Here is a 72089-nt window from a genome sequence, read left to right on the forward strand (position 1 = left end):
CATATGATTCTTCAAGAATTGACATACTAAGTAGCTTCCACACATTTAGTAAAGTAATTGACGATCACAAAGATAAATTGATGACCGCTGACTCTTTTGGCTAGATTGACCAAATGACCTCCATGCCCCACATAAGGAGAAGTCATGTATCCCGATAATTCTTTGTAGGTGAGATCCATTTTCGACTTGTTCTACCATCCTTAATGAGTCCGTAAATAGGCTACAATCTATGACATCTTCAAAGTTATGAGATCCTCTAAACACATGTCTCGCTCGTAAGGAGATTCGAGTCGAGAGAGTGGCCACTCATGTCATTGATATCCGAGGACCCATAGTAATTGCAAAAGAATATACAAAAGAATGTGTGAATTTACGAATGATTATTTGTACAATATAATTATGAACGAAAGAATGATGTGGAAGAAAATCCAAAAGAATGAAAGAATAATTACTCGCAAAGAATGAAAGAATATTGGCTCAAATGCAAAGATGTATTTTATTAGAATAATGATGTTCAGACATGAGCCTATTTCACAAAGGAATTCCTATCGTTTTTAGGCTAAAAGCAACAAGAATGTTCTGAACATTACTCTAAACAAGCTCTAAAGACTACAGAGATTTCTTCTGCAATCCAATTACTTAGAACACTCTCATATTTTATAAGGGCGGACATCTAACAAGGTCCCTTTTCAATTATGTCTTCGTACGTGAATACTTCTCAACACCTCTTCATATATTGCATTCATACCATTATCAATCATGATTGGGTAGCGAATTTCCTGCATTAGATGAGTCATCCAACTTGACAATACCCATGTTGATGAATTTTTCAACTAGCTTTTTGAAGGCAATGCAATTCTCTATTGAGTGCCCCGTAATTCCCGCATGATAATCGTATTGTGCAACTACGTCATACCATTTGGGATACGGAGGTTGTGGAGGCTTAACATGTAAAGGAGAAACAACATGCGCATCGAATAAGCTTTGATACAGCTCCTTGTACGACATTGGAATTGACGTGAATCGGAGTTTTCAAGACTGCTTCACATATGATTCTTGCTTTAAAGGACCCTGATGACTGGTGGTTTCTATCTTTAGCCGGCCCACAGCGATTGGTCTTGAGTGGCCCTTGTTATATCTGCCTTCATTTGTCCCCTTATTCCTTTTCTTCCTTGAGGCTTTTATAGTATCTGGGTGCTCTACCTTCGCCTGTTTTATTTCTGATGAATTGTCAAGAGCAACAGGATTGGATTTTGAGTCTGTCAGGCGATATACTGGTGTCGATGTACCAATCGATATTGTCTGGATCGATAGTAAAGAGTGCCTCTTGTGGACATGCGTCTGGTTGGGCTGGACACTTATCAAGGTAAAACTGGGAATATATAGGGTCCTCATTATCATCCCCAAAGTGAGTCATTGGTTTTTCCCTTTACCCAATAATCGGGTTAGCTGGCTCATATTTATTTGGAATTCTAGCATCCGATTCCTTATTTCTTGTTGAAATTCAGTCAATTGCTCTTGCATCTGTATTTGCATTTGCTCTATTCTCTCCAATCTTTGGTCCATGCCTCCTAACTTTGCTCGGGTACTATAATGGTGTTCGGTTGATTGGTTGGTTTCCAGATTAACTGATGAGTAACTTAAATTAATTAGAATATTTTAATGTTTTTAAATGCATATGAAGTAATGCAATGCATGAATGCAAAAAGACGTCAATTTTGATTCAATTCCATATAAGAAAACCTTACTAGAAAGCAAATTTCTTTACATAAAGCGAATTACAAATAAGACTTTGCCCTAGTACCCAGAACTCTAATCTTTCTAAGTAACAAAGCTAATTCTTGCCCCCGATCCGATTCTAATTCATACTTCACACTCAGCGTGTCAGCCTGTACTGCTAAAGTCTTTATATGATCAGCTACTTCTTGAATCTGGACCACAGCTTCCTCGATAAGATGATCTCTGCTTCTAACTTGACTCTGAAAGTGGTGAAGCTGTTCATTTTTATGACTTTCGTTTGCTTTCAAGTGCTTGATCTGAACTTCACAATTTTGCAGCACCGTATCTAGCTCTTCGATTCATTTTTTCATTTCGTCAATCTTGCTCAAGCTTGCTTTCAACTCTATCGTAGAGTTTCGGCTTCGATACTGATGAAAAGATCTTTCCAACACAATCACCCTATCCTTTAACTTGCTCTTTTCCTTCTGGCTTTCTGACAAATTCTTTTCTAAAGCCTCATTTCGCCTTTGCATCTCTTGAAATCTCTGTTCCCATCTATCGGCCTTGTCCTTTTCTTCTTGGATTTCTGCTCGCCACTGTTCTAACGTCTTACCCAGCCCAACAGTTCTTATTGACAAACGCAACTTTTTATAATCCGTCTTTAAACTGTCCCGTTCCTCATCAGCCTTGTTTTTGTCTTTCTTCAACCTCTCATTCTCAAGCTTTTGAATGTCTATGTCGAATCTCAAGTTCGTCTTTTCTGCCTCCATTTGCTCTATCCTTTTCTCCAAGTCCGCGTTCTTCCTCTCAAAATCTTGTCTTACAATTTCCAATTCCGAAGGGATGACTCGGAAATGCTCTTCTATTGACTGGCCGTCCTCATTATTTAACTTAGGTGTGTTATCATTAATCCTCCTAGCCTACCATCGATAATACTCAGGAGTTGTCATTGGCCCCACAGCTAACCTCTTCATTCAGCTAGTCTGTTTCCACGCATTGGACATTTCTTGAATCTTCTTTCTATAACCATCATCTTTGTATGAAAATTCACAATCAGTTATCCCTTGAGTCGCAGGTATAAACTGCCTTGACCTATATTGCCTTAGCACCAATAATGCGGCATATCCGACAGCTCCCAAATACCCAATAAAGGTACCCAATCGAAATTACCACACCTATATAGGATCTCATCTGGAAGCAACCAAGGAGCTCTCCACTCAACATCTTCCTCTTGAAAATTTTGAAGAATTGCCATCCATTTTTCCTCCGAGATGTCATCCCTCCTCGACGTAGCAACTATCTCTTTTAGTGGTGAATAATTTTCAGAAAAAACCCGATACGAAACTTTATCCACCTTTCAAAAGTGACTGTGAAACCATACGAGTAGAAGCTGTGCACATCCGATAAATCTACCCTCACCCATCCTTCGGCATGCACTCAATGACCTGAAGGTTTCTGCCAAAATTGCTGGAATCGGTGTAACCTTCTTATCAAGCCGATCAAATAAATCGGTGACTGTTTCGTCCACATGCCCCAAGGCTTTAGGGAAGACAACCAAGCCGTATATACTTAAAGCAAAGATAGCTAACCTCTTTCTCACTCATCCCTGTTATACCTATCAGCTTCTTTGAAAAGGTTGGCACATTTACCGCTCTTGAGTAGACTCTATCCACTTGAAACTTTGAACATCAGAGTAAAGCCCCATACTCCTCTATCGTAGGTACCAAATCGACATTCCCAAACGTGAAGCAACTGTAAGTAGGATTCCAAAACTGGGCGAGAGCTCAAAACAAATGTTTGTCTACCTTCACATCAAGCAAATAAGGCAAGTCCCCATAATTTTCATAAAATAACTGCCTAACCTTATTATTCCAATGATCTCAAATTTCTTTCAACTCCTGCAAATTGTTTTGAGTTACACTGATGCGAGTAAAATCCCATAATTCCGATACATACCCATCGGCCAAGCTATCACCCTTTTCTTGCTACGTTGTTTCAGACCAAGTTTGGACAGCCGCATTGTCCTCCACTTTATCAAGAAACCCTTTTTTCATGTCAAGCTTTCTATCTAGCAACCGAATCTGAACTGACGCCTTTTATGATGAAATGAAATGCCATGTCATGCAAACAAAATAAAACACAAGAGTCAGTATCCAATACAAGCCTATAATCAAGGAAGAGTAAAACGTCTATTAGGACATCTACTAGGGTTTAGTGTAGTTCTACCTAAGGCAAGCTTCTAAGGCTCATTATATGCGGTTTGGCTCTAAAGTAAAGGTACCCAAACCAGCAGATTCTTTGATCCTCACCCATTATAGGCTCATATAGATCAAGTTTGATTCAGGGGGACACATTTTCCCTATGACTATACGGAGATGAAAATCTCACGAAGGCATAGGTACCGATGTATCCGAAAGCGATCCACTATCCTATACGAAGGTGAAAACCTCACGAAGGAATAGCTTCTCACTCCCACTTAGAGGGTAAAAATTATTCAGTACATGTAATGTATAATGCAAAATAATACTTAGATAAATTAAGCAAGAAAATAATGAATGCAAAAGGATCTCATGAATTTTTAAAATTTTCGACATAAGACAGAAATTAATCAACTTTGTGGCTCGACTCTATTATCTTTTTTAAAAAGTCCCCAGTGGAGTTGCCAAGCTGTTGAAACCATTTTTTTTGAAAAACAAAAAATTTTAGGTTGTCAACTTTTAAAAAATGAAAATTGGGAGTCGCCACCAATCTTTTATTAAGGTGTGATTGGGTCACCTAAAATGATTTTGGTCTACGAATTTTAGAAAAAATGGGTCCGGGAGTCAGTTAAGTACGAGGAAGGATTAGCACCCTCGTAACGCCCAAAATTGGTACCTAATTAATTAATTAGTGTCTTAAGGTCGAAAATTTTAAAAATATAATCTTTAAAAACTTAAAACGTTACGTATTAAGACCCTTCTCATTTCAGAGAAGAAAAATGCCACACCCAATGCGTTAGGGCACAACATTCTAATTTCCTCCAAAATGAATTAGGTCAGAATACTCGTATAATTAAAATATTAAAAGAATATCCATTTATCCAAGATTTAAGAAATCGCGGCCCAATACGTTAGGGCACAATTCCTTTAAAATCCCAAACTCGGAATATTTCCTTTATTCTTTTTTAGAAAAAATATTCATTTCGAGAAATCAATGCGTCACATCCAATACGTTAGGACACAACGTGTTGAATTCCCAATAATGAGTTCTTATTTTTTTATTAAAGAGAAATGCTCGATTCTTAGATTTAACGAAGAAAATCGAAACCCAACACGTTAGGGCTCGATTCCCTTGAAAATCCTAAATACGAGCATTATCTCGATCTTGGAAATATTCTATTTTTAAATTTGAGTAAAACCATGAATAAGGAAAGCAAAATAAATAAAAATCAGAAGACCTATAATATACACATGGAAATTATGAAGATTAAAATATACATACAATTTACAAATAAATTTTGGGCTATGAAACTTATACATATATGATGCATTTGTGAAAATAAAAGGAAAAATATAAATTATAAAGTGTATAAAAAACATATATTTGCATTTAAAAAAATAAATATATATTCATATATATATATTGGTTAAAAATATTAATATGTATACATACATATATATACTAAAATAAATATATACATATAGGTTATAAAAATAATTACATATAAATAAAAATAAAATAAAATAATTATATTATACTACAAAAATAAATATGCGTATGTGAAATTATATATACATATATTTAAAAAAATTAATATGAAAAAGAATAAAAAACTAATTAAAAAAATAAAGAAAATGAAAAAAGGGCTAATTTGAACTGTAAATAAAAATTATGAGGCAAATCTGCAAATAGATGGAGACTGAAGGACCCTATTAAACACGCTGATAATTCAGAGGGGCTGGAAGGGCAATTTCCCCTTCTCCTCAAAGCGGCGTTGTTCCATTCGGGCGAAATTAGAAATGAGAATAAATAAAGGGGTAAATTTAATAAATGAAGAAAAAATTGATTGAACATATATTATAAGGCGGAATGGCCAAAAGCGCAATTTGCCCCTCCGCTCAAAAACACGCAGACCCTAGGCCGGATCGGGTCTGACTCGGGTCGACTCATGTCCAAAACGACGCCGTTTTGAAAGCCTATTTAAGCCACTAACTTTCCCAAAAAAATTTCATTTTAAGGCTTTTTTTAAAAAAAAAAAAAAACTTTCAAAATGTTCTCCCCTTCCCTCAGTCCTCCGGCCTAGGTTCGGTCATCGGCCAGTGAATGTCCACCGCGCCGGCCGTCGATCACCGGCGCCGGTACCGCCGTCTACGATGGCTGGAAAAGGGGAAAATGACCCTTTCGACTTTCTAGACCTTCCCAAGCCCAGATCTGGGCTCAAAATACCCAAAATCCAGTAGAAAACGCGAAGAAATTGCGAAAACCTTTCGATTTTCGGCTACCGATCCTCGGGGGTGGCTCCCTCGATCTTCCAACGGGGTTTCAAAGGTAAACGAAGGTAAGCTTTTTTATTTGTTTTATTTATGTACGAATTAAAATAAAAAAAACAATAAATTAGAATAAAACAAAATAACTAAAAAAATGCGAATGTAAACCTTTTGATCTTTTGCACTGTATTGTATTCACTGTTTTTGGTTGTGAAAGTAATTATTTTTTATTGATCTCCCAAATTTCGGATCCCCATTACAATATGTTCGACATCCTTTTATAGCCGAATGAAAATAAAACAACACAATAGAAAAAAATCTGCTTGATTTGATTTGATTCAATTTGATTTTCTTTCCTTTCTTGTGTTTGCAGGTGAAGATTGTGCAGATTTGGCTTGCGTGGAGAACATGGTTGCGGCGCTGTTGAAGACTAGAAACCCTAGGGTTTCATCATCCGTCTTGGGCCTCTGTATTCGGGCCTCTATTTATTTTGGTTTGAGCCTTGTGGCCCACTTTGTAATCGGACCTGGACATTTATTATTTTTATTTATTCAAGGCCAGGCAAAAATTAGGCATTACAATCAGTTCTTCCATCATGGTGCCACGTCATAGACTCAGTTGTCTTCGACGACATGAAAAGCCTTTAAAGCCTTGGTATTAGCGGAAAATATCGCAAAATCTTGATTGGCTTCTTCCTTAACTGTGCATCATTTTCATCATCATTCACATCTTCTATATTTCTATTCATCCAACAAGATTTACCACATACATGAAAAGACTGTTGGTTTTTTTGATCACCCCAATATAACATACAGTTATTTGGGCAACTATGAATTTTGTTGTTCCCAAGGCCTAAATCATTTATTAGTTTCTTCATCTCTTTGCATGAATGAAGGATTTTTGCAAACGGATACATATCTCTCAAAAACTCTAACAGCATTGTCAAAGAGTTTCTGATCTATCATCCCAAACATTTTAATTGAAAAAGACGAATACAGAAAGACATTTTTGAAAATTTTGATCTCTCATAAAGTTCTTTATTCATTTCATTAAGTAACGTGTAGAACTTCGCCGCTTCTCCATTCGACTCTTAATCAGGTACACTTCTTCCCGTTTCGGTAAAAGCATTTCCACCAAGATTACAATCATCGGATGCAACAAAGTCAAGTGGAAACGATTGCAAACCATGACTGTGCATATTAAACATATCCCACAACATATCTTCTATGTCATCTTTTCTAACAGACTGATGGTAAGCACTATGAGGATAAGCCGGATTAATCGTTGAAGAGGTTCTACTAGGTGTGCACTCTCCATGGAAAATCCATTTTTTATACCCCCGAATAAACCTATCAACAATTAGATGTTCGTAGAAAACTTCATGAAAATGCTAATTGATGTTGCCACACTTCTTACACGGGCAAAGAATCATATTCTCTTGGCTTGCATTTTGAAATGCAAAATTTAGAAAAGTTTTTACTTCATTTCGATAGTCATTACTTACCCTTGACAAATTCATCCAAGACTAGTCCATTTCATAGTTCTTGAAGTCTAAAATTGACAATAATTTACACGGGTAAATTGTTTATTTACAAGTATAAATAAGTTATGTAAGTTATGATATGCTATATATTTATGTATTATGTAAGTTATGTAAGTTATGTGAGTTATGATATGATATATATATATATATATAAGTAAAATAATAATATAAATATTTAGTTTTAGAATTAAGGTAATTCATATTTTGATAAATATAAATTAAGAACAAAATAAGTTGAAATCAAATGTAAGTTCAAATTTTGAATAATAATACAAAGTTGTAAAATAATAATACAAAGTTGTCTTCAAAGTTCAATTTCGTTCTCTCTTTAGGTGTGCAATGTGTATATATACAAATATTATGAAATCAAATGTAAATATAAACAATAATTAATATAACATTAGTAACCATAAATTGAAATATGAACATAAATAAAACTGTTTAATATAATTAAATACAATATCAAAATAATTAATATGTCTAAAATAGTAATAATTTTGAAATTCAAACTTAAAATATTATGTTTTATACTTCCCTAATTAATTGGGTTCCATTAAATGTAAATACATGTAATTTTGACTTAACAAGAAAGAAATCAGCCTAAGTGGAAAGCAAATTTCCACAAATTCTATAAGAGAAATTATGACATTAAAATGTAAATAACAAAAATATGGATTAAAATGTATTAGTTATGACATTAAAATGTAAATAGCCAAGTCTGTAATCCATGGCTAATGTACTGTTGCCCCGTTACTAACTCCATGATATTAGTTATGCTAGGCCAAGCATAAAAGTGAACTTTTTTAAGCCAAAAGGCAAGCATTTATCTTCTATTTAAGGAACTGAAAAGCCCAACCATCTTGACATCATGGCATTAATTTCATAGTGAAGGCACTATTAGAACATATGGTATTCAAAAAACAAATAGAATAACTGAAAAAAAAGAGGAGGGGATAAGAAGGAACCTGTCGAAGGAAAGCTTCTTTTGCTCTGAAAGATGCCTCCAAAAATTCAGCTTCTTTCTTTAGCTTCCTTATTCTCTCCAAGTCAGAACAAGCAGCTTGTAATTGCTCTTTCCCAGCCAATGAACTTGAAACATGCAACTCTTGAAGCAAGTTTTCTAGCCTTTTCAGGCCTTCTTCAACACTCTCTAATGCCTAAAAACAACATAATGTCATTGCAAATTAGAACCGTTCAAAAATTTTAAAATAAAGACACATTAGGACTGCAGGACCTATGAGAACAATAGTTCCTTTCCTCCTAGGATTCATAAAAAAAGGGCAAGCGCTAACAGCAGATATACTAAAGCATATGGTACCAGCATAGGCATAGTAGCAAGTTGCAAACTACATCTAATTTACTTTCAATGAATCTAATTTCAAAGGGAAGAGGAACCTTATCAAAAAAATTTGATTCTTTCTCAATTGCTAATCTAGTTCTACCAACAACACTAGTCTCAACGATTTCCCTTCTGCATCACATTTTCTCAAGTATAGTCAGCAATCAGCAATAATAAAATATAAAGCTCCATTGTCCAATAAATGCAAGACTTATATGACATGAGAATGAGAAGCAAGTAATAAACATGACATCCAATGACTAACCGCATCATTTTTGCACAACACCATAAATAAATAAAATGACAAACATAAAATAAAATTATCCCTGTTAGATAACTCTCTCTTCCATTCTAAAACACTTTGGTTAATTTTCCTTTCTAAAAAATAAATCAAGACACGAGAACAATTCTTCAATATCGATTTCAAGGCTACCGATTTGGGGAAAAATAGTTGGGCTGCTGATTTCGGGTAGAACTTAAGGATTTCGGGGGGAAAAAAGAATAAGGAGAAAAGGTTGGGGGAAAAAAAGCTGAGGAAAAAAGGTTAGGCTGTAAATTTTGGGTGAAATTTTTGGATTTCAGACTAGGAAAAAGGGGGAAATGAAATTCAGAAGAAGGGGGAATGAATAAGGTTCATCGGGTTTATTGGTTAGGTAAAATGGAGGAAAGCAAAACGAAGACGTTTTGCCTTAAAGAAATCAACCTTTGTGGCGTTTATCCACAAGCGCCGCTAAATCCCTACATATTGCGGCGTTTAACCGAAAATGCCACTAAAAAACCTACAAAAATGGCACCATTTTTATAAAAACAGAATAACATTTTGCAGCATTTTTTGGTAGCGTTGCTAAATCCCGACCTATTGCGGCGTTTTGACGAAAACACCACTAAAAAAATCAAATAAAACGGCTCTATTTTGATTAAAACAAATTAACCTTTTGCGAAGTTTTTCACCTTGCGCCGCTAAATCTCGACCCCACTAAAAAATCAAATAAAAAGGCGCCGCTTTGATAAAAATAGAATAACTTTTTGTAGCGTTTTTAGTGTAGCGCCGCTACAGCCCGACATATTGTGGCGTTTCACCAAAAACGCCACTAAGAAATCCAATAAAACATTATTAAAACAAAATGCTATTGTTTACTTTTTACGGCGTTTATGAAAAAAACGCCGCTAATGCCTTTGATACTACTAAATATTTAAAGATTCAATCCAATTTTCTTCTTTGTTTCTATATTTGAAAGGTTTAATTATTTCTTAAATTCCTTTAAATTAAATTTGTTTTGTTCCACACTATATGTTTAATTTGTAAAATTTTATAATTGTGTATGAAAATAATTTTAAATAATATGAAAACTCGAGCTGGATATGTCTTCCTCATGAAGAATACGTAGTTTTTTGTATTAAAAAAGACAGAGCTTATGATGTTACGATAGAATCGAACAAATTAGATGGATCAAATCAATCCGAAAGAAGTTCATGGTTGGTTAATAGAAAGGATAATTCTATTCCTTTGGCTCTTAATTTTACTTGAAGTATTCGTGTCTGAAACTTGTTTCTAACACGAGTACGAACATATGACATTTTAAGAACCCTACAAATAAGGGTGAAAAAGGCTTGATTAAAAAACACTAATTAATCTAAACTCTAAACCCCTAACTCTTAACCCTTAAACCCTAAATCAAAAAACATAAACCCTAAACCCCTAACCCCCAAACCTTAAACCCCGACCCTTAAACCATAAACCATAAACCATAAACCTTAAAATAGTAACTCCTAAACCTTAAACCATAAACCATAAATCATAATCCCTAAACACATAATCCATAAACCTTAAAATAGTAACTCCTAAACCTTAAACTCTAAACCATATACCCTTAACCATAAACCCAAAACTATAATGGTAATTAATTCAATATTTTAAAATTAATACTATCTCTTTTACGATTATATATGAAATTATTTAATATATAAATTAAAAAACAATCAGTCATGTACCCAAAAAAACTTTAAAATTATTTTAAATAATAGTATTTTATATTTTTTTCATTTTTAACAAATATTTTTCTATATTTTTACTTTCAATTTTTTTCTACGTGTCATTTTTTTTGAAGAATTTAAATATTCAATTAAAAATAAATTATATTTTAATTAATATAAATAAACCAGTACAAATAAATGTCTTTTACGGCATTTTTCAAAAAACGCCGCTAATGGTCGACCTATAGCGGCGTTTTTATAAAAGAGCCGCTAATGCCTCTAAAGCTCAACATAAAACGACGGCGTTGTGCTTAATTTTTTGTGGCGTTTTTCAAAGAGCACCGCTAAAAGGTCGACCATTAGCGGCTTTTTTTACATAGCACCGCTAATGCTAATCTATAGCAGCGTTTTTCATTAAGCGCCGCTAATGCCACTAAAGCTCAATGACGGTTGTGGTTAATTTTTTTGCGGCGTTTTTCATAAAGCGTCGCTAATTGTTGACCTATAACGGCGTTTTCCAAGAAGCGCCGCTAATGGTCTATCTATAGTGGCGATTTTTAAAAAGCGCCGCTAATACTCGTTCTATAGAGGCGTTTTTTGTCCGCCACTAAAAATGCTGCTAAAAACCTGTTTTGCTGTAGTGTTTTGAGATTTATCCCATCAAAATTTGAAGCCAATTTAACAACATACAAAAACTTATGTACCCCTTTTCACCCAAAAGAAAAGCTAAAACGCCAAATAAGACTTTTGAAAATAATTAAAAAATAAATTAAGTACCTCACCGAAAACTGCATTCATTAGAGCCATTTGGATCATAATTGCTACCTAATTAAGCTCTTTGAATTCATTTTTTTAGTTGAAGCCATTGATTGTTTGTTAATTGTTGGTGTGGCAAAAATAATAGCATAGCAGCTAGCTGGTAAAATGATGGCATAGACGGCTTAATTATTTTTTTTATTTTATGAGAGTTTAATTGATTTTACGAGGGTTTAATTAATTATTTAAGTGAAAATATTTATTAAAAGACTAAAAAATATAATTTTTTAAATATAAATTATAAAATTCAAAAAAATTATAAAATTTCACCAAATTAGTTGGCTAATTATAGCTTGACTAAATATAGATGTTAATAGTTAAAAATTTTACTTAGACTCTAAAAAATTCAATAAAAAAGAAGCCCAAAAACAAAAAAGCCTTAGATGTATTTTACTTAGCCTTTTAAGCCCAATGTATGAGTCCACCCCTTAACTTGGTTCTTTTTAGTCTAATGAAGTATAATGACTTATAAATAAGGGTCTCAAGATCTTTCTTTATGAATGTGAGGTTTGGTTCTTTTGAGATATTTTTATTTTTATAAAAGTATCATGTATGATGTAGGACAACGTGTGAGGGAAACTAGAGGTGCTCATGGGCCGAGTCAGGCCCAACAAAAAATTTAGGCCCGTTTGTTAGGTTTGGGCCATGTTCAACTCGAAAAATAGGCCTAAATTTTTTACTAAGTCGGGCCCGGGTAAAAAAGCTAAAACTCGAGCTTAGCTCGCCCATATTATTATTTTTATATAATTTTTAAAATATATATAATAAATCAAAAATACTAAAAACATTAAAATAAATGTTTCTCAACAAATTGACAATAAATTTTTAAAAAATATGCATAATTAAATAACACTAAAATAGGTGCAACTTAAGAAGCAAATGCCTCTAAAATAATAAAAAAATTAACAATAAAATAAGAGTTATACAATATCCAAATAATAACTGTAACACCCCTTACTCGAGACCGTTGCTGGAGTCGAGCACAAGGCGTTACCTGACTTAACTTACTAGTTCGGAGCATAAAAATTTGCTTTTAAAATTAATTCACTTAAGTTCAATCAATATGTCCCTAAAAAGGGCCCTCGAGACCCTAAAACATGCAAGGGAAATGGTTCAGGTCCAAACCGGGAACATTAAAAATTTTTCGAATACTTAAATAAATCAAAATAATTTATTTCACTATTCACAATAAAACTGTCCACTTGCGTGACAGTCACTAATTTAATTATAAATCGAGTTAAGAAACTTGAAATTTAGATCCGTAAATTTTTCCTAAAACTAGACTCATATATCTTCTTATCATAAAATTTCCAGAATTTTTGGGTTAGCCAAATAATACAGTTAATTCGTTAAAGTCTCACCTATTTCACTATCCGAAGGTTCTGACCTCTATTCACGAGAAATCAATTATCTCATTGTACGAGCTTCATATGGTGCTTCTGCTTGTTTCTATTGAAAATAGACTCACTAAGGAATCTAGAAATATAAATTATGACTCATAATTCTATCTATACAATTTTTAATAATTTCCTAAAGTCAGAACAGGGGACTTCAAAAACCATTCTGACCCTATCTCACTAAAATTCAAATATTACAAAATATAAAATTCCTTTGCCTACACTGTTTCTTTCATGTGAAAATAGACTCGATAAAATTTAATTCTATATCTTATTCACTCTCTAATTCCATTTCTACTATCCTTAGTGATTTTTCAAAATAACATCAATGCTGCTGTCCAAAAACTGTTCCATTGCAAATTTTTACTCTTTTATAATTTCTTTGTATTAACTATCATTTAGGCATACATAACACCAAAACACGTTCTTAAATAGCCATTTCAATAGATAATCATTATCAAGTATTTACATGCTATTTATTAGCCATATCATAAGGACACACACACAAAATGACTAAGTCTCTATACATGCCATAACATAAAATGTTTCGAATCACAAAATACCGAGATTGTCTGTTGATAGTGTGAAATGATCTCCGACACCCTTACGATCCCCAAATTGGCTTGGCGATACTATAAAAAGAAGGAAAATAAAGGGGGTAAGCATAAAGCTTAGTAAGTTTACAAGCAAATAAATAACAACATTTATCATAAATAATTATACTCATAAATTATCATCAAGTATCATGATCTTTATTTTCTTCTTTACTTACTCTCTTACTTGTTTACTTACTTGCTTACTTAAATAACTCATGATTATAACTTATTCCTCCCTTACTGAAATTTTTTTCTCAACTAATAACTGAGATATTCTTAACCCTTATAACTCACCTGAATCTATTTATTATGCTTTTACCTGAACTTTCATGTAACATAGTCTATTTACTAGCCCATTGAACCACTTGGAATACTAAGGATACTCGAGTCTCCTATGTGATAATAACATGCCAAAGCCATGTCCCAGATGGTCTTACATAAGATGTTTCCTGTACTGCAAATACCATATCCCAGATATGGTCTTACATGAAAGTTCTCATATCGGTGCTCATGCCATGTCCCAGACATGGTCTTACGGGGGACCTCTCATCTCGGTACCAACGCCATGTCTCAGACATGGTCTTACGTGGGACCTCTTATAACCTCAATAATGCCAATGTCATGTCCCAGACATGGTCTTACATGGGGTCTCATCCCCCTAATGTCATGACATTTGTATCCGATACATTCCTAATGTTTCAACGGGACTTTTTTAACATTGATTCTCTATCATCTCATACTTGAGTCAACATTAAATAATTTCATGAAATAAGTACATAATTGATGAAAAATAACAAAATTAACAATAATTATTGAAATATTGCATTTATTTACCGTAAACTTACCTCGGTACAAAATACGATCAAATCTAGCAACTTAGTCATCAACCTTTTTCTTTCCCCGATCTAACTCCGGCTTTCGTTCCTCTTGATCTATAATAGCAATTTTAGCTTATTTAATACTCACATTCATCAAAACAGTCCTTGACTCGAACTTTGGCAAAATTATAATTTTACCCTTAAATTTTTGCATATTTACATTTTTGCCCCAAAGCTCGAAAATTAAACTTCATCCCTTATTCTTATGTTTTATCATATGCTGAACATCTTTCCCTTCTATGGCAATATCAAATTTCCACTCTAACATTTACTTATGAACATTAGGTATTTTTACCGATTATGTCGTTTTACTCGTTTTCACTTAAAATTGCCTAGCAAAAGTTGTTTAACATAATTTCAAACTTCATATTCTACCATAAAACATCAAAATAAACACATTTCACCTAAGGGTATTTTTCCAAATATGAACCCTAACATGAATTAATGGTAGAATAAGCTAAACTGAACTACGAGGATTCCAAAAACGTAAAAAAAAATAAAAACGGGGCTTGGATGCACTTACTATGAGCTTGAGAAAGTGAAGAAACCCTAGCTATGGAATCCCTTGAAGTTTCGGCCCTTATGGAAGAAGATGAGCACATTTTGTCATCTTTTTCCCTTTTAATTCTTTTTATTACCAAATGAGTAAAATGCCCTTCATTAAAACTTTAGTTATTTTTATCTATGCATGCCCTTTTTGTCCATGAAATTCTAATGGTCTAATTGCCATTTAAGGACCTCTACTTGAATTATGCACTTCGATTAAATCCTTTATCATCTAAAGCTCATATTTACCCACTTTTGCAATTAAACCCTAATATGCAATTTAGACATGCAATCACTGAAATTTCTTATCGGTACTCTTAACACATGCATCCCATCAATCAATAAATCATAAAAATTAATCACAATAAACTTTTCTATCTCAGATTCGTGGTTTCGCAACCACTGTTCTGTTTAGGCCCTATTTCGGGATGTTGCAATAACAACAAAATAGTAGCAACATAATTGTGAAATGGTAGCAAAATAGTGAAAAAAAAACAACAAGAAAATAGCAAAATAATAATAATAAACAACAATAAAACAGTAAAAAAAACCATTTTTTTTGCATATTCTGGCGGGGACGGGCTTGGGGCCAAAAAAGCTTTACTTGAGGCACGACCTATTTTCTAAATGGGCCTTTTTTTCACCCAAACCCATTTTTCGGGTCTATATTTTTACCCAAACCCTCTCACTTCTTGGTCGAACCTTCGGGCCAAGCCCATCCATGGATAGGTCTAAGGGAAACCAAAAATGTGTAAAAAATTTTAATTTTTATAACTTTCTTTAATATATATATTTTATAGTGTTTGAATAATTTTAATAAAATTTATATATTATTCTAAAATCTTTATAACATTTAAAACTTTTCTATACTTTTTTTTTTAAATTCTATATTTTTCTTAAAAAATTTATAACATTTAAAAATTTTCTATAATTTTTAATAATTTGTATAACTATTGATAATTTTTAATATATATTTTTAAATTTTTAACAATTTCCTACTTAAATAATCAATTAAGCCTTCGTAAAATAATAAAAAATCAAATAAGGTCCACATCAGCTTGTCAAGTCACTCGCCACGTAAGTAGTTAACAGTCAATGAAAAAATGAATTTAAGAGACTTAATTGGAGGTAACAATTAGGTGCAGTTTTGAATAAAGACATGATTGATTTTTTAATTATTTTTGGTGACATTTTAGCCCAAAAAAACCAGCATACAAAAGCTTAATAGAAGGAATTGAGTGTAGGAATGTTTGAATATTGTTAAAACGGGACAGTTGATTGGCTGGAATAAAAGCAATGAATAGATCCTGGTTCTTTTGAAAGTAAGTTTATAGAGTATGAAAGAATGATTTTTGATTTGTGAGATTTAGCGGCAATACAGAAGGGGTAAAATTTTAAGAAAATGAAACGACTGGTTTCCAATTATGCTGGCAACATTGTTGTTAATGTACCCACGCTCATGACTGAACTATCCACAACATCATTCGTATCCAACCCAGCACTCCATCTCCGAAGAATCCTCAACAGCACCGCAGCCTTCCGTCGAGCTCTCATTGTTCCCGTCCCCATCACTTCCCATATAATCCTTTCGATCGATGGAACCGCTGCCAGCTCTGCCACAACCTCCAATCCCCCTTTTCTACATATAGTGACTAAACTAGCTGCTGCGCTTTCTCTCGCAGTATCCGATCCTTCCATCAAAATAACACCCAGTTTCTTAATTGAATTGTAAGCCTCTGCAATCGCCACCAGTCCGCCTCTCTTCACCACCGCCTCGAGTATCGTCACGGCCTCTTCTGGTAGCACGTTAATGACTCCGATCACCGTCTCTATAACTCCTCCTTCCACTAGCCTCCCAACGGTCTCCCTATCTCCCGCCAAATTCAAAATAGTCACGAGTGCATCCCTTTTAGAATTAGTGGGCCCGTCTTTTGCCAAATCCATCAATCCTTTTATGACACGTGTCTTCCTCCCCAGCCTTTTCCTGTAGGTGTGAACACCGGATAAGCTGAATATTGTAGCTGCCGCATTTCCTTTGGCTTCCCATGTGGCACCAAAACGTAATACATCGATAACACCGTTTAAAGCTCCGTCGGTTTCCATTATCCTCGTTTTGTTTGCTTCTAGGATGGAAAGATTAAGAATCGTTGTAACGGCATTGACTTGAAGGTTTGGGTGTTCGGAGCCTACACCCGAACCTAAACATCTGACAAGGATCGGAATTGCGCCAGCTTCAGCGATGCAGGCTCGGCTGTCGGAGTCAGTTTTAGCCAGGGCTCGAAGCTCATAAGTGACGGCATTAGCTGCCTCCATGGATGGAGAAGCCGAAAGTTTGTTGACCAAAAAGTACACCGTCATTTTCGTAGCTTCAAAGGCGGCTTTGGTGGCTTTGACACCGCTAACTTTCTCGTTACTTCCCACGGTTTCAAACGGGACTCTCTGTTGGCGGCACCACATGGCTATAAGATTCCTCAAAGCGCGGTTAGGGATGAGATTGGTGTGGGCCAGGGTCTGACCAGTCTTTGGACACGTGTTGTGTCCAGATTCAATCCACTGATTAATCGATTCGCGATCGTACGTCTGTCCAGAGGCCACGACAACCGGGTCCCGCATTAACTCTAAGCTTATCGGACACCGAAAGTCCGCCGGAACAGCAATCTCCGACAATGAATTCCGCCGGCGATGGTCTGGTTCCAGTTGCGTCGTTGAAGATCCAAATAGAACACATTTAGCATAACGAAGGAGACCAATCAAAGAAGCAATATCTAATTTGGACTTTTCATCGATTTGGTTCTGGATTTCATCTTGGAGACACTCGATTTCTTCTCTACAACTTGATTGGTCGCGTAACCCTAAATTATCCAGAATCTGTTTAAGCTTTAAGTGATGAGGGACGATCTCTTTCTTAATCTGATGAAGCAAAGCTAGAACATCTCGCCTGAGAGAATCGTCTCTGGGATCTACCGATGGTTTAGATTGGAAGCAGTGTTTTCTTACCAAAACGAAGAGCTCCTCCACGTCTTGACTCAAATCCAATTCATTGACGGGGAAGATATCGAGGAGAGTGGACAATTCGAGGGTGAGCTCGTGGAAACTGTTGGCCAATGGTTGGATTCGCATGAGCAGCCACATCTTGCTTCCGCTGCAACAATCTTCCATTAAAGTCTTTATTCTCTGGAAAACTAAGTACATTTCTTCGAAGCAGAGGAGGATCGAAGGAGAGAAGGAGGTGGAAACTGGGTTGCGAAGAAGCTCCTCGAATACGATAGCTAGAAGCTTCGACTTGTTTATGGTGGAAAGGGACTTTTGTATTAGGAGACATTGAATAGGTTTGAGGGCGGAGATTTCTTGAGACAAAGAAAGAAGAGATTTTACCAGGTTCAAGTCTGCAAATTTCGGAGATATGGAGGAGCCCGTCGACGGCCAGCGCTTTCTTGGCGGGAAAACCCGAGGAGAAACGGCCATGAAACACAAATTAATAACTCTTACCAATGACTTTCTGCAACACAGATATCTAAGCTAATGGAATGAGAAATTTGGTAGCTTTTTTTTTTTGGCTTTGAATTGAAGAAGAAGGTATAGCAGTAGTTGATTACCGATAGAACAAGTTGGCCCGTTGCATTTCAGCCCCACCTTTTAAACTCAATGATTAATTTAATTAAGTTTAATCAATTACTTTAATTTTTGTTAAAAAATAATAATAGAGAATATGAATGTTTGAAATGTGTGATGATATACATATTTTAACTAATTTATACCTAATATATGCATTTTATTTTCACTGAAGTTTAAATCTATATATTAAAATTCATATTACAAAAAATAACAAATAATTCTCCTTTTTTTTTCTTTCAAAACAACCCTCTTCCCTTTTCATGCCACATTAACTAAAATTTGTTCACATCTATATAAAATTGATAAAATTCTTATTGGTGAAACTACCTCATTTAAATAATTATTTATTGAATAAATTATATTAGAATCATCTTAAAAACATAATTTTAGACATCATTAAAATATTACGGCATCATCCATTTTAAATATAACAAAATATTATCATACGCATATCTATATATGATATCTTCAATTTAGGTTTTGTTTGATAAATCATTGAAAATTAATTAATTTTTACGCATGTTTGATAATCCAAAATTAAAGCAATATGATAAATATTTTTCTACAAAAAGTGTAGAAAATAATAAATAGATAAGAGTTACTTATAACTTAATGGAGAATATTTTCAATTATTTCAATTTTATTTTATTTATTTTAATGTTATGTTATCCTATAAAAACTTTAAGTTCTAAATTTTAATTTTGTTTAGAACAAGGTGAAATGCTTAAAAATTAAAGATAAAATGCATAATATAATTTTTATAATTTAAAATCAGATTTACCAAACAATAATCAAATTAAAATAATGTATCAAACAAATTTTATAACTTAAATCTATTTTTCAACATTTAATTTTTCAGTTTATCAAACAACACCTTAATTTAACTTTAATTAAAATACTTAAACTAATTAATTATTTAAGTAATAGAAAACATATTTTCTTCCTTTTACAATTTTTAATTTTTAAAATTAATTATTTTTATTTTTATGCAAGCAATTTTTTAAAAAAATTTGTTTTAGGCAGTCGATTTTTTTTCATTTTAAATTGTTTCTATTTCATTTTTTAAAATTTTTAATCAAAAACAAAATTTGATAATACAATTAGTGGTCACTATAATTTTTCAATTTTCTACTAAATTTTATTATTATAATATCATATTTTTAATTTTTGGGTTCATATTTTCTCTATTTTCTTTAAATTTTAATTATTTATTTCAAGTTTTAAATTTTTTCTTATGACTTTTTTTCTCAATTTTAATTATTTTTATATAATTTAATTAAAATTAAATTAAGTAAAGAGAAAATATCATATATAAATTAAATGCATGTATAATATTAGTTATATATATATATTAAAATTTAATAATATGAAACTACTTTATTAATATTTAAGATGATATTAATTTAAATTATTTTCTTATTAGATATATATTGGAAACAGAACATTTTAATTGTCGTGTTGCATGGTTTTAGTGTATGAAAAGATAAATGTTTTGGTTTGGGAAGGCCGTTTACCAGGTCAGAGAATAAGTATTATAATCAACCTGCCTTTTACAATATTGCCAGCTGGCTCCCTTTTCTGAATTTTCAGCTCATTTCAATTTTGACGTATTAAATTGAATGAATTAAAGTTGTTATTATATTACTAACAGAAATGAGAGTTAATAAATTAGATTATAAAATTAAGAGATAAAAGACGAGAAAATAGTTTCAAGTTTATAATTATCTTTTTCAATAATATCGTTTTTTAGTGTTTTAATAATTATTTTTAATACAATGTAAATAATATACAAAACCTAAGCGAGATGCATATTGTGAGAAACGGTTGGTAAAGTTTGTTGTGGACTTGTTCCAAATCCTCATCATATATCCACCTTTTTCCAAAATTAAAAAAGTATTGTATGCATTATTTCTGTTTTCCTCTTAGACTTTACATTACACATCCAGCTTTGATCCAACACACTTTTTTGCTTTATATTTTCCCTTTTTGTTTTCTTATATGAACTCAGCTCCGCTGTATAGATGATAAACTGTAAAGTAAAGATATGATGTCAGGTTGGCATTTCAAGTTCAGGCTTAGAATTCTGGAGCATTAATCAATTTCAATTATGCAACTGGAAGACCTGTGTATACCTAAACAAGATGGAGTACTGGGAATCTCAAATATTGATCCGATGAATGAAACTCCCCTGCCATAATGACAGATTAGGGACACTCACTACGACGGTATTAAAAGCTAAATACCACTAAGCTTGAGATTTTCAGTGTGAAATTAAAACACCCTTAGACTCATGGATTTGGAAAGATATTTTGAGTAGAAGTATTTACAATGCAAAAAGTTGTTATTAGTGGGTATATCTCACATTGGTTACGTACAAGTTACTAAGAGAGTTTTTATATAGTTTTATTTTTTGTTTTCTTTGAATAATTGGGTTATTATTGCTTGTCTGGTTTGTTTGTGTTTATGTTAACATGTGTCTTCAACATGTATTACTTTTCTTTTGGATAAAAGTTTTATTATTTTTCCAGAAAATAATATCTTTTAAAACAAATTTGCTTTTTTCCAATTTTATTATTTTATTTTTGCGAAAAATCTGGAACAAATATATCTTGCCATGGGTCTTAACCACATGATCTTACACACATTCATGTATCGTGTTTTGCCAGTCCAGTCTTCATCTTATTGGAGGCTACACCATGAGTGTTTTCAAATCATATTAAAATGACCATGGGTCAACTGCCCTACCAGAGGATTCACAAAGGAACATTTTACTCAGCGTTCACTTGCCCAGATGTTCACCTTTTTACTGGTTTACACACTTCGTATATTAGACCTTACCTTCATGCTCACCAAACATTATTCTTTTGAATAGAACTTTGTACATATCATTATAACACATCTCTTATCTTTACTTTCCTCATACTTTTACCAATTACTGTAGACAAAATCATCCCATATATATAAATATGCTTCTACTTGAACATATCACAAAAAAGAGTTAGGATAGAGACTTACCTTATTCTCACCTACTACAGTTTTAAGCTTCAAACTCTAACGTTCTTCTCAAACCAGCAACAACAACTACTTAAAGAACATAGATTCACAATTACAACTCTTATACATAAAATTTACTTATTATCTTAATCATTGACAACTTCATGCAAAGCCTTGTTCTTATAGCCTCACTGTTCATATACCTCTTACCAATTTACTCAATCAAAATCTAACATGCAGAGCTGTAATACTTACCTGGGAATGGAATAACCATTGATAAGATCCAGAAACATAACTTCAAGCTTAATGAGGAAGACATATCATTGGATTAAAAAAAAGAATCAGAGAGTAACATTTTCCAGAAAGAAAACCTCCTTGCAGAACCCTCCTCACACATATCTATGATCCATCTTACTAAGTGAAACTTAACAAGTGTCACAAATTTCAGAACTTGCCTTTCTTCGTGGCCTACAGATTCTAAGGGAAACATAAATGAGAATTATGAACTAATATTATTTAACTAGCCAATCAAGTTGGCTCCCAACCAGATCACTTTACAAACCAACTAGCATAACATTCAAACGAACTAGGTGTACTATATATTTGACTATAACTCATACTACACTTACCCATTTTCGCTTATAACAATCTTTTCCTTTAAAAAATAAAATATCCTGAAATAAAATCTTTACTTACTTACACGGCGGTTACTATATGCCCACATTTAAACCTCGAAAAAAATAATTGGGCAAACTACACTTCGTCATACATATTATTTTTCTAGAATACACTTAAATCTTAGACCCAACAGACTTAGGATGTGACGCAATTTAGCTGGTTCCTAACCATGTCACTTTACAACCCAACTATCACAATACTCAGAAAAACAAGGTGTACTATACATTTACTATACATTTGGCTGTAACTCATACAATAATTACCTTTTCACTTAACACAATCTTTTTATTTAAATAACAAAATAACCAAAAATAGAATCTTCACTTATTTACACAGAAGTTACTATGTGCCCACTCTTATTCGTCAAAAGAAGCAAATGGATGGACTTTGCCATACAGATAATTTCACCACTACATGCCTTAATCTTAGATCCGCCAGACTTGGGGTGTGACACTACCCATATTACAACCATGAGAAGACTTATTGATTTAAATCATTATGCCAACTACATTAGTGAAAATGGGCTATTGAGTTCAACAAATGAAGACATAAATTGAAGCTTAGGATTGTTCCTTAGCTTAACCTAAAGAATAGAGATTGATTGGGAAGAATTATTCACACATTAATGGGGGGTGACATTCAAATCATCGGTTTGTTAGCATCTTAATACTAGAAGAACTTGATTTACAAGTGCGCATGAGTTAGATATTTGCAAGATTGGTTTGAGAGCATTATATCACTAATGCATGACCATGTGGAGAATTGATTCTATTTAGTTAATAGTGTTTGTTTTATTCTCGAGTCTAAGTGTGTTTTATGGTCTATTAATTGCTTATTGGGTCGTGTCATGTAGGTTGGATAGTGTCATCCTTCGAGATAAGCGATGAATTAAGTTTGGGGGTGTGATAACTCTATGATATAGAGTTATTTTATTATTTTTAAGCTTATATTTCATTTAAGTTAAGAGTGGTTGAGAGTGTTTTAGTAATATTTTAATTATGTTTTTGATAAGTAGTTTAAGCTTTTATTTTAATAATGAATTATTGAGAATTTAGATACTGAAAATGTGATTTTTATATCCTTTAAGGTGGTTAGTAGAATATTGGAAATGTGAGGAAAGAATTTTCTAAATTTCACTGACTGAAACCTTAATGCTATAGCAACACCGCGGTAACGAACCTGATGGGAACAAGTTGGAAATGTCATACTTAAAGAGCGCCACATAATCTTCTGGGATTAAGTTATATCTTAATCAGGCATTGATAAAAATCAAGGACTAGGAAGAAATAGGCTAGGAAGGAATGTGAAAGCCCAAACCACTTCCAATAAGACAAGAACAGAAAAGGAGAAAAGGAAAGTGGTTAACCTAGGAAATCTTATTTTTGGAAGGGATATAAAAATCATATTTTTTTTATATTTTGGAGACAGTAGCCATCATGTTTAAAGAAAAAAATAGAAACTTTTAGAGAAGATCATTGAAAAATAAGAAGAGAAGAGAAGGAAGAACGAGACACGCACGACATGTGGAGAACTGTTGACTTTCATCTCAACATCTCTTCTCCTTTCTCTTTATCTTTTATTTCGTTTTTTTGTTGGTTGAAACCATGATTGAGATATTGTTTGATTGTTTTTAGTTGGATGATTATGGGCTAAATTTTTATTAGCTAGATTGATTATGAAACCTTAATATGGGATTATTGGTACTTTGTTAAATATGCTTGTTGAAATTTAATGTTTATTCATTTAAGTGATTTTCATGTTAATGCTTGCTATTGACTGATCAACATTAGTGAGTAGTTGATTTAATTGCTAAATCTAAAAGGGTTTTTATTAATGGACATAAAACTTGAATGATGCATGTTTAATTTCTATGATGTTAAATTTGTAACCGTATATTCATACATTGTTACCGTGCATAATATTGTAGGAACAACGCTTGCAATTGTAATCTTGATATTAACGTGGCATAGACATATGTTAAATTGAATAAAAGATTGAATATAGTGACTTCGAGAGAAGCTTATAACTTGATGTTTCCAGATTAATAAATTGTTGTATTGCTACATTATTGCTACCAATAGTCACATATTAGGGGGAAATAATTGTTCTGGCTCTTCATCTCATTGTTATTAATTTGTGTTACTATTTTTAATTTGTTTCGTATATTTATTTACATTAAATCAGATTCAATCAAATCTTTATTCACTTCCTAATTTGCCAATTGTTAATTTTGAAAATTATTATTTTAACATCAGCCCCTATGGAGACGATGACTCTAGTACTACTACTATATTACTTGTGAGCAATTGTGAACACTTGCATATCATAAGAAAATTTTGTGAATTAATTCTGATTTGGTTGGAATTGATAATGTGATATGTTTTATCATTATTTTAGCTAATGACAACATCAAACAATCTAGAGAGAAAGGAAAAGCAAAAGTCATTGACGAGTGATGCACAAAACCTCGATTTGTATTTTTATGATTTGGGATAAAATTATTTGATTTTGTATATATGCTTATTGACGTATTAGTTATTAGGACAAATCTATTGCGATAATATGAAATGCTTTGATTGAATTGCTATGGTTGAGATTGTATATCGAAACAAGGATTAAATCGAATACAATAGAAAATTGTGTGATTAATTGATATATGATAATTGGTATCAAATTGAGTTGAAATGTGCTATGTTACTTGATAGATTGATGATGAATTGTGAATATGGAGTGTGAATTGAACATTAATACCCTATTAACTAGTCGGGCTAAGTCAAATATAGTTGGCATGCCATAAGATTGGATTGTGTATGGGTTTATGCACTTATGATCCAAGATGCACTTTGTGTGCCAAGATGTACTTCAGGATGTACTTCATGTGCCAGTATGTGCTTTGTGCACCAAGATGTAGTTTGTGCACAAGTATGCATTTTATGTGCCAGTTTTCCCTTACTCTGTTTTTTTGCTAATAGACTTCAGTGCCAGTATGGTGTGTTGGTTGGACAATTCGTGTATCCGTCCGCATTCGAGTCGGGTTAATAGGGGTCATTAATAATAAGTTTGGTAACTTATATCAAAATAAATTGTTATGAGGCTGAGATTTTGACATATATGTATCTTATGATGCATAGTAAGTGAAATCAAGCCCTACGGGTCAAATTGAACGTGAATGAGTCAGTAGACTCCAAAATCGAATAGAATGGTAAGTATAAAGGTAAGTGAATTGAAATTTTTATATAAAATTGATGGAAGTGATACCATTTTCATATATATATCGATAATAATTGAAGTTTGGATACAAGTTCTAAATGTTAGTGGAAAGGTAAAATGAATATATCAATCATGAACTTGCTTGCAAAGATGCCAATGTTATGTACGGATAGGTATTGAAATCATAGTTGTGTATAAGCATATAATGTTCATTTGTAAAGCATGTACCAATTGATGGATCTGATACGATTGATGAATGTCTATTTAGATAGAATTATTAATTGGTATCTGCATTATGTTATAACAATGTAATTATGCTTTGATATCTTGAATCGTGAAAGTACCACTGAGCCCTATATACTATTTTTTTCTTCGTGCTCAAGTTCAAGTATTCCTCGAAGCCCTAGGACTTGAAGTCAACATCGAACTACCGTTTCCGACGTAATAAAGTTTGTATAGTGTGTTTCATTTTGGTCTTGTGGTATGTACCTAAGGACATTTTGTTTAATGTTACAAATGGTTATTTAGTTGTATAAAGGTTGTGATCTTAGGAAATTGATTTTGGTATTGCATGTATATGGTTTTAATGACTTAGTATCTTTATTTTGACAAATTTTAGGTGATTAGAATGGCTGATTGTGACCTTTGAGCCAAATGATAGCTAATATGCTAGGTTGGCAACACTGGAAAAACATAGACTTAGTGGTATGTTTCCAGTGTTGCGACATTGGCCTTGTCCTGTTTTGAAATATTTTCAATTTGGTCCTCATGTTAGGAAGTTTGACTACTGTCTTCAAAGTTGTGATACCAAGCCCTAGAAGTCGCGACACCCACCTGGCTTACCTTTAAAACTTTATGCTAAGTCCTAGTTCGATCGTGGGATGGTATTGAGCTTTCGTAAGCTCGTGTGTGATCCGAAAATGATTTTATATTATGTTTTACACTTGTAATACTTATAAGTTAATGATTAATGATGAAATTTGTTTGTAATCGATCATAGTTGCTCTGACAATGAATGTGATATCTTATAGCTTGGACCCGGCGATTGGTTCGAGCATGGGGTGTTACAGAAATGATTAAACTATTATATTAAATTTTCCATAATTAACCAAATGTGGATTAAAGAATGGATACACGAATAATTCTCAAACACTTTAAATAATTATGCACAAATATTCATATGCTATTCTTACATCGATGCATTTATAAACATGATTTCCCCTAACACTCTGAGAATGCAGACAAGTGCCATATGTAAACGTATACAAGCACCAAATCGAAATGCACACAAGTTTCATTTCTATACTCCAAATACAAATATCCTATGATATTCAAACTATATCTGAACCGTTTCCAACATCATTTAATAGGCCATTTAATAATAAATTATTCTTTAATATCATTAAATAAAAATCAATACGTAACAATTTATAAGAATCAGTCCCATTTATCTTGCATTAGCCATAGTTATGGTTGTTTTCAAGCCATAACCATTGCTAGAGATAACTACTACAATTGGATCCTCATTTGTAAAAGTTCATGTTCAATCTCCATTTCGAACAATAATATTTCTCATTCTCTCACCCTAATTTATAGGTGAATGCAAGGAATTTACAAATGTAGCATAATGAATAGGGAGAAGAAATGGAAAAACGTTGTTTAAGGAAAACCAAGGATCAACTAGAAGACAACTCTTGCTTTTAACATCATTAAAATTTTGATGGAAGGTTTTGTAATGGTTAGATTGACAAAAAAAGATAGACAAGCAATAAAAAAAAGTTAAGGAATAGGCAACGATGGCTATTATACAAATAGAGTAAAAGAGAGTAAATTATTGTATTAGAAAACCGTACTATTCAATTTTCAGGAAAGATTGGAGGGGTCACAAACTGTCCTACTTAAAACCCAACCTCCTAGACAAGATCTTTCTACAATGTAACTTAATAGAATATATATCACTACAGTTTTACTCTATAAAATATTGAAAGAAAAAATAAAAATAATAAATACTGAAAATTTAATGAGGTTTAACAAATTATACCTATGTCTTATGAAGAAATTGACAAATTTAAGTATGATACAAGTGAAAAATTACAAATAGGAATAGGGAAATTTTGTCTTATGAAGAAAATGAAAAATTTGGGAATGATTTAAAGGTGGAGAAACCACCTTTATTTATATTAGTACAATGTCTCTACAACCTTGAATGTTTTAGATGTGGGATTGTGTTGTTTCAACAAATCTCCAATTTAGCAAGTTACCACATCTTCAATCTCTTTGCAAAACAACATTTGATAGTTGTCTCCAAATTTCAACCTTTAAGTTTTAACATTGATTAAGTTCAAACATAGTTGGAACTTGACGACAATCACAACCTTAATCATCATATTGGCAGGGTTCTTAGTGGTTGAAAATTTCTAGATCTTTACTCTACCTTCTTCTAGAATCTCTCGTACAAAATGATACTAGATATCAATGTGCTTTGTCATTGCATGATAAACTTGATTCTTTGTTTCTCCTAGATCTTTCATCTAAAACAACCTTTTGAATTGTTTCTTTAGCTTCTCAATCTCTACTTCACTTTTGGAAGTTGTCAACATATCATCAACATAATCTTGAAGCTTGCAAAAATACACACACCGATCATATTTGCTTCTTTCTTACCTTTTTTCCATTATAAACTTGTCAAATCACTTGTACCAATACCTCAAAGATTACTTTAAACTATACAACAATTTTCCAAGTTTACACACAAAATTTTCTTTGCCAGCAACCATGAATCCTTCTGGCTAAGTCATAGATTTCCTCTTCCAAGTTTTTGTAACACCCTCAACCCGATCCAATCAACTCGATCCGAATATTGGGTATTACCACACAAATACAAACACAAACTTAATTTACTTGTGCAATTTAGAGATAAAGACAACTTACTTAACCACAAAATCTCAAACTAAAATGCATAAGTAAATACAACGAGTAAATACAACTACAATGATTTTTAATTTGAAATCCTAATCTATTACAAGCACCTTAAGGTCTGGGATTCTCAATGACAACTCAAATTTTGAATATGTTGCCAACACACTCTGTATGTATAAGAACCTAATACGCCACTCCTTAGGTGTAGCCTTGACATCATCCCTCCTAGCGCAGACTCAAATCAATTCACCTGTAACAAAGCACACACCCATATAAGTTCGTGAGAACTTAGTGTGAAAAAATCATTACTTGTGTCATTTTTGCACATCTTAGCTGGTAACTTATTTGGATGATCACATTGTTCTAAGCCTTCAACTTAGTTACTGACGAATACTCCCTCAATTTCTATTCTCATTTACAAGTCAGATATTATGTCTTGCTCAGAGCTTATCTCATACCTATTAACACCTTTGATACGCCACTTACCTCTTTCAAGTTGATCTTTCATAAGTCTTTAACTATTTCCTTTCTAGAGATCCATACAACCGAATCACTATCACTCTTGTATGCGTAATTTTAAGTCGTCGTTCCACAATATATGTTTGATCACCTATACATAACATGTACATTCCTTCTGATATACATTTAGAAAAATCCTTACTCAGAATGCGCTTCTTTTACGTTTACCCATCACTTATTCTATATCTCATCACTTCATCATTATCAGCCGAATCATGGTTTTGTATTACACTTTACCATAGCCTATAGAGACACTGTGCCTTACTAATTTTTCTTATCACATTTACAAGTCATGTTAAACGCGTCAAAATAGTTTAATATAGAATCCGTTGAGGATCATTCCTTTAAGTCATGCCATTGCGAGCTTTACTAGGATACATTACAAACACCCTTCTTTTGGATTTCTCTATAAAGGCTATCACATCAGAATTTTCCACACATGCTATTGATTCATTGTTTGCCACAAGGTCGGTTCTTAAGAGTGCGCCAAGAAGGCATTTCTTATGGAGTTTGCCATAAGGGCATTCATTTTATTTTCTGTCACAAATACTTCATTGTAGGGTTTGCCACAAAGGCTACCCATTCATGATTTGCAACAAAGACATTCCTTTCATATTGTGTCACATAGGCTATCATTACAGGGTTCGCCATAGAAGCTACCCCTTCATGATTCGCTACAAAAATGTTCTTTTCATCTTGTGCCACATAGGCATTCCTTTCATGACGTTTTTATGATATGGATTTGCCTAAACTCACATTAAGTGAGGTTTGCCCATCATCGTCTTGAGACAAACAAAGAACCCCACTAGGTAACCATTGTCCTTTAGTTCCTTTCGGAAGATTCCATGACCATGGGCTTTTCCTTCAATATTCATATCAGAGATCATGTTTTTAGTCCCAACAGACCTCTTTAGACTCTACCACGGTAAACAGACACAGACTCTCTAGACAAATCTTTCACACACTGGTACAATTCACATTCATATTTAACTCTACAACTTACTCTTAACAAAGCATACCCAAAACATGCATCTAAGACACACATATATGACCAAACCTACTTCTTAGATTCTATACCATAACCTGCATTCTATCCATAGCATTTGTTCGTATGGTTGCAAGACCATCATACTTATACTTTTCTAGTTTCGGTCTCTACAGAGATATCTCATATACATGCGAGAGTTAGTATAGGGACTCACCTGATTCTCACCTATAGTAGCTCAAAACTCCAGATCCAAACTTTCACCACACAAATCAATAGCAACTACTTCTACAGAACATGAAAACCCGTCAAGATCTATTCATATACCTCTTTTTTCCCATTATTTCTAACGTTGGAGATCCCCAAGCAAGACCTTATATCTTCATCTTACTGATTTACCAAATCCAACAGGCTTACTCTTTCACAATATAACAGTCATAAATCTTACCTCGTCATGGAGTAATCACTGATGAAGATCCAAATCTACAACTCTAGCTTGAATGAGAGAGAAAATTTCTTTAAGATTCAAGTAGCAATACTTTTTGAGGAAGGAAGAAGAGAAACTCCCTCTTAGGAAGAAGAGAAACTCCCTCTTTTTTAACCTAAGTATCTATATAATAACTTAAATCCTTATTAGAACCTGAAACATGTCTTAAACTTTCAAGACTGCTTTAATAAAAATGGTTTACAGTCAATATTTTATAATTCTGGTCCAACACTTCGTTCCATCCTAACTACCTCGTTAATATGTAACTAACTTGATATTCCAATAAACTAGGTGTACTTCGATAACCAAATTTACCCAAAAATCCTCATCATTCTTATCAATCTCTTATTCTTTACAACTTACCACATTCAGTGAACAATCTTTGCATAATACTTTAGCGTCAACTATGCGCCCGACCTATACGCCGAAAGTATCTATTGGGTGGATAAGACTTCGCCACTCAAACTACTTTCAGGTTACCCGCCTAACTCAAGACCCATCAAAACTGGGTGTTATAATTTTCATGTAAAAAAGAAAATTTTACATCCAACTAACCTAGTTCCAAATCTAACTATGCCACTAAAGCCAATAAAATTTTAATGGAGGAATGCTTTACAACTGCAAAAAAATACCTCATTGTAATCAATTCCCTCCTCCTAGGCAGAACCTTTCACTAGCAATCTTGCTTTGTAGCGTACCTCATTCTTTCTTTGCAAACACTCAATTACACCCAATTATCTTCTTTCCCTTTAACAAACTAGCTAGCTTCCAAGTCTGATTCTTATGAAGGGACTTCATTTATTCATTCATGGAAATCCTCCACTTTTTTTAAAAAAAAACTTTGAATTACTTCATTAAAAGTAGTAGGAATGTCATAAGCTACAATTGGAAATGCATACACCACCATATGTCTTGTGTACCTTTGTTCTATCGTAAACTTGTCAAATCACTTGTACCACTAATTTAGAGATTACTTTAAATTGTACAACAATTTTCAAAGTTTACACACTAAATTTTCTTTTCCAGCAACAATGAATCCTTCTGGCTGACTCATATGGATTTCCTCTTCTAAGCTTCCATGTAAAAAACTATTTTTTACATCCAACTAACCTAGTTCCACATGTTTCACAACTGCAGAAAATACCTCATTGTAATAAATTCCCTCCTTTTAGGCATAACCTTTCGCAACAAAATTTTTTTTGTAGCACACCTCATCTTGGTCGTGAAATCCTTTTTTCTTTGCAAACACCCATTTGCATCCAATTGTCTTCTTTCCCTTCGATAGACTAGCAATCTTCCAAGTTTGATTCTTATAAAGGGACTTCACTCTTCATTCATGGAAATCTTTCACTTTTTTTCTTCAAAACTCTGAGTTACTTCATTAAAAGTGGTAGAAATTTCATCAAGATAATACCTGGTCATTAATGGAAATAAAGATTCATCAAGTAATTCCATCTCAATGAGATTAGCTCATGGGCTGGAAATTAACATCCAAAATAAAGGTATCATTCAACATCATTTAACGGTTAAAATTCATAGAAATTAATCAAGATAATGAAGGAAGAACTTTAGAAATCTTTCGCCAAATCAGGTCCCAACTCCAGTGCTGCAATATTGTGTAAGACCTAGGGTTGAATGCTTCGTCCCCTTCCTTACGTCTCTGCTCTGTGCTTTAGTTGTTACCATCTCTTATTTTCTCTAGATTTTTCAGAAGAGTTTGTTGGAGAAGAAAAACCGCTCATAAATCCTTGTGTAAAATACCATCTGTAGAATTCTCCTCTCTTTCCTCTTTTATAGGGTAGGTCCCCTCTCTCAGCACATACTTTTCTCTCACTTTTTTGGGTAGATTTATCTAGTACACGTCTCGTTGGCTGAACGAGGATTGAATGTTGTATTAGCATCTTCCTGAAATTTCCATGGCATTTATGCTGGCAATCTATCCAACCTTTTACCATAATAGTACTTCACTCATTCATTTCTCTTCTTCCTTCCTACACCTGTTACAAAAACAAATAATTCATTTCCTTCCACCAACAAAAGTAACATATAGTAACATTGATAGCACAGTCCAAGCTTCATAATACAATGTTATAAAAATATCCTAAAAATGCAACTATGTCCACTTATTAATCAAGTTTACAGGCTTGCAATATAACTCTTTTCAAGAGTTATCAATGCCCCAAGCGCATATACCATAACTTAAGTGCTTCTAACTCTCAATTTTTAGTTGATGTCGAAGCCACTGTCTCATTACCTGTACTATCCAGATATTGGTACACCCTATTATTCTTATAGACCCCTTTCATCACCATGGGTACACCAAAAATAATCTTCATCACACCATCTTTAGCTCACACTTCAAAACCTTTTGATTTCAAAGTTCCCACAGAAATGAGTTTCTTCATCAAATTCAGCACATAACGAACATCATATAAAGTTATGATTGATTTATCATGATTTCTTAATTTAACAAAACCAATCCCACATGTGGTAAGATGAGTACTATTTCCTCTATAGACATCTCCACATTTTAGTTCTTTAAAATCAAAGAACCACTCCAAATGAGGATACATATGATAGCTAAAAGCTAAAAGCTAAATCCAACATCCATACAAAAGAATAGCCAGTTACTAATGTAACAACTGAGAGATCTGAATCTTCATCATCACATCACACTCAGCTACGTTTGATTCTTCTATAGCTTTCCCTTCATTAGATTTACCTTTATTTTTCAACTTTGGGAAATCTTTTTTCTAATGACCTTTTTCTCAACAGAAAGCACACTCAACTTTACTTAATTTCCCCCTTGACTTGAATCTCCCCTTTCAAACTTCACTCCAGGTGTGTGAATGACCTCGAACTATCAAAGCTTCTACATCTTCGGTTGAATTTCTCTAATTTTCCTTCTTTCTCAATTCATAATTGTATAAAGCTGCATACACTTCACTAAGAGATATATCAACCTTTCTGTGAAGTAGAGTATTTTTGAGGAACTTGAACTCCTTAGGAAGTGACCCTAACAACATCAAAGCCAAATCTTCATATTTGAAAGTCTCATCCATATTCACATGATTAACAACTAATTGATTAAAATTGGTGATGTGATCATTCTTAATGGTAATCGAAACATAAGTAAAGTGAAACAACCTTTTCTTCATGTGGAGCTTATTCTGACTATTTTTCTTCAAAAAAATTTCTTCTAGTGCCAACCACAACCTACTTGTAGAAGTCACCTTTAAGAAAACTTACCTCTGCTCTCGAGAAAGGCACGATCGAATTGTACCACATGCCAAACGATTGATAATCTCCTAATCTTTCTCCTCCACATCATATGGTTTCTTCTCATTAACGATAATGTCTAGACCTTGTTGAAAGAGAGCATCTGAAACCTCACTTTGCCACGTACTGAAACGAATCATGACATCAAAGATCTCTACTGCCAATATCGTATTTGCCACTATCAGTCTGACCCACATGAACGATGTTAGAGGTCTTAGGTTGTCTACCATTTTAGCCATAACCTTTCAATAGGCCTAAGGAAATCTTTTCTGATGTTGAAGATCAATTTAAATCGTAACCATAGAGCATACTTTGAATAACATTTGGCTCTAATACTACTTGTTGTGAGAATAGAGTAAAAGAGAGTAAATTATTGTACTAGAAAACTACACTAGGTTTAATTCTCAAGAGAGATTGAAAGGGTCACAAGCGGTCTCACTTAAAACCCAACCTCCTAGACAAAATCTCCCTACAATGTAATTTAATAGAAAAATAATCACAACAGTTGTACCCTACAAAATATTGAAAGGAAAAAAATAAAAACAATAAATAACACAAAAAATTTAACAAGGTTCAGCAAATTACGCCTACGTTCTCGGACACTACCAAATATATTGCATTGTAACAGATATAAGTGAAAAATTACAAATAGGTTGGAGAAAAATTTCCTTATGAAGAAAATGAAAAAAATTTGGAATGATTTAAAGGTGGAGAAACCACCTCTATTTATAGTACTCTCCACAACCTCGTATATTTTAGATGTGGGATTTTGGTATTTCAACAAGGGCTGCGAACTCGAAAATCTCCTTTAACTAGCCCTAATCTTTTTGATGTTTTGTCTTTCTAGTCCTCTTTTCTATTCTATGATTTTGTGAGGAATGTACCAAAAGAAATAAAATTTAGATTTGTTTTAATATAAAACCTACTTCTATCTATAACTCCTCCACAACTCTTAAATAGGAGAAAAACACACTTAAGCGTGCTCAAACCCATGTTCTTTTAGTTTCTACAATAAGAATGGTACAAATTGAACTAAGGCTTAATCAACAAATCGATTTTGAATTAATAATTGGGTAATATGTATGATAATATTAATTAACATATTTATGATGTGTAGGTCCAATATTAATAATTAAAATAAGAACAATTACGAACAAATTCAAAAGGGATAACAGTAATAAAATCAAGGGTTTATATTTGATACATTAATAGTGTTTAAGTTAATATATTATTAGTCAACCATATCAATATATACAAAAATAATTATTAATTTTTTAACAAGTGACATCTTATAGTTCACTCATAAGCATCAAAGATAGATTATTCAATCAACCCACTAAATATAAATACTAAAATTTATTGTTAATATGAAAACATTATATCTTAAACATAATTATGATTACATTAAACCCAAAACTTATTAAATAAATAACACCAATTAGGAAAAGAAGAGATGAAATTGGTGGTAAAGAAAAGTAAGTTCCAATATGATGATGATAAAGCATGCAATGAGTTGTATATCCCACGCCGTCATTGGAATGAATCAACATCATAATCGGAGTTTGATTTCATTCTATTATCCATTACAGTAATAATACTTTTTCAAATTGTACAATGTCTAATGAGAAATATGTTTAAACTAGTGATTTTGTCTCCAAATGACTGCAGAAAATGTGAACAAGTATTATTGATTTTAATCAAGCATGAAAAAGCTTCAAACTTGTCTGTTCAATTGCTTGTGGGCTGATTATTAATTTATAGCCAAAACTCAGATTTATTCAACAACCAAGGCTTCTGAAAAGTTCCAAAGCAATAAAAACTAGCACCAACTTGTTTGAAGGTTTTCGGGAAGATTAATAACCCAGTCCTCATATAAGAGAATTTAAGTGAATTCTAAAATACTTACTATATATATATTTTAAAAATATAAATTATATAGGACAGATTTCAAAACTATACATGAACTTTGGTTTAATATGTAATTATATACATCAACTTTGATTTTGTATATTTTCTACATGAAATTTTGATTTGATCAAATTCTCACAAATTATTATTGATATAACACCATTTTATGTTTATATATTGCATACAAAAGTAATTTTATTTATTCAATATAAAAATTAATTGAAGTATTTATTTCTTTAAATGTGTATGATTGAATCAAAATTAAAGTTTCATGTATACATTTGAACTACAATCGTGGTTTCACATATACAATCGCACCATATTAAAGTTCATATATACAATTGCACATTAAACCGAAATTCATGTATAATTCTAAGATTTATCTCTAAATTATATTAATGATTTACTATATATTATTAAATATAAATGTTTACGTTTAATAATATTGAAAATTATAATATTAATATTTTAAAAGTTAAAATTAAATATTTATATATTTATATTTATATTTATTTCGATGAAAATTATATATTATCTAAAAATTATGTTACTTATAAAAAAATATTTTTTTGTTATTTTCTACTAAATGAATATAAAAAAAGATATTCCGGTGGAAAAAAAAACACCCATATTGCAAATTGAATATACATGCAAAGCATATATTTGTAAGGATAGAATGGTTGATTAAATGAGCATAGATCGTTTGAAAATTAGATTAATTAGAAGCGGATTTAGGGAAGAGGGCAAGCTAAGGTCTTAGTTCCATTTTCCTCCAAACTCTTCACATTTATTGGATTATGCCCAATTTATAAGGTGAGTGAAATTTAATTTACAACTAAATCAAGCATAAAATAGAAAGGTTAAAATTTACATTTCATATGTTCAACTCTCGTTATGTTTAAAATTACTTCTATAATATTATAATTTGTTGTATAAAAGGAGTGCTTTTTTTTTAATAATTTTCAATTCAATTAATGCTCGGTTAGTTCGTGACACCAATTTATTCGAAGTTTTAAGTATAATTAGAAATTCTATCACAAGCGTATTTGTGTGAAAACCATGTATTTAGAATGCTTAAGTGTGTTTATATAAATGACATCCAATAAATACTTGACATGTAAGATTTGAAACTAATAATAATAATCATATACAATATATATGAAATTAAAATAAAAATAGTTTAAATTGTGAGTAAAAAGAAATTTAAATAGGTAAATACATCATATTAAGATTATCAAAACATTATTATTTTCTTGAGTTGATATTAAGTTAACTTGTGACACTAACTCAATCGATAACATTATCAATAAGATTACAACATCCCGTGATATGGGTGAAAATAATTATATAATATATTTATTAAGAATTCACATAACAATCAAATGTTACTTTAATTGGTATGGCAAAGTTCGATTGATATATGTGTGGTTGGTTGGATTTAAATCCCCGAAGAAGCATAAATTTTTTACCGATTTTATATAAAAGATAAAAATATGCCTAAATTAATTTTATTATTTTGTTAAAATAAAAAAAGTAATTTAATAACTAAGTTGTGATTTGATTATGGGTGATACCAACTCAGTTAAAATCTTTATATATAATATATAAATATAGATAAAATATATGTAGATATATTGTAAATTTCCAAAATGATAAATCTATTTTGATTGATAGAAAATTTATAGCCTTTTTACTTTAAACATAAAATTTTTAGTTTTGAGTGTCTTAATTAAATCCACCCTTAGTAAATATGTTTTTTTTTTGGTGTGTGTGAAACTATAAAATAAATTTAGGAAAAATTGGTATATGTTGGATATGAATATGTTGCATATCCTTATTTGAGGAATATATAAATGGAACATTGATTATATTGTAATAAGCTTTCATGTAGTGGCGGAGCGTAGTGAGATTCAGGGGTCAAGGTTTCTCTTACAATGGTAAATTTTAATTTTAGCTCTTTATAATTTATAAAATTTTAAATTAATAATGATAAATTATAATTTGACCTCCAAAATAATAAAATACATTTTACTATTGTAAAATATATAATTTAATTCAAGCCGAAAAAATTTCAAGGTGGACCATTGTTTTCAGAAGAGAGTGTATATATATATATATTAGAGTTGATATGATGTAGTAAAGTTATTGATGCGTTGATGATAAACACATCTAACCATAGTCTCAACAACCTTTGTTATGATTGAAAGAAATGGACCCTTTACCAAACGGACAAAATGAGGTATAAAATCATTCATCATATTTTATTAGTTTCTTCTTTCTTAAGTTAATTCTATCAACCGAAACAGGGGTTATTAGTATTGACAGATCATTTTTGGTGTATGGTGGGTCCATTATATACATATCTTAAATTATAGTTTTCAACATCATATTTATATATATATATATATATATACTTTTAACGTGAATTAAAATTGAATTTATAGAGTTAAAAATATATATTAATTTAATTTTAACTTCAAATTGAGTAGCATGCAACAACAAATAGTAATATAGTAATATATTAAAAATATATATTAATTTAATTTTAACTTCAAATTGAGTAGCATGCAACAACAAATAGTAATATAGTAATATATATATATATATATATATATATATAAAATGGTAATCTGAATCATCTTTTAACGTTAAAGGTTTCAACATGAGTCATGAATGATCATCACCTAAAATATATATTTATAAAAAAATTTGGTTAGTATTTGATATATAGTCCGAAAATTTTAATTTAAATATTACCGCGTGTTTATTTAAAAAACTTATATTTTATTTATTTTACTCTACTAGCATTTGGTGATTTCACATTTTATATTTTCAATACAATGTGGTTTTTTGGAACATATATTTAATGGGGTTATCGAAATCTATTTTACAATATTTGGTATATATTAGAAAGTATTGATTAAAACTTGGAAAGTTACGTTAACACGTTTGGTACTTTCGACACTTTTCTCGGGTGTAATGTTACTTTATAAAATTACCCTTATTGAATAAAAGATAATATCCATGTATCTCAATATTTTTAACAATATCTTTAATTAAGAAATATTTAAAATAATCTAAAGAGTATGATTTTCTCCCGTTTTGATCGAATCTATTAGGTGAATGCATTCGAAAAATAACTTGCATATTAACTCAAGATTGTGGAGATGTACAAATTACAATTTTTTTTCTCATAACATTGTAGGTATTAATCAAGTGTATTCCAAGGGCGAAGCCAGAAAATTTCAAGAGGGGGACCGAGATAATGAACAATAACAATTAATTAAAAAATAAAAATTTTACAAATAAAAATAAGCTAGAAAGAAATTTTAAAATTTATTTGAATTGTACTCTTTGATCCTTAACCTCACTAAAATCATCAATTATTTCGTTTACATTAAATTTTTCTGCAATTTCTTTCTCAATGTACACAACTAAAGAACTTCTCAAAAAAATCATATTCCATCTTGCTAAAATGTCAAGTTTTCACAATCTTCATAGCAGAAAAAGCACATTCTGAGGATGCAGTTGAAACTGGAAGAGTCAATATAAGACAAATCAATCTATCAACGAGTGGGTACATGACTGACTTTCCACTCTCAACTAAGCTTCTACAAAGTTTAAAAAGTGTTGGTATTTTTCTCAAATCAGGATGCTTACATACATCAAGTTCATAATGCTTCAACTCATATGGGAGACGTTCTTTCTCTTATTAAGAAAAACCTTCTAGATAGAACTTGTTTACAAGAATGAAAATTTTATCAATATCAAATAACTTGAAAATTTCATTGGGATCTAAAGTTGTAGTAAGAGTAAGAAGCTTGACAACATGTTCATTAAATATGCTCTTCAATTCGTGCAACTAAGTATCTATTGTAGCAAAAAAATATATCCACTCGATAATGATGCTCTAATGTAACATTTTCCTTCTTGTTCCGGTTACAACACACAGTGTATTAAGCATTCATATCTGGAAAATCCAACTCCTAAGTTTGACAAAAAGATATCAGATTTTTCAACAATTCATTTCATCCATCATCTTTCAACTTTTGAATTAAATCTTTCGTTGTCGAAACTAAATTGATGGCATTTAATATATCTTGAGAACGATGTTACAAAGCTTGATAAAGGTTATCAATAACCCTTAAAACTTCCTTCACTACAACAAAACAGGTTTTTAGCGACATTTTTTGGCCCTATAAGCGCCACTTAAAACAGTTTGCAAAGCGCCACAAAAAACACCATTATAGAACATGATCTTTAGCGGCGTTTCTAGTAAAAGCGCCGCTAACTTTAGCAGATTTTACCAACCCATTTTATTTCATATAGAACCTGAATTTTCAACATATTTTCCTGTAACATCAAATCCAATCAAAAACTTCAAATGCCAATGATACTATCACGAAAGAAATATGCATATGATCTAAATTAATAAATGAAATAACAAAATATATTATATTCAAAAGTTATATTGTTAAGATTTTCTCACAATAAGAAAACAAAAGTCTAAGATGACGGATTCTGCGATTGATTCTGCTTAAACATCTTCATCATATTTTGAAGCTGTAGTTGGAGTTCGTCATATTTTCTTGTTGCATCTACTTCCATCACTGCTGCCTCCACTTTAAGTTGTAGCTAGAGTTCATCATATTTTCTTTGAGCCTCTACTTCTCTCGATGCTGCCTCCACTTTAAGTTGAGCAATTTGCTCAACTATGCTCACTTGCATCTGAGCCATCTGGTCTCTTAACCTTTAAACTTCAACTTGAGCCTGATTCCTCGAAGGCATGTATTGTTGCGAGATGGATCTAAAATATTGGGTTGGGTTAACAAAAGATCCTTGAAATCGAACCCGACCATACCTTTCAGGACATAAAACTTCAGTAATAATTTGGTAATCAATGTCATCCAGATTAACAAAACTATCACTTGAAGCGATCGCTTCATACTCCGCCCTTTTATCCTTTAGTTTCTCCTAATAATCAATCAAGGAGTTAGAAACAAAATATATATCAAACAAATGCAACATAACTTGGCATTATTTGCATTACAAATGACGAATTAAACCATTATAAATATTTAAAATAGTTCAAATTTTATTAAGTGAATATACCATAATTTCTGCAATTTCAGTAGTCATAGGAGATCCATCTTTCTTTCTTTGTGTAATGTCAAAAAGTTGAAGGCGTCTAACTTTTTGACCAGACGATGGTTCCTACAATATAGTAGGAAAAATATTATTTAGTAGAAGGTAATTAATATTTGACAGAATTAATAAATTCAAAATACCTTATCATCAGCTACACAAGCAAAACTTTTTGACCCAGCTGTGCGCGTGAATTTTTGTTTTTGCCTACTTGTAGTTCCAACTCGCTCACGATCCTACATTATGAAATTATTATTACATATAGTAAATACTATAAATCGAAATAATTATAAGAGTTTGGAAGTACGTAATACCTCTCCTTTCTTTGAATTCCAAAATCTAACTGCATCTTTCCATTGGTACCTCAGCATTCCCGGTAGGACATTACGCAAGTTCTCTTCGAGACTTATATTTTTCTTAAAATATTCCTTCTTTAAAGTACTTTTATGGTCTCTCCATTTCTTTCCTAATGCTTTCTTCACATAATTATCCGAGACCTCTAAAGTAAATCTCACCTACAAATAACACATATTTAGAAAGTAAATATAAATGAAACTTAAACCAAAGTATTATAAATTACATTCATGTTAATAAATGAAACTTAAACCAAAGTATTATAAATTACATTCACATTATTACCTTAATATTATCGAGAGCTTGACTTTTGTTACTATCAGGCATATGATACCATGACTCGTAGTTGATTGGCCACAGATTGGCATTTTGTGCTATAATGCCCAAGTATCCTACTAAAAGTCGAGCTTCTGATCCAATAGGCTGACCATGACTGTTTCTAGATCGTATAAATCCTTTAATAGCTACGTCTTCGAGTTTTGCGCCTCCCACCACTTTCAATTAAAAAAATGGTATATGAATATAATAATTTGAAACAAAAATCAATAATAAAAGTCAACATGCATGTAAATTAAAGTTAACATTACTTTGAATTTCTACAGGTTTGTCAACTATATTCGGAACATTCAAAGATCCAATAGCAGTCTGTTGATCACTATTTGTTTTTTTCCAAAGTTGGAGGATTTTGAATAATACTTAGATCTCACAATCTTCTTCTAGACATATTATCTACAATACATATGAAATAGTTGAAATGTTAGTAACTAATTACAATAATAATAGTACATATAAAATAGTTGAAATATTTAACAAGATCAAGATTTAAATTATAATATTACATATAATTAAAAACTCGTAAAATCTTACTACATCATGATTCATAAATATCTTCATCCACATCCTGGCGAACCCATTGAAATTGTGTACTAGTACTAGGGATAGTTTCATTTAAGTTTTGTTCTAGAAAATGTAAAGTTTCTGATCTTTTGTCGATGTCATCTCTACTTCCATTGCCCATGTCAAACAAGTCTCTAGGGGTGTTACGGAGTACAACGTACCAACCCTCATTAGTTGGATCTTTCGAGTAAAAAACTTGTTTGATTTGAGAAGAAAATACATACGGCTCGTCTATCAATTATTGTCCAATGTGAATTAACCGAGAGAAGTTCACCATTGTAAAACCAAATTGATCTTTTTTTAATTCCGCGAACAGTATTAACATCAGCCCAATCACATCGAAATAGGACAACCTTTCGTTTGCCATAGTAATCTAACTCAATAATGTCCGTAAGAAGTCCGTAATACTTCACATTTCCCTCAACAGGATTACTGTCCCTAGAACTAGCATAACTTGTAATTGAAGAATTAACAACTATTCCACAATTTTGAGTCCTCCTCAATCTTTTGCAAGATTTTGTATGAAACCTGAATCCATTAATGAGGAAGGCATTATAACTTTTTACTACTCTATTCAGACCTTGGGAAAGCCATTTAACTTCTTCATTGACGTCCTTTCCACTCCAAATCTATTGAATTGAAAGTAAATTGATTAATTATAATGTTATAAAAAAAGTTATTATTTGTCATTGAAAGCTTCAGTTGCATTTCGTCTGCCCTAACAATTCATGAAAAGATTCTGTGAATAACTTATGAATCTCTCGATGTTGTAATCTTCAAGAGCATGAACGAGATCTCAAGACTTATTTGTACTCACTATGTTAAAAAGTGGATTGCTTAGTTAGAAGATAAACAAATGAAAAAGATGAATATTTATCAAATTTTAGAACTTACTTGCGTAATGGTTCAATTGAATCGTGGTGAAAAAGAACATATTAATGTGCTTGTATCCAAGATCTATCATCTAAGTATGCAATTTCAAATTTACCGATTGGTTTGTCCATAACTTCGAAATAGATAAGTTTCAGTTAGGCTATGATTAGTGAGCCCAGCAATTCTACTTGGTGTATTCAGTCTTGTTTCAACATCTTCTAAATATCTAGAGCAGAAAGTCATACACTCCTTTGCTAAGTAACCTTCAGTAATTGATCCTTCTGGATAACGTTTATTACGACAATAAGACTTCAATTTGCATAGAAACCTAAACACCATATACAACATTATCAAAAGTTGTAATTAAAGGTCTATTTATGAATGAATGAAAACTTTGCAAATAAATTAGCACCTCTCTATAGGATACATTCACCGATAGAAAACCGATCCACCAAGTTTTGCTTCATGAGGGAGATGGATTAGTAAGTACACCATAATAGTAAAGAACGAAAGTGGAAATATCTTCTCCAAGTTGTATAAAGTCAAGGCGGCTCGATCTTGTACTTTCTTAAGTTCTTCAACAATCAAAACTTTGCCACAAATAGCTTTCATTGTATTAGATAGTTCAATTATATAAGACGTCACCTTTTTTGACATACAACACCGTAAAGCAATTGGCAGTAAATCTTGCATCAAGATGTAATAATCATGCATACGCATTTGGAACCTTTATATCCTTCAACACCGTGCAGAACATTTCTTTTTCTTTCTTCGACATTGCAAAAATAGAAGGCGAAAACTGAGATTTTCCATTCGGAAGTAATTGGGGATGAATATCACACCGAATTCCTATGTCAACTAGATCAAGTCGACTCTTAAGATTGTCTTTCAATTTTCTATCGGCATTGAGAATTATTCCGATGATTTTCTCGCAAATATTGTTTTCAATATGCATGACATTAAGATTGTGTCGCAAAATGTGATGCTCCCAATAAGGCAACTCAAAAAAATACTTCTTTGTTTCCATAAGTCCGCCTCATTAAGATCATCCTCTTCATGATATTCATCATCACTCTGCAGATCAACATCGCCAACATACGCCTCCCTCGGTCTTCTCTTTTTTTTGCGTGTTGAATGGTTGATTCATCTTTCCATAACTGAAATTGATATCTTTTAACATGAACAAGATTTCAGATCTAATGGTCTGCTCAGGAGCAACTTTGAACTCTTCAGTACCATCAAATAGAGTCATTTACAATCTAAATCTATGATTTCCATCTAACCAACGAAGATGCCCCATATAAGAGAACTTCTTTCAATTATATAACCACTTCGAACATGTTTGTGCAGCACAACAAGGACAAGCATAACGCCCTTTGGGACTCCTACCAGATAAATTGACATAATCCAGGAAATCATTAATAGTCCACAACAAAGCTACACATAAATAAAAGTTCTCCTTTCTCAAGACGTCATATGTTTCAACACCCACCCATAACTGTTTCAACTCTTCAATAAGTGGTTGCATATAAATGTCAATATCATTCCCGAGACCTTTCTCTCTAGGGATAATCATAGATAAGATAAAAGAGGATTGCTTCATGCAAATCCATGGAGGGAAATTGTAAGGAACAAGCACTAAAGGCCAAGTATTGTACGAAGTGCTCGTGATTTTAAAATGATTAAATCCATCAGATACTAGCCCGAGCCTTACATTCGGAGGACCGCTTGCAAAACTTAGAAATTTACTGTCAAATTATTTCCAAGCTAAAGAATCCATAAAATGCTTTAATAATCCATCACCGGTTCGTTGATCATGATGCCACCTCATAGACTCAGATGTCTTTGATGACATGAAAAGCCTTTGAAGCCTTGGTATTAGTAGAAAATATCGCAAAATCATTACTGACTTCTTTCTTGAATGTGCTTCACCTTTATCCTCATTCACATCTTCTACATTCCTATTCATCCAACGAGATTTACCGCAAACATAACAAGACTATTGGTTTTTCTGATCACCCTAATACAACATGCAGTCATTTAAGCAACTATGAATTTTATTGTACCCAATGCCTAAATCTTTACCAGTTTCTTCATAACTTTGCATGACTGAGAGATTTTTGTAAAGGAAAACATATCCTTCAAAAACTCTAACAGCAGCATAAAAGAGTTTCCAGTCCACCCTCCCAAACATTTTAAGTGAAAAAGACAAATGCAGAAGAACAGTTTTGAAAATTTCGATCCCTCATAAAGTTCTTCATTCATTTCATTAAGTAACTTGTAGAACTTCGCCGCTTCTCCATTTGGCTCTTCATCAGGTGCACTTCTTCCCATTTCGATAAAAGCATTTCCACCAATATCACAATCATCGGATGCAATAATTTCAAGTGGAAACGATTGCAAACCATGACTGTGCATATTAAATGCATCCCGCAACATACATTCCATGTCATCTTTTCTAACAGACTGATGGTGAGCATTATGAGGACAAGCTGGATTAATTGTTGAAAAGGTTCTATGAGGTGTACACTTTCTATGGAAAATCCATTTTTTATACATCCGAATAAAACCATCAACAATTAGATATTCGTAGACAACTTCACGAATATGTCAATTAATGTTGTCACACTTCTTACACGGGCAAAGAATCATATTCTCTTGACTTGCATTTTGAAATGCAAAATTTAGAAAAGTTTGTACTCCATTTCGATAGTCGTTGCTTACTCTTGACAAATTCATCAACTCTTATCCATTTCGTAGTTCTTGAAGCCTAAAGTTGACAATAAATTAATGAGCAATTTTCTAACATGGAATTGGACTGGCAAACAAGTTTTTAAGGTTGAAGATGCAATTAAGAACACAGTGCATAAAGAAAACTTTGTACATGTCTAATTATCATTACAACTATATACCATTTAGACAAAACTAATGATGGAGTACAGAAAGTCCTTTCTTCTTGACAAATTAATGTCCTTTATATTCAGCCATTGCCTAGTTAATGTCCTTTATATTTAACCACACTGGTGTGGTTAGTACGAAATGAAGCAGTTTCTTTTTTCTTTTATTTGTTATGAAAAGTAGGCAATTAACTTTATATACAAAATAAATCTTTTATGATTTTTATGATTATATAATAATTGCATAAGTTTTATTTTATATAATGATAAAATAATTAGATAATTATTATAAATATATTTTTAAATTATTATTCAATATAAAATTATTTTAATATTTGATATAATAAATATATAAAATTTTATAATAATAAAATTTATATGAATTAATCATAAATAAGTAGATATATGGATAATAAAAGTAAATATAAATATAATTAATCGAAAATTAATTAATTATTCATAAAATTATTATGAAATATGATTATTTAATTAAATCATTAAAAATTAATTAATTAATTATTATGAAATATGATTATTTATTTAATTTTATCCACCACCACTTCCCTTTCATTTTTAATACTAGTTTAAAACTGGTTTAGTAAATCATTTAAAATCAACTATTATTTAATTATATAATTAATTAATTTACTTTAATTTAAAAATAAAATAAAAATTGTTCTCTTTTAAAGAAAAGGTCCAACCAATATAGTCAAAATTAATTAATACAATTATTTAATTTTGTACTATTTTATCAATAAAAGTTATTTTATTATAGGTCTAGTTAATTCATCTCACAATTTTAATTTTTTTAAAAATTTTGAGTATACCCATTCCAAACACATAATTGTATTCAACACTTACCATTTTAAGTACCTCTTAATATAATATTCCAAATTAAAACTTTAGGAATATTTAGTAGTTTAAATAAATTTATTTCATTCAACCAACAATATTTTACTTTTTGACCACATTATCCCAAAGTGTCTTACTAATGGACCTTCGTGTCATCTTCTATTGCATAAAATCTCATTAGTTGTAAAATCACTACAAAATAATATATTACGACTTCAAAAACCTAATAAAAGCGATTCATGCTTCTTCTCTTTTAAGCAAATGTAGAATCAAGCTTTAGTTATTCAATATTTATTTTTTTCAATTTATCAAATAAAATTAACTAAAAGTTGTTTTTATTATAAAATTTGATTTAGAAAGAATGAACTTCCAATTGAAACTCATCCTTACTAGGAATGTAGGGAAGCCAAGTCTTGCTCATACATGTATATAATTGAGCTATTGACTTAATAACAAATCTCTCTGTCACCAAGTGTATAAGCTTGATTTTATCTTTAATGATATGAGGCTAATTGAATAGCTCACTAACTTTTAGAATCAATATCAAATTTGAAGAATAAAACTCTATCAATGTTAGCCCTATTTTAAGTTTTTCTGAGTGAAATTCAAACATTTAACTCTGTTGATCAACTTGGTTAGAATATACCACTAACAATATAAAATGAAAAATGCTTCAACTTTTTGAAAAATTACAGCAACTCAATGACAACATATCGAAAAAAGAACTTGCATTCACAACGTGGTCACAGTGTGCTTCTCTTCCTTGTCCTTTTGGAATAACCTATATAAACATAGTTAAAGAAATGAGCAGATCAGACGACCTAGTTATTAACTGCCTAGTATCTCTTCCCCTTTTATTTTTCTAATATATGCATAAATACATATACATATTTATAAATAAGGCAACAAAGCAACATAAAACTTTCATGAACTACTTACAATAGAATAAAGGGAATATGAATTCATAACTTTATAAGACTTGTTTACATAAGGTCTCTAATGCCCCCCTTTATAGGAATTTTTCCATACAGTCGAAATCTACAACAAATTCAATAAATAAGGCAGATATAATCACAAATCATCATCTAATGTAAATCTCCAAAATCAATTTAAAATGCAACAAGTCTTAACATGCAAATATTTCAGGAAAATTATCACAATACATGTTGAATGGATAAAAACTTTCACATGATATAATTAGAGGGTATCATTGTATTACAATTTACATTGCTCTTAAGAACACCAATGAGAGAAGCTGGAAAACAAAAAGTGAAATTTCAGATACAATACAAAGCATCTAATCATCTAATCAAATTATAAGATGAAATCATGGCAATTGTTTTAATGTTTTTCAAACCCATACTAGATTCAAAAGATTGTTACTGCTAGAAATGAGCATGCACAACATAACAAAGAATGATACAAAATAAAAAAGAGAAAGAACAATGGTACAAAATTATTTCTTTGATTAAAACATTCTATTTTGTTGAATTTGGCATTAAAAAATATATATCCAACCTCCTAAACTTTCAATAACTTTTAGAATGATAGAAAATAACACAACAAAAAACCAACGGAAAAAATAAAAACTAGCTACATTGTCCTAGTTCCCAAATTCCAATCAAGATCAAACCCAAAAGGAAAAGTAGATCAGACAACAAAAAAACTCAAATTTTGAAACGATCAACAAACAAAACCAACCCAGAACAAAAAACCATAGAAAAAGCCGAACTACAAGTGCAAAATCTAAAAATTAACCAAATAGATTAAAAAGAGCAAATCAGATACTAGTGACTCACCGTGTAGCAGAAGAATTACCAACTTGTCTCCATATTACCTGTTATGTGTCTCATCGACACTATATAGTGTGTAAGGATGGGTGGTTGTTTTTAACCCCACATGGTGTGATGGGATAGACGAAGATGGTGTGTAGAGGACAGGGGTAGGATTCTGTATAACTGTTTGGATTATCTAATTCTGATATCTGTATCTGCTAAGGACTTAGGTCCATATTTGTATATGTTCTGCAGATAAGAATACTATGTACATTGCATGTCTATCTCCATTGGGTTACACACTAATTTTATGAAAACTCACATCTATTTTTCTGTTTTCTACAGGTAACCCTTAGACATAAGCGGGTTGTTACGACGGAGGCTCAACGCTGACCACTAGTTAAAATTTCCTTTGGGTTTTCGGCATTTTAAAATTCTGGATTCATTTGAGAGTTTGTAACTTTTGGGACTCATTGAGTTGTATGGTGTTAACTGTTGGTTTTGGTTTTGATTGTTGACTGTCTTGGGCTGGTTTCAAAAAGATTTACGAAAATGATAATTTTACGCAAACAAAGGTTTTTCTAGAAACATGAACTGGGTTTCTAAAATATAATGACTTTTAAGATTTTCACTGAAAATGATGTTTTTGCGAATGAATAAACTCACAGCGATTTTCGTAATAAACCAGTAAATGAATATGTTTTGTAAAATTTGGACACTTTATAACAAGTAACTTTATAAGGTTTGTGTCGAAATCAAAATAGTTTCAAAACCCTTCTTCGTAACACTCTTAGATTTGGTCATAACGTCTAGGTCAGGTTTAGAGTGTTATATTTAGTGGTATCAAAGCCAGGTTACAAAACTCGAGCTGTGAATTTTGGGTTCCAAAATTGGGATTGAAAAAGGACTGGTTTGTAAACAAAAAATTGTTTCTTTTTAAGTAAGTATGTGGTACACCGAGTCTCCGGTGTCGATCTTCTAAGTACTACTAAACTTAGAAAATACTGTGGTTAGAACTCTCTAAAATTGTACTGAGTTAGTTAGAGACTAAACTTCTGAAACATTCTGAATTTTTGATATCTGATGCATAAAACATCTGGTAATAAACACTGAAACTGATGCATAAAATTTTGTAATGTAGATTAAACTGAAACTACAGTGAGCACAAGTGGTCGAGGTATTCGTGGGCGCGGCGGGCGTCATAAAGGGACTCGAGCTGAGTTTTCTTCTTTGGGTAGTATACCGAATCTAGATACAAGTGAGACACCGGTTTCACCTGCTACTGAGACTGGGTCTCAAAGCCACTTGGCTAGGTTTTAGAAAGGGTCGTTGGACCCTATTCTGGATCTGAGGGTCGTGGGTCAGTAACTAAACGAATCCAGTCAAATAGAGCTAAGCTGTTTAGGGGCGTCACACGAGTCGCCTCTACTGTGGCTGAGTATTGGTTGGAGGTCATAGTGAGGATAATAAATGACATTGACTGCATTCCTGAGTAAAAACTGAAGGGTGCAGTTTATTTACTTCGCAACGAAGCTTATTAATGGTGGTTATCGGTTGAGGAGGGTACTCAACCAGATCATCTGAACTGGGACTACTTTAAGACTGTCTTCTAAGGAAAATATGTGGGCGCGAGCTATGTTGATGCTCGTAGGCGTGAGCTCATGAATCTTACGCAAAGTGATAAGTTAGTGGCCGAGCATGAGGTCGAATTTCTAAGATTGTGTCGTTATGCTCAAGGCAAGGTGGCATCAAAGTATGAGAAATGTGTTCGTTTCGAGGACGACTTGGGGGATAGTTTGAAGGTATTGATAGCTCTACAGAGGGAGCGAGAGTTTACTGTTTTAGTAAATAAGGTGAAGATCGCCAAAAAAGTTAAACATGTGGAGTGCCAGAATTGAGACCGATTGAGAGGCAAGAATAAGAGGTATTCGGATCCTTCAAGTTCTATTCAGAGACCTAAGAAATGGGTTAGACTTGATGGGCCTTCTAGAGTGGGAGTTCTAGTATCTTCTACTGGGGTTTAGCTATATAGTGGTTGTGGTAGGCGCCATACGGGCGAGTGTTGGAGAAGATTAGGGGCTTGTCTACAATGTAGGTCATTAGAGCATCAGATTAGAGAGTGCTCACATCATACTAATTAGATACAAGCTTCAGGACTGATTTTTGTTTAACCTCAGAGGGCAGTACAATAGCCACCTCGGGGCCGAAGACCGACTAGGGATGGTAATGGTATGGGCCGAGGACAGAGAGCACCGGGTAGATGTACTAATCAGACTGAGGTGAGGCAGCCTATATTGGTTTATGCCGCTTGACACAGAGATCACAGAGACGCCCTTGATGTGATCACGGGTACGTTTTTAATTTTTGATGCTCCACATACTGCTTTGATAAACATAGGTTCTACACACTCCTATGTAGCTAGTACTATTTTTGAAAACTTGGGGATTATTTTTTAGTGTACTTCTGGTGAGATTATTGTACTGAGTCCGTTGAGGCAATCTGTTCGGGTAAATAGACTTTATAGGAATATCCTGTTAGAAGTACAAGGGGTTGTGTTTCCGACAAATCTGATGGAGCTACCATTTGGAGAGTTCGAATTAATTTTGGGTATGGATTAGTTAGCACCGAGTTAGTCTAGACTGTGCGACTAAAAGGGTCGTTTTGAGAACTAAAGATGATAAGAAAATTGTTGTGATCGGTGAGCGTCGAGTTTACCTATCTAATGTTATATCCACTCTAGTGGCTGAGAAATTGGTTTTAAAAGGTGTGAGGCATATTTGGCCTATGTCAGTGTTCAGTTTTTGGGGATTCTTCTATTGGGGATATTAGAACAGTGAGAGAATTTCTGAATATTTTTCTTGAGGAGCTACCGGGTTTACCTCCGAATCGAGAAGTTAAGTTTGGTATTGAGCTTTTACCGGGTACAGTTTTGGTGTCCATCGCTTCATACCGTATGGCACCAAAAGAGCTTACAGAGCTTAAGGCTCAACTTCAAGGACTTTTGGATCGTGGTTTCATGAGGGGCTGTGGTTTTATATGTAAAGAAAAAGGATGGTACCATGAGGATGTGCATCGACTATCGGCAACTGAATAAGTTAACTGTGAAGAATAAGTACCCACTTCTGATGATCGACGACATATTTTATCTGTTTCGTAGGGCTGCGATATTTTTGAAAATAGATCTCCATTCCAAGTATCATCAGCTTAGGGTTAAGGAAGCTGATATTCATAAGACGGCTTTTAGGCCTCGTTATAGGCACTATGAGTTTTTAGTTATACCCTTCGGTTTGACGAATGCTCCGATAGCATTCATGGATCTAATAAACCAAATTTTTTAACCGTATTTGGATCAGTTTGTCGTAGTCTTCATTGATGATATTCTGGTGTACTCTAAGACTAAGGATGAACATGATGAGAATTTTAGAGTAGTGTTTCAAATACTTCGAGTAAAAACAGCTCTATACTAAGTTGAGCAAGTGTGAATTCTGGTTACGGGAAGTAAAATTTTTGGGGCACATAGTTTCTGCTGAAGAAATCCGAGTTGATCTTAGGAAGATTGAGGTTGTGCTTGATTAGAAACAGCCTAAGAACTTTTTGAGACCTGCAGTTACTATCAGAGGTTTGTTGAGGGGTTATCACTGATTGTAGCTCCTCTAACTAAGCTTTTACTTAAGAATGTTCCTTCTGTCTCAGCTGATGCGCAACAATCGAGCATCGAGAAGCTCAAGTCTATTCTAACTCAATCTCCTATTCTGATACAGCCTGAATCTGGTACGGAGTTTATGGTGTATAGTGATGCATCACACGTTGGTTTGGGACCTGTATTGATGCAAGATTGTAAGGTTGTGGCTTATGCATCCCGACAGCTTAAGTCACATGAGGGGAATTATCCGACGCATGATTTTGAGCTAGCTGCCGTGGTGTTTGCGTTAAAGATCTGGAGGCACTATCTGTATGGTGAGAGATATCCATCTACATCGATCACAAGAGCCTCAAGTACCTCATTACTCAAAAAGAGTTGAATCTTAGATAGCGTCGATGGCTTAAGCTGCTTAGGGATTATGACTACACGATAAAGTATCATCCCGATAAGGCAAATATTGTGGCCGATGCTTTCACTCGTAGAACGTTGACTAATATGGGGCATTGTTCGCTCGTCTCAGTTTGTTTGATGATGGGGGTCTGTTAGCCGAGTTGCAAGTTAATCCGACTTGGATTGGGCAGATTTGAGAAAAGTAATTAGGGGATGAGTCTCTGGTTTTGCGATTTTTTCAGGTTGAGAGTGGCAACACATCTGATTTTGGACTATGTAATGGTGGAGTTTTGTGTTTCTGAGGACCGGTTTGTGTACCAAACGATTCTGATCTGAGACAATCAATTTTGAGGGAAGCGTATAGTAGCCCTTATGCTATGCATCTCGGTGGTAATAAAATGTATCGGGATCTCTGTGAACTATACTAGTGGTCAATTTTGAAACGAGAGGCAACAGATTTCGTTTATCGTTGTCTGGCATGCGAACAAGTTAAGGCTAAGCACCAGTTGCCTTCAGGTTTGCTCTAACCCATGAAGATTCCTTTATGGAAATGAGAACGTGTGACGATGGACTTCGTTAGTGGGTTGCCTTTAACACCCACTAGGAAGGATTCTGTTTGAGTTATCGTGGATTAATTGTCCAAGTCTGCCCATTTTATTTTGATTCGGACGGACTATTCTCTAGAAAAGTTAGTAAAGCTCTACATTTCTAAAATTTTAAGACTACATGGGGTTCCAATTTTGATAATCACTGATAGGGATTCTCGCTTCACTTCTCAGTTTTGGAATAAACTCCACAAAGCTGTAGGTTTGAGATTAGACTTCAGTACTGCGTTCCATCCTCATACCGATGGTCAATCTGATAGGGTGATTCAGATACTGGAGTATATGCTTCAGAGTTGTGTGATTGACTTTCGAGGGAGTTGGGAGGATTTTTTACTGTTAACTGAGATCGCCTACAACAATAGTTTCCAGATTAGCATCCAAATGGCACCTTACGAGGCTCTATATGGTCGCAAGTGTCGTACTCTGCTATGTTGGACTAAGTTGGGTGAACGATGGGTTTTGGGTCCTAGTTGGTTTTCGAGACTAAAGATAATGTTAGACTGATTTGGGATCATCTTAAGACAGCTTTTGATAGACAAAAGTCTTATACGGATCTGAAAGTGAGGGATATCGAATACTTTGTGGGTGATTTCGTATTCCTTAAGGTATCTCCATGGAAGAAAGTTCTGCAGTTTGGTCGTAAGGGCAAGTTAAGCCCTAGGTTTATTGTACTGTATCAGATTCTGAAGCTTGTGGGACCAGTTACTTATCAGTTAGAGCTACCTCCAAAGTTAGACCGTATCCATGATGTGTTTCACGTCTCAATGTTGAGGCGATATCGATCTGATCTATTGTACGTTGTCTTTGTTGAGGAGATCGAGGTTAGACCGGACTTGACATTTGAGGAGGAGCCAGTTTAGATTTTAGATCGAGATATTAAGGTTCTGAGTAGGAAGTCAATCCCATTAGTTAAGGTTCTGTGGCAGAATCATGGCACTAAGAAAGCTACATGGGAACCTGAGGACTCGATGTGTCAGCAGTATCCTTATCTATTCAGATCAGGTAAATTTCGAGGCTGAAATTTCTTTTAAGAAGTAGAGTTGTAACACCCTGAATAATTTATTTATGTTTCTGTAAATCCTAACACATAAATGAGTAAATGCTTCAGTTGCTAAGTGTTCTAATTGTGTGTTTGAGGTCTTAGGTTCAAGTTCCACTCTCTAGAAATTTTGTTATGTTTGATCCTAGCCTTATCCCTACTGGATAGGCTTATGTTATATTGTTTGTAAACTCATATCAGAATGAGCTTGCTAGTTCAAGTGGTTAGGAGTTAGCTTACTAGAGGTCTTGTGTTCGAATCCTCGTGCGAGTGTGGATGTTAATTTTTGTCTTAGTTGTCTGAAAAAGTTTGGATGGGTTTGGAAGTCTGTGTAAGTGGATGAGAGAGTGGGTAGTTGGGATTGGGTTAATAGGAGATTATACCTAAAATTGGGGGATTATGGGATTTTTTATTGTAATTTTTAATTTTTATTATTTTTCTCCCTCTTCCCAAATATTTTCTGACGTCAATTCTGCTTTCCTCCTCTGTCTGACGTTTTTCTTTTTTCCCTTCTCTGTATTTTTTGTTTTTGCGGTTCTCCTTTAATTTTGTTCACCCTTTTTGCTTTCTTCTCATTGTAATCCAGAATTTCAGTGTTTTATGTGCAGTTGGGTAAGTAGGGATTTCACTTGTCTGTAGGTTTCGATTTCTGTAAGCTGTTGGGTTTATTCTTTTCATTTGAATTTCTAAATGGTGTGAAGTAAGGGAGATTGATTTTCTATGATGTATTGAGTAGGAGTAGTTGGTGAACCTGGGAATTTCGCTCCAACAGCATAAACCGCAATAGGGGTAGTTCTTATCGCGTTAAGTGTGTTTGCGCGATTCGATTTTACAATGTTAAATTCGTAATTGGTTGTTAATTTGTTGTTAATTGGTTGTGGTAATACTATTTCTAGGTTCTGGTGGTCTCAGGATTACTATGGCATCAAAAACGAACTAGGTGTGTGGAGATAACACGAGAAATTGAGGTTCGACGAAAGCCAAAAAAGGAGACTGTCGATGCCACACGAGTATGTGCCTTGTTGTGTGACGACAAGAGTGTGGCCGTGTGGGCCACACAAGCTAGGCCGAATTTGACGTGTGGGCCCACACGAGTATGCCACACGAGCGTATGGGCTTTGAGCCAGGCTATGTGGGCCACACGGGCAAGGCCAAATTGGGCGTGTGAGCCAAAAATTCTAAAATTTTCCCTAGGGTCGCACGGGTTGTTCCGATCGACTATGGGCCTCTCGTAGGATCGATAAGGGCTAATCAAACCCTTTTTATGTGATCTGATATTCTGATAATCTAATCTGAGTGGGTAACTGATATGTATGTTTGACTGTACTATTTAAGTATGTATGTTATCCATATACGAGCATGTTAAGCATGTTAAATTTGTTATTTCTGTATCTGTATTCTGTATTTGTGTTTAGGGTGAGATTTGTATATGCGGAAGAAGTGATTTGTACGGCGACCTTTCGCCCATATTCTAGCAGCTTGACTTCATATTATTTTTCATGTGTCGCATCGACACTATATGGTGTGTAAGAATGGGTGGGTGTTTTTAACCCCACATGGTGCGATGGGATGCACGGAGATGATGTGTAGAGGATGCGGGTAGGATTCTTTATATCTGTTTGGATTATCTTATTCTAAGATTTGTTTCTGCTAAAGACTTACGTCTGTATTTGTATATGTTTTGCAAATAAGAATACTGTATACATTTGCATGTCTATCTCTGTTGGGTTACACATTGAGTTGATGAAAACTCAGATATGTTTGTCTGTTTAGTACATGTAACCCTCGGACATAGGTGGGTCGTTACGACGGAGGCTCGGCGGTGACCACTAGTTAAAATTGCCTTTGGGTTTTTGGTATTTTAAAATTCTGGGTTCATTTGAGAGTTTGTAATTTTTGGGAGTCTCTGGACTGTATGGCTTTGACTGTTGGTTTTGATTGTTTGCTATCTTGCTCTGGTTTTCGAAACAATTTACGAAAATGACAGTTTTACGCAAACAAAGGTTTTTCTGGAAACACGAACTGAGTTTTTAAAATATAATGACTTTTGAGATTTTCGCTACAAATGATGTTTTGGCGAATGAATAAACTCACGATGGTTTCGGTAATAAACCAGTAAATAAATATGTTTTGTAAAATTTGGACGCTTTATAACAAGTAACTTAATAAGGTTTATGTCGAAATAAAAACAGTTTCAAAACCCTTCTTCGTAACACTCCCGGATTTGACCATAACGTCTAGACCGGGTTTAGAGTGTTACACACCCAACCAAAACGCCCTTTCGACCACCTTACACACCACAATTGGGCTATGGTAGGCCCATCCAGTCTACACACCACAAAGGGCTATGGTAGACCCATATCAGATTAATTTGCAGTTTGACTGCAAAAACAAACTTCCTTCTCTTCACAACCAAAACCCCATATTTTTATGCAAATGCAAAAATGCACACAATATGCAAATGGACATACAGAAACATGAATACACATATTCGATTGAACAGATTCAAAATCAGAAATACTTGTATTCAGTTATAACATAGCAAACACACTAATCATAATGTCGCAATTATCATATCCCAAACTCATACGAAAGTCAAAACTAATTTAACATGCCAAAAAGGCTTTTATGCAAATCACAAAATTAAATCTAATGAATTCCTATTCATAATCATATTTAAACCAAATTAATGACCCACACACTCCTACAGAGCTTAAATGTATAAGGAAGTGGTGCATAAATCACACCCAAAACTACTACAAACATGAAATTAACCATACAAAATTATTCTCAATTACGAGTGTTCAAGAAACACACTTTAAACCTGAATCCCAAGCACCAAGAATTGACTAATTCGCCTCTACAAAATCATTCTAAAAACTAAATTTCACAAATATATAATAAAAAATCTATCCAAACCTTCGCCTAAACCATACAAAATAATCAAAGAACTCAACTAAAAATCAAAGAAACCGCACTTACCCGCTCCCAGAACCTTGATGAAAGCAAGGAAAATAAAATGAATAAAAGGAAAGTAGATTACAGTAGCAAAAGGGATCAAACAAATATTGAGTTAGGGAAATAAAGAACAAAAACAAAACAAAAGGGATATGGAAATGGAAAAGTGGACGTGAAAGAGAAAAATGGGGAACCAATATGAGGAAAGAAAATTTAGAGCTAATAATTTTTTTATAAAATTATTAAAAATATATAAATAAAATTATTAAAATATTTCCCAATTAAACAAAAATAATAAACTCCACTTCGTACGTACAAGGATTTGAACTCAAGACCTAAGGGTAAGCTAAAGCCTTACCACTGAACCAGCAGGCTAATTCTTTTTTCTAATTCGTCACGAAAAATGTAAAAACTTAACCGAAGTCTCTGACTTACATGCAAATCTTAATTCTTCTAACCCCCAAACCCGGGATGTTACACGAGTCATGCATATATAGTTCATCATCCACTCAGAATTAAGGTATGTCACACTATGAACGTCATAAGCAAATAAATCCACAAACGGATTCAGGATCTATTTTTCTTGGGTCATATCCGATGTACTATTAGTCTAGTCAGTCATATCTATGTCTCTATCTTCTGAGAATCATCAGCTCCAATGGACAAAACATCTCCTCAATTAGACTTGATAGAAAACATATTAGTCTTTCAATCGGTTTGCTCATTTCCGACTAGACAAAATACATGTTTTGGTTTGTCTACTAATATAAGTTGTCTTTCCATATTACAATCTGACAACGTAACACCACTTAGTATTAGTTTAAACATTAGATAACTAGTGAGCCAATATTTGCTTCTATTTTGCTTTGTATGCAAAAACCATATGAGGACAATTATACAAAATATATTAATGTAATCCATGAATTTGTTTTATTAACCAATCTGTTCAAAAAAATTAAAAGTTTATAAACGAATATACTAGATTCAGGGTACCTGATCCAACACTTGCCAACACTCCCTTCAGGTTTGCACTTAGTTTTGAAGAGCCACTTACAGTTTACAATGTTTTTGGAGGAATCAGGAGGAACCAAGTCTCATGATTAATTTCTGACCAATGCATTAAACTCAAATTTCATAATAATGTTAGATTTGGTGCCCTAAGTGTAGTTTATTCGTTTATACACTTGTAATTTTTTCGAACATACTGGTTAATAAAATTATTCATGAATTACATCAATACCCTTTGTATATTATCCTCACGTGATTTTGCATGTAAAACAAAATAGAAGCAAATATTGGCTCATTGGCTCTCTAATGTTTAACTAATTTTAAGTGATATTACGTAGTCAGGTCATAATATGAAAAGACAAGTTATATTAGTAGACAAACCTAAACATATCCTTTATCTAATCGGATATGAGAAAATTCATTGAAAGACTAATATGTCGTCTATCAAGTCCAATTGAGGAGATACTTTGTCCATCGGAGCGGATGACTCCCAAAAGATAGAGACATAAATGTGAATGACTTAACTAATAGTACGTCGGATAGGACCTAAGAAGAATAGATCCTGAATCTGTTTGTTGATTTATTCACTTGTGACGTTCATTGGACTAAGTATGCATGACTCATATACCTTGATATAAGTAAAAGCCTATGTTCGAGTAGATAAAAAACTGAAAGTTTCTGCGTTACGACTTTTGCAGTATGTAGCATCATTCAAAATAGTGGAATTCATAGCCCAAGACATGGGTAAATGATATCCTTTCATTGATATTAAATGATAGATGAAAAGTAAACATGGCCATGGATCGTTTGTCTTTGTGATGAATGACTAAATTACTATTTGATAGTAATCGACTTTTCATGAATGAAGATATAATGGTTACCATGAAATAAAATAGAATCATATTGGGAGAATGGATTTATCCCAAAGAGACTAAGAATATCCTATGAGGGTAACACACTTATGACAAGGTCATTAGACGAGCATTGGTCGGGTAGCTTTTGCAATGGTATGTAATTAGGGAGAGCTCAGTCATGATACTATAGTAAAATGATTTCGTGACTGAATAAGTTTATAATCAATAGGTGAAAAACTGGAATTAATTATAAATCATTTGAGCCTTAATCACATATGTCCAATTGATCCCTCTATTAGCTCATTGAAACTAGAAATAAATTATATGTTGAATAAAATGAATAAAATTAGATAAAAATGATAAAATTAGATAAATAGATTGAATATCGTTTCTCACAAAATCTCATTTTTCATTACCATTATGGCCCTTAAAATAAACTTTTAAACCCTTCATTTGATTTGTCCCTAAAAGAATGAAACCCATTTGCAATCTATTGCATGCATTTGCATTTGGGGTACCTTTTGTCTCTTCAAAACTCGGTTCTTGTTGAAGTGTGAAGAAGGAAGATGAATGGTAGGTTATAGTACACGCATTTCATGCTCTCTGCCTTTACCTTAATTCTCAAAATAAGTAGATATTTTGATGAATTAATTGTGTATGGCTAATCGAATTTAAATGATTTCCTTTTTGTAGTTTAGATTAAAAATCATGATTATTATTTATTTATATTCAATCAAATTGTCTTAGAATTTAAAGTTGGGCTTAAATTGAGCCCAACACGTAAATGAGTTCACTCGTCAATAAATACGAAAGGTCGTATTCAAAAATTTTAAAATTGATACGACTGGTCATAACAGTGTAAGATGCAATGATTCATTTATTAAGTGAATAAATAATATTTTAATTTTAATTATTTTGATATAACTAGTATTGAAAATAATTAAAAATATGTTGTTATATTTGAACACTTGGATCTTTTAATACAAATATGACATTATAATCTTTTAAATAAATAATTTTAAGGGAAAAAGCTTATAGTCTATATAGAGTTTTTTATTAGGAACGAAAACAAAATTACAAATTCTTGAGGATAACAAAAGCTTAATTTTTATTTTAAAATAGCACCAGTTGATTTATGTCTTTTCAAGGAAAGCTAAAATTTCAATTTAATTATTTCAACTAAAGACCGAGGTTCTTTCCATTCCAACTTACTTAAAGTAAATAAAAGTATGCATAGTTTTTATTTTATTTTATTTTCACTAAAAATGGAGTAATTTATATAAAATATTGATTCTGATATTTAAAATAAATAACTCACTTTCATATATTTTTTGTGAATATAGTAAATGATATCACATTATTAATAATGTTAATGGCTTGTTGATCAAATTTCATGTGAAAATAAAAATTATATATATTCTTCAGGATGATGCCAAAGTTATGTCCACATTCATGGCTTCACAATTAATGTTAAGAATCACACATCTCTCTTTGACTTAGTTATTTCCATACTTTTAAATATTGTATTTGGTTGGTCTTAGATTAATCTCACATTTTAAGAATGAGGCCATTAGGTTAATTTCGATTCCGGGGTCTTAGTATGTATGGAAGCTAATTCTTCTTCTTCTTCCATTCATTTTGTTTTCTATTATTATTTTTATTAGGTTTAATGTATTACATTTATTTTCGCTCAATGTCATACTTGTATTTGATCAAAGTTATACATTTTGATATTTAAATGTATCAATATTAACTTTTAATGTTTAATTTATGTTTTAAGGTTGATTTGATGAGAGTGAATTGCTTGTTTAAATTTTCATGACTTTGTTAACAAAATAATTTTAGTGTTGATTGTGAATTTGTTCAAATTTGTGTTTAATTTGTTAAATACAATTTAATGGCTATGATTTTTTTAATTTAGTATTTTATTTTGTTAACAAAATACTTGGTATCTACACATTTTGGGGACCTAACTAGTACCTAAACCTAAATTAAAAATAATAAAATTCAAGAAAAATTATAAAAATAAAAATAAAAATTTTATAAAACATCTTGAATTTAAAAAAAAATACTTAATAAATTATCGTCTTGACTAATGAATTTCAAATTTAAGTATAATTAAATTTAAAAAATTTAAGAAATTTAATAAAGAACTTTTGTTGTTATTGGTTACGTTAGCAAAAGCAAGGCAAAGTGAAGGAAACATAATTAGGTAATGCATGCATGGTTGGGTAGAGAATTGAGTAGGAGATGTAAGTTGGCGCAAACTTGTATTGGGTAGTTGTCACTATAATGAGGTTATGGGCTTGAAATAAGCCACTACTAATAATCTGGATGTTGAATAGTGATTAACCTCCTTCCCTTTGCTCGGCCTTTCACATTCCCCAAAAACATACACAAAATCTTATATTTGCTATCTCCATTTACATTCATATTCATTTGAAAGTTCAAAGCAAGAGCATCCACATGTGAAAGATATTTTCTGCAACACAAAGCTTTTGGATGAATGAAATGGGCAATTTGAATCACCATTCGCCACATTCCAACACATTCCCTTATGGACTACCCAATGGACACCAACACTTCAATATTCCAATTTTGATGGATTTTTATATACAATTTCTTCATTAATGCAGTCAAGAACATCTTTTTTCGCTGTCTCTCTGTAATTTTTCAATATTCGTTGAGAAAACATGATGGACCCATGGACTATGTTTGAGTTTCAATATTTCCCAACACAAATATTCTAAGGAAGAATTAATGAATGGAAGATGGGGTGACCCATGGGGTTCCCCAACAGCCCATCGGTGATGCATGTAGCAACTCGTATTCATCTCATGACATGATTAAAAACAAAGATACATTGTATGCTGTATCTATGAGTAGGACACGTGTTAGTGTTTTTTATTTATTTTTTATTTTTTACAGCTGGGGTGGATGGAAAAGGAAAATAGAAAGAACAAAAAATGGTATCTTTGAATTCTTTCACCAAATTTATATTAACTTTTAGTAAGCTGCTAATTTATTTTTATGTATATAACGTGTGCATATCATTTTCATTTTGTGGTTTGTTTAATAATATTTTCCATATTTTTAAATTCTAATTTATTTCATCCCATTTCGTTTACCTAAAGCATTGAAATATAAAAATTTTATTTAAATAAATTGTAATAGTGATTCGATTTTGTTTTATTATTAAAATATATATTTAAATTATTATGTCTACACATTAACTCTGAAACCTATTTAAGATTTACATCCCAGCAACTACGAAAATTTTTTAAAAAGATATTTGTTTAAATAATGTATTTATTTAAAATAATTAATTTTATGTTGAGTGTTTTTTTTTGTGTCCTTTAGATGGCAAAGTTGTATATTTATATGATATGGTTACTCTTACTAGATGTGATATCGTAGGTAGGTTTCATGCATGTCAACACGTACCCTACTTTAGGTTCAACCCGTGTTTATACGATGTGGACATCGTGCGATCTCATTGGAGGTGCAAGTGCCTTACACACAAATACACAATGTCACGTGAACTTGAAATGCGAACTGTGTAGAATCCGACCCAGACCCAATCGAGTTACGGGTCGATAATAGTGAGTATCATAATAATCTGTCCCCCACCTAGTTCGAAGAAGAGTTATAAAGTGACTCTTCTTAGAACCTGGTTCTATGAGACGGGAGATAACATAAGGAGAAATTTATTGAATACACTTTATACCTTAACCTACAACGTACACTTCGCCATGTGTCAAGAAGAGGTACAGTTGTACGCAGTTGATTGTGCCTTTATTCTTGGATATATGAATCGTTAAAGTGCAAAAAAAAAACCCTTTTAGAAAGGGGTTACTTGATCCCTAAAAATTATATTGTTTCAATTCGAGATTTTGGAGAAGCAATTATTGTCGAGAAGAACAGTTCCAAAGGTAATCTTCCTAAAATTTCCATCGTTCTTTCGATTTTTTTTCTACTTTTATTCTAACACTATAGCTAGGACTAGAGGAAGTGGTTGTGTTCTTCAATATATCCTTTCACGACGCCATGAAGTGAGTACTTTGGTGGAGGCTAAGGCCTACATTTTTAATACGAAGGTGAAAGAAATGAATCTCATTTTGGCTGCTTGAGAATTCAAATACCGAACTTCGCTTACGTGCAATGATAGAGGCAGGCTTTCATTTACCACTCCACCCCTTCTTCTCTGCCACATTCTTGATGAATACAGAATAGCTCTGAGGCAGTTATTTGGTTTTTCATGGCGGGTCACAAGGACATATTTCATTGAATGTAGTCGGCGAAATGAAGTGTCATTGATTGTCGTTTTTCAAAATGTGTATCAAGTGAGGGCCTGTAACTGAGGGGGTTCGGTAGGTTTATTTTATTTCTCTTATTGTGAAGATATAGAGTCCATCATTATGAACTGGTCTTCGAATCTTCATTTAAATCGCTGCAAGTACATATGGGTTAAGTACTAGCTTAATTGTGGCTTTGACTTTCCAACCGAGTGGTCAATACCCAGTAAGGGTATGTGTTTAAGGAAACGAAAAATTATGATGGAAGTAGGTTGGGGACAGTATTATAGACTTCGAAAGGGTTGCGTGCTAGATTTGGAAGAAGTGTTAATTGTGAGAAACGTGTTTTAGCAATGTTTGTTAAATCTAAGCCCCAATGGATGAAGGAAAGCTAATGTTGATGATGGTGCAGACACAGTTGGATTACTTGTTGCACAGTTCGCCTGGCCTCATGGAGCTACTAATGAGTTAGGGCTTATACTATTGGGGAGAAGAGAATAACCTAAAATTTATTTTTATAATTTTTGTAAATTAAAGTCTCGTTCATGGTCTTCAGAATTTTTAGGAAACGTAGAAAGTAGTGCGAACCCCCTTATGCTAGCTGCTGTTACTGATATTACACTTGTTGGTGATGCAGGTAAAATTCGCAGTGCTAAAGAAAGTTCAAAAGAATCCATCAGCTTATTGAAAGAGATCGACGAATATATGGATGTGCGATCTTTTATGCACAGGTACTACCGTTGGGATAGGGAGTGTGGTAGTAGAAATAGGCAAAAGACTATTGCTAGAACTATCAACATTGTACTAAATAGTGAAGATAAGGGTAGTCCAATAAGGGAGCTTTACCGTAAGAAAAGAAAATATCACGTTGGAACATCTGGCGAAATAGCTCTTATTACTATAGTTACTACCACAATTTCATCTCCTCTCATCTCTCATGGTAATCCTCCACCACCACTAAGACTAGTAGTTGATGATGCCTTTAGAGTATTTGTTGGCTATGGACCTTATGATGGTTCCATGAAGTTCACTACTTCTGATAATGAGACAAAAATGTTATTTCCATGGCGCAAACATCTCAACAAGCAAAAGTTTCCCTACAGTCCTAGTGAGGTGAGCAAGCAATGGAAAAATTTTATGTCTGGAAAGGCATACTATGGGTATAGGCGAATCAGAGATGAAGAAGATGGAAATTGAAAATGTTCATCAGTCTACTATGGAGACACTAAAAAGGGCTCACGAGTTACATGTGAGCTTGGATGAAAATAATAGGAAATTATTGGAGCAAAATAGGAGATTGCAAGAGCATCTTACCCTTACCCAAAAATATGTTGAAAAATTACATGGGGAGATCACAGGTGAGTAAGCTAACAAAAGTGTCTTGGAAGCCACCATAAAAAGAATTGATGAACAACACAAAGTTGTTATGGCTGACCTGGTGAAGAGCCATAAAGAAGCTTTGGAGAAGTACAAAAGGGAAACTATGCAAAACTTCTAAGACTACTTACCTGATTTAAAGTCTAACTTCTTATTGCATGCTCAAGTAGCTGGTGGTCCATTCGATACTCGTGGAGTTAATTTTGATACTCTTAGTGAGTTTATTGGTGCTCAGTTAGATTTTGACATTCACTTCCCTTTTAGAGAAGTTTGGGAAGAATTTGTAGAAAAGTGGAAAAAATAGTATTTACTTCGCTGAAGATTCTGCTAAAACTTGTATGGCTCCCACAGTTGAGTGTGAAAGTGATGGAAACGAATGAGAGAATGAAGAAAAAGGTGAAGTGTTCGCCAATCCCCAAGACACCGGTGCTAATTCATACTTTGCTGACCTTCATTGTACTTACTTCTTTAAAATATGAAATAAATAATCAATGTTTGTTTTATAATGAAACATTATAACGATGTTGTGTTTAATTGTAAATTTATTTAAGTAAACCGTATACTCAAATTGTTAGCATAAATAAGCTAAGGAGTAAATACTGTGAAAAAATTAACTCCAATAAAATTGTTAATGATTTTAAATCGAATGAATGTAAGTTGCTATCTTAAATCAGTGAACCTTAACAATATCAGCTGCGATATTAAATCAGCGAGCTATTCAGAGTTGCGATCTTAAATCAACTAACTCAAATAAAATTATTCATGATCTGAAATCGAATGAACTTAGGTTGCGATCTTAAATCGGCGAACCTTAATAATATGAATTGTGATCTTAAATCAGCTAGTTGTTCGGAGTTGTGATCTTAAATCAGCTAACTCAAATAAAATTGTTCATGAACTGAAACTGAATGAACTTAGGTTGCGATTTAAATCAGTGAACCTTAATAATATCAGTTGTGATCTTAAATCAGCAAGTTGTTCGGAGTTGCGATCTTAAATTAGCAAACTCAAATAAAATTGTTCATGTTAAATAAAGTAGACATCATTTGCAAATAATGTATCTTTATTAAAACAAGGATAGATTTTTCATACATAATATTTCTTTAAGTGGCATGCATTCCATGTGCGTGGTAGCGCAGGACTCTCCATCTTTGCTATTCTATAAGCTCCATAACCTATATTTTCTACCACTTTATAGGGTCCTTCCTAATTTAAGGTTATTTTTCCTTGTTGCAATGCTGGAAAACTAGCCTTAGTATTTCTTAAAATAAGATCACCTACTTGAAACTGTTTGTTCATGACTTTGATATTATAGCATCGAGCAACTTGTTGGGCTCATGCCGCATTCCTAATCTCTGTTGCCTCTTTAGCTTCATCGTTTAAGTTTAGTCAAATGACCTCTTAATTAGCACCCTGATCAAAATGAATTGTTCTATGAGATCGCATACCTATCTCAATAAGGATTATTGTTTTTGCTCCAATACAAGTGAGAATGCAATCTCTCTAGTTGACATGTGAGCTGAGGATCGCTGGACCCAAATAATTCTTGGCAACTCTTCTAACCAAACATCTTTTGCTTCATTAACCTTTTTCTTCAGAGCTGTTAGAATCTTCTTATTCATTGCTTCTACTTAATAATTTGTTTGGGGATTCTTTACAAAACTTTGAGAGAGAGAAATCTGTAGATCCTTACATAATTTTTTGAATTTTCATTGAAATTGGGTTCCATTATTTGTTATAACCAGGCATGGGATGTCAAACATACAAATAATGCATTTCCAAAAAAAAAGACTTCATTTGTCTCTCCATGATTGTAGCTAGAGCTTCATTTTCTATCCATTTAGTGAAATAGTCTACAACAACTACTATAAATTTCTTCTGAGATGTAGCTAATGGAAATGGGCCTAAAATATTTATTCCGCAAGTTACAAATGACTAAGGGCTAGACATTGTAGAGGCTTTGCTGGTGATCGATGTACAGATTTTGATAAATATCTAACTGAGGCTAATGAGAATTTTTTTTGAAAATTTTGATATTTTATTGTGGTGGAAAGTGAATAGCCTTAAATTTCCCATTTTTTCAAAGATGGCCTGAGATATGTTAGCTATATCAGTTTCTATGAGTCCTTCAAAGTCTGCATTTAGCATCAGGGGCGTGTGTTTGATCAATTTAGGAGTTCTTTAACTCCTAAAATTGTACAAGCTCTTGTGTGTACTCAAGATTGGATTAGGAAATCATCATCATAAGAAAACATTAAGAAGATTAAAAACAAACCCAAGAGTTTGACAAGATTGAAAATGGTGTATTTATTTTTAATTTAATAGTTTCAATTTTTTATAAGTTCATTCTTACATTAACTTATTTAATCATTTCAATGTTTAGACTTTTTTTTTTGGAATGCATTAGAGCCTGCCCTAAATTCATGAGCTTTCGAGTTGAAGGGTATGTTTGCAATCTTATTCTTCTTAACTTACAATTGATCCATTTGTTTATATTATTTATTTTTTAAATGCATATATTTTTATTATAAGCTCACTTTTTGCACATATTTTGTACGGATAATACAAATTGAGATCTTTTGAGAAGAAGAAATGAATGCAAATAGAGAATATTAAACACTATTACATTTTAGTTATGTGTTGCCTTTATGACTTATTTTGAGCTGCTTTTGGAAACTTTTTTTAGCTACTTTTGTTCTGCTATTGTTAGCTTTCCATACTGTTTTTGACTTTTAATGTTGTTATTCTGAAGTTTTAAGGCTTTTTTTTGTTGTTAACTTCAAGTACTATTATGAGCTACCATTGTTAACTTTCATTACTTATTTTGTATTGTTTTTTTTAAACTTTTAAGACTTCTTCTATGATGTCATTCTTTAACTTTTTGTTTTGTTGTTAACTTTCAAGACTTATGTAGTGTTTCTAATGTCTTATTTATTATTTTCACTTCATTTAAAGTTTTTGAACTATTAAATAAAAGAAGATGAACATTAGCAATGTATTTTTTATATGTTTTATACTTATTTTAACAAAAGACAAAAACATATAAATTTCGGTTAATTCGATTAATTACCCAAAATATTTCAATTCGTCTAATGTAATTGAAAAAAAATCAATTCGATTCATGGTTAAAGATTTTTATATTTTGGTTAATTCAGTTTAGGTATTAACCGAACCAACCGTTTGAACACCCATAAAAGAAGAGATTTCCTCCTCGTTGACTTCCATGGTTCAAATCTCCCAGTAGCCGACTCAAAATCTTCTAAAAAAATGATCAAAGCTTTGAACTACTCTTTCTTCTATCTCTATTTCGCAGCTTCAGATCGTCACCAGTCAAAGATATGTTGCTCCTCACAGTTAAACACTCCACCTCACCTTTCGAATCACTGAACAGAGTCACGGAGCTCCAAACCCGAACAAAGTCACGCTTCCACCTAAAGTTGTCCATGCGCTAGGTGTAACACCCTAGACTCGGCCTAGAAGTTATGGCCGAATTATGAAGGTTACATTGATAAATTAAAAACTTTATCCATTTGTTCTCGAAACACATCTTATTTTGGAAACAAAGATTTGGAAAATGAATGGTCAAAATAATAATAATTTTAGCTAAACTTTTATGTGTTTTTAGAGAACCTCATACTCGAACACACTTATTTTACATAAAGATCACTTGCTTTGTTTAACAGCGAAAAATTTCATTTGTTAGATTTTGAAAACCGTGACTTAGTTTGTAAAACACAAAACTTTGTAGTTTTTAAGCAATAATTACTAAATCCAACAAAAGCAAAACAAAATGAAAAGAAAAATTTGAAAACAAATTTACAACCCCGAAAAGTCCAGAATGGTTTAAAAACATGAACCATCATACTTAAATTACTAAGAAACTACTCTGAGCTCCTGCACACCATCCAATCCTAAGTTTGTTGATTACATGAGAAGTCGGAAAAATAAAGGATGAGCTAGCGAGATCAGTGTGTAACTCAGCCCAATCAAATAGTAAAGATAGCAAAATCACATAGAAGTTAGAAAATGTACAAAATGTACAGCATAACATGCTACCAATGTAACATAAATAATCAGATCAGATAAGGATGCAAATACAGATATAGATACAGTTATTGATGTAGTTACAAATACAGATTCAGACCCAGATGCAGATGCAGATGCAAATGCAGATATAGAAACATATTCAGACACAGATGCATATATAGATATAAAACCAAACACAATGTAGATACAGAAACAAGTTCAGTTACAGATGCAAATACAAATTCAATTACAGATACAAATGCAAATGCAAACACAAATTCAGATCATACCCCTATCTGCTACACACCATCTCTATCCATCCTTACACACCAATTAGGGTAATAAACACCCATCCAACCCCACACACCTATAAATGAGCGTATGTCACTTTTTAGAATAACGTAGTCAAGTTGCCAGATATAATTTGGTATTTCGTTAAAATCAAATAAGTGTGGTCAAGCCACCAATATTGCAGTCAAGCTACCAGAAATATATGTGGTTAAACAACCAATTAAGTCATCCCAGGTTGCCCGGCAACGATGGCAGATAAATATGCAGTTAAACTGACGACACTTCCTCCATCAAATCATTATCCCACCCCAATGCGCATGCTAAAACATAGTACATACTCAGATAACAGACATACATATATCATGCATGTTATACACATCAAAACATGTAAAGAGAATTATCTGATTACTGATCTAATACGAATTTCACACTATTGGCATATTTGAAGAATCCATACATACAATATTCATATCGCAGATAAAAATCATACATACTACACACATTAAAACATAAAAACATGCTTTCAGGAATCATGTTAACGAAGACAAAATATCATATTCATATCAATAAGTTCACTTATAACATATTTTGGAGCTTAAAAAGTGGCTAATCTCGAACTGCACATCGAATATGACCCTAACCAATTTTTATAAAAATTGAGTTCACACGCCCGTATAGCCTACATGACCTAACTGACCCAGCCGTGTGGCATCGATAGTCTACTTTTTGGCTTCACATCGTTCGTTTTTTCGGGTTTTTCACTATAAACCTGGTCGTTTTTCGATGCCAATGCAACAATAGTAATTTTAGAACCTAAAAATGACATTCCACTGAACAGATTAGCAAACAAAATAAGAATCAATTAAGAGAAATCAAATTTTTCTTCCTAAAACTTTAGCCAAAACAATAGAGCATTCGGCCTTAACAACCAAAACAACCCCCAATTTAGCATTCGATACTTACCCTTGTTAAAGTCAACAATTTTAACAGCACCTACACCTTCAAATAATTACTCATTACCAAATTCTCAACTAAATCAAGAATTTCACACAATTAACTATTGTCACACAACAGGAGATTATAACCCCAAAACATGAAAATCCTCAATAAAAAGATACGGATTTAAATCGACAACCTTACCACACTTGGCCCACAGTGATACAGAAAAGAACGTTGATACGAAAAACTCAAAAGCAGAGAAGAAGGAAACCAAAAGGAAAGAAAACGGCAAAAGGAACACTTGTGACAAAAATTGAAAAAAAAACCAAGCAAACAAAAGTTTTGACAAAAATTGAAAGAAAAAAAAAACAAGCAAAGAAAACTTACAGAAAACAAAACAAGCATGAAAGTGAGGGGAAAGAGAGAGAAAGAATGGATGGTTGAGGAAGAGAATTTTGGGGAAATTTGCAAAATTTCTATTTTTTTAATAAAAAATAAAAAATTATTAATTTAAATCCTATCAGATTTCCATATTACATAGGTGACAGAGACAAAGAATAGCAAAAATATTTTTACTTTGCATGCACAAGAATTAAACATAAGACATTTAGGTAAACTGAAGCCTTACTAATGAACTAGCAGGCTCATTCTTGCCAAAAGTTGAGCAAAAATAATTAATAAGCTAAATACCCAAAGTTAGGGGTTGGAATAAAAATTACAAAAATTCAAGGAAAGGGATTCAAACCTAGAACCTCACACACACAAACAACACATTTAACCATTGAACAAGATTAACTCACTTTACGCAATTTCACAACATTTAACTAAAAATCCAGGCGTGACCACTCTCTCAGTTCACTAACCCGATTTTTGGTATGTGACATTGGGTCACTTGCCCGGCCCAAAGGCTTGCCCAAAAAATGGGAGGATTTGGGCAAAAATATAGGATCGAAAATAAGTTTGGGTAAAAAAATAATGCTTGTTCAATAGGGTTTAGGGTTTAGGAATGGGTCGGGCATTGGATAAGGGTTTTTTTTTTTTGCCCTGAATTTGCAATAAAAAAATCTTACTTTTTTCCACTTTTTTCCATTGTTTTGCTATCATTTCACTATTATGTTACTACTATTTTGTTGTTAGTGTATTGATATTGTATAACAATTGTTTTATTGTTAATTTTGCTACTATTTTAAAGGCATTTGCTTGTTAAATTACACTTATATTAGTAATTTAAGTATAAAGAGTTTTTTTAATTTATTTTTAATTTGTTGGGAAGCATTTATTTCAATATTTTTAGTGTATTTGGTGTACTATATTTTTTAAAATTTTATATAACAATTAAAAATTTTAAAAATTAATACGTGCAGCCCGACCCGAGTTTTAGTATTTTTATTCGGGTTGGACTTGGGTAAAAATTTAGGCCCATTGTTCGGGTTCAAGCCTATCAATTAAGCCTAAAATTTTGTTAAGGTTCGGCTTGGCGCATTGACAACTTTACTTCCACCCCCTAACACCCCTTAAATTTTTTTTAGTTTTCTTTTTTTTCTAATTGCAGACCACTTTTTTCTTTTTAAAAAAACATATTGGTGCCACTTGATGCACTGGCAGCACCATTAGTTTTTTTGTTTCCTTGTATACCTATATTTTCTGAGATATTTTTTGAAAAATACATACCAATTTTGCCTAACACAGCGGCGGCACCAAAATAATTCTTTTTTGATAAAAAAACTAATGATTGCCTAATGATTGGGGGGAAGTGCGATGGTGTTGTCGGTGTGTCAAAAGACACCGACGAAAATTGTTCAAAATAACTCATGTTCGTAAATAATTTTTTCTTTGATTCATTATCGTAATTAATTATTTTTTTTCAAAAATATTACTTTTCAATTGGAAATGGGTTCAATAATACAGATTATTCACTCTCATGCAAAACTTGTTATATTTCAGATAATAGGCATTATTATTTTTGCTAATATTTTTTATTTTAGAAAAAGGTAATATTTTAA

The 72089-nt window shown here is 32.7% G+C and overlaps 2 protein-coding genes across 2 annotated transcripts; one reads left to right on the plus strand and one right to left on the minus strand.

Annotated features, from left to right (window-relative positions):
• Positions 1-16557: 16557 nt before the first annotated feature.
• On the minus strand, positions 16558-18891 carry LOC105777503 (U-box domain-containing protein 16). The gene has a single exon (XM_012600816.2). The coding sequence runs from the start codon at positions 18737-18739 to the stop codon at positions 16697-16699; it is 2043 nt and encodes a 680-aa protein (XP_012456270.1). The 5' UTR covers positions 18740-18891; the 3' UTR covers positions 16558-16696.
• A 31431-nt stretch (positions 18892-50322) lies between these two features.
• LOC128033898 (uncharacterized) lies at positions 50323-54159 on the plus strand. The gene is made up of 7 exons (XM_052622392.1): positions 50323-50463; positions 51118-51168; positions 51453-51715; positions 52269-52613; positions 52937-53002; positions 53560-53717; positions 53825-54159. The coding sequence occupies exons 1-7, from the start codon at positions 50323-50325 to the stop codon at positions 54157-54159; spliced, it is 1359 nt and encodes a 452-aa protein (XP_052478352.1).
• Positions 54160-72089: the final 17930 nt, after the last annotated feature.

The sequence above is a fragment of the Gossypium raimondii genome, chromosome 10 (assembly GCF_025698545.1).
Source record: "Gossypium raimondii isolate GPD5lz chromosome 10, ASM2569854v1, whole genome shotgun sequence".
In the NCBI taxonomy this organism is placed as follows: Eukaryota; Viridiplantae; Streptophyta; class Magnoliopsida; order Malvales; family Malvaceae; genus Gossypium; species Gossypium raimondii.

Excerpts from the sequence above, each read along its gene's own strand:
- LOC128033898 (XM_052622392.1), top strand. The coding sequence starts at position 50,323 with ATGAATCTTACGCAAAGTGATAAGTTAGTGGCCGAGCATGAGGTCGAA. Across the intron at positions 50,464-51,117 it reads ACTTGGGGGATAGTTTGAAG|TGTACTTCTGGTGAGATTAT; the intron begins GTATTGATAGCT and ends ATTATTTTTTAG. Across the intron at positions 53,003-53,559 it reads TTTTGTGTTTCTGAGGACCG|GGTGATTCAGATACTGGAGT; the intron begins GTTTGTGTACCA and ends TCAATCTGATAG.
- LOC105777503 (XM_012600816.2), bottom strand. The coding sequence starts at position 18,739 with ATGGCCGTTTCTCCTCGGGTTTTCCCGCCAAGAAAGCGCTGGCCGTCG.